This window comes from Muscardinus avellanarius (genome assembly GCF_963383645.1).
Source record: "Muscardinus avellanarius genome assembly, chromosome: 11".
Lineage (NCBI taxonomy): Eukaryota > Metazoa > Chordata > Mammalia > Rodentia > Gliridae > Muscardinus > Muscardinus avellanarius.
This window is the reverse complement of record NC_137797.1, coordinates 103,708,623-103,779,708: the sequence shown is the minus strand read 5'-3', so window position 1 is coordinate 103,779,708 and position 71,086 is coordinate 103,708,623. Positions and strand designations below refer to the sequence as shown.

General features: G+C 47.9%; 2 protein-coding genes across 3 annotated transcripts; both read right to left on the bottom strand.

The window, feature by feature from the left end:
* Positions 1-25,635: 25,635 nt before the first annotated feature.
* On the bottom strand, positions 25,636-38,493 carry DDX47 (DEAD-box helicase 47; the record flags this gene model as incomplete). Of its 2 annotated transcripts, XM_080706496.1 has the most annotated exons (12): positions 25,636-25,767; positions 26,554-26,683; positions 26,913-26,983; positions 28,971-29,108; positions 30,200-30,346; positions 30,853-30,969; positions 31,094-31,165; positions 32,506-32,624; positions 32,796-32,867; positions 33,068-33,256; positions 36,820-36,913; positions 38,407-38,493. In XM_080706496.1, the coding sequence occupies 12 exons, from the start codon at positions 38,491-38,493 to the stop codon at positions 25,636-25,638; spliced, it is 1,368 nt and encodes a 455-aa protein (XP_080562622.1). The 2 variants fall into 2 exon arrangements, with proteins under 2 accessions (XP_080562622.1, XP_080562623.1); XM_080706497.1 differs by lacking the exon at positions 30,200-30,346.
* Positions 38,494-49,679: 11,186 nt separating this feature from the next.
* Positions 49,680-52,000, bottom strand: APOLD1 (apolipoprotein L domain containing 1; the record flags this gene model as incomplete). The annotated part of the gene is given in 3 exon segments (XM_080706217.1): positions 49,680-50,410; positions 51,882-51,906; positions 51,908-52,000. Coding segments are annotated over 3 exon segments (849 nt in total).
* Positions 52,001-71,086: the final 19,086 nt, after the last annotated feature.

Below are 71,086 nucleotides of genomic sequence, written 5' to 3'. Positions count from 1 at the left end.
ATAAATAAAAATTAAAAATAATATAGGGTTGGAAGCGCAGCTCAAGGGTAAAATGTTCCTGGATAAAAGAGAGAAAGAGGGAGAGGGAGAAAGTCAGACAGACAGACAGACAGACAGACAGTCAGAGATGATCTACTTCTACCTCTAAAGAAAGCCAGTCTTTGCGCAAAGCTATGTCAGCAAGCCCCTCCCACCCCTAAACCAGCTACTACAGGGGAGACGTGAGTTTAGTGTTTTGCCTTGAAATACCAATGCTCTCCCTGGTGCTGATGTGTTCTTACGGCGCTCTGGTTATTACTTATTCACACCCTGTGTGCACATGATCATCCAGTTCTCATCTAGTCGACCAGCTCTCCCCCTGCAGGAGCCCCTCCACCTGCACCTGTGACCTCCGACCCCACGGTGTGGCCACAGCGCAGGCGCAGGCCGGGTCCTCGCGGAGGCCGGCTGGTCTGTGCTGTCTCATTCTAGCCCCTTCTACAGGGAGGAGACTGAGGTTTGATGAAGGTTAAGTCACTGGCCCAAGGCCACAGAGAGTGCCAGGGTGAACCCAGGTGTCACAGGACAGGCAGGTGCCTCCCAAGATTCTATAAGTAAAAAATAAAGTAGAAGAAAGTCTGGGAATACTCCCACAGGTAGTATTATCCCACAGGTAGAAAAGCCCCTGGGTTCCACCCCCAGTCCCACAAAACAGGAAAAAAGCAAAGCAGAGGTGTTGCTCAGAGGTAGAATGCCCCTAGACGCGATCCCCAGTACCCCCCCACACATTGAAATATATATTAGTATGTATTAAATTTTATATGTATGTAAATATTTTTGCAGGTCTGGGGATGGAACCCAGGGGCATTCCACCTCCAAACTATACCCCCTGCCCTATTTTTTATTCTTTATTTTGAAACAGGGTCTCACTGAGTTACCAAAGGCCTCACTATGTAGCTGAGGCTATCTGCGAACCATGATCCTCTGGTCTCAGCCTCCCAAATGCTGGGATTACAAGCAGGCGCCACCACGCCCGGTTATATACATACATTTAAAAAAAAAATTTTTTTTTGCAGTATTGGTGATTGAGCCCTGGGGCATTCTACCTCTGAGCTACACCTCCAGCCCTTTTTTTTTTTTTATTCTTTATTTTGAAACAGAGTCTCACTAAGTCACGGAGGACCTCACTAAGTGACCGAGGCTGGCTGCAAACCTGCGATCCCAGTACAGCCTTCCAAATACTGGGATTACAAGCCTGTGCCACCATGCCCAGCAGTAAATTATATATATATATATATATATATATATATATATATAATTTTATATTTTTATATATGTGTAAATACAATATATTATATATGATATAATATATATCATATATATATATATATATATATATATATATATATATATATATATATACACACACACACACACACACACACACACCATCTTGGGCCCTCAGGGTCACCTAATTCAGTGGTTGAGAATACCCCCAGGCTCATTCTTTGCCCACAGTCCCAGCATCCACCTTGCTGTCTCCAAATCTGTTCTCAGAACCCCTCTCTCCAGAACAGCAGCCGCCAGGGTCCCCGCTCCCCAGCGCCCTCAGCTCAGCAGGCTCCTCTCGGCTCCTCTCTGCCCACCAGACTGAACCCATGTCTGGGCCTTCTAAGAACACGGGCTCCGTCGCCAACCTGTGGCCGCAATGATTGTTCTGGAAACCCAGCCGCAAAGGCCAATGATGTCCCCAACGAAGTAGACAAACACATCTTGCTAGTGTTTTACATGCCAATTAATCAGAAAAAGCAAATACACGAGCCCAGTCTGATCCCCAGGAGAACAGATGAGCCAGTGATAAGAAGATCGGGTGTGACCCCATAAAGGAAACCTGTGTTGCTGGGGAACACACCCGGACGAGAAGGGTTCTCCTGCCTCAGTTTCCCTCAGCATACGGACCCCAGGGCACGTCTGTTTATTATCGCAGGCACAGGGATGGAGAGAAAAATCAGCCTTCCCAACAAAGCCATCTCTGCCCAGTTACCTTAGCTACTTATCTGTCTTATTAAATAGCACATATTATACTCGCGCCCAAATAAACAGCTAAAAAAGGTTAATTTCCTGGCAGGAAATTCCCGTGTAATTAGTCAGCAGCTCCAGCCCCTGCTCTGTGGCTCACCCGCACCGTGACCTTCAGCAGATCCTCCTCTCTGACCTTAGGCCAGGCTGCCACCTCAGCCGTCACCCCTGAACCACTCCTGGCCGGGTTCTGGCTCATCCCCCTCTCCATCTAGTTTTTCATCCCATGAATCTAGCGCATTCTCCCTGCTTAAAACTCAGAACTTAGCCGGGCATGTTGGCTCACGCTAGTAATCCCAGCATTCAGGAGGCTGAGACAGGAGGATCGCGGTTCGTGGACAGCCTCAGCTACTTAGTGAGGCCCTTTGCAACTCAGTGAGACCCTGTTTCAAAATGAAAAATAAAAAAATAGGGCTGGGCGTGTAGCTCAGAGGTAGAATGCCCCTGGGTTCCATCCCCAGTATTACAAAAAAAACCCCTCAGAACCGGGCTTCACTTACTCAAGGATAAACTTCAGCACCTGTGTATGCCTTAAGAAGGTATTTTTCATGATTGGCCTGTTACAGTGAGGGTCTGAAATGTCCCTCCCTCCAAAAAAGATCACATGTTGAAAATGTGTTCTCCAGGCTGGGTGTGGTGGCGTACACTTGTAATCCCAGTACTTGGGAGGCTGAGACAGGAGGATCGCAGGTTCAAAGCCAGCCTTGGCAAGTCAGCGATGCTGCCCTCTGCAACTTAATGAGACTCTGCTTCCAAATAAGAAATAAAATTGGGCTGGGGTGTAAGTGACAGATAGAATGCCTCTGGGTTCAATCCCCAGTGCCGAAAAGAAAAGAAAAGAAAAAGAAATGAACTTAAGAGTACAGAAACCAACACATGATTATCTAACTATAATAAACAATGGTTTAAAAAAAAAGGTGAACTTTTTTTTCAAGTGTGCTCTCAGTGCAGCAAGGTTTAGGGGGTGGGGCGTGGCCAGTGGAGGTGAGTCACACTGAGAATGTAGCCAGGAGGGTCCTATCTGTTCCTGGTCTCTCTCTCCCCTATCCTGCCCCTCCTCTTTTCTTCTCTTCTCTTCTCTTCTTTCTCTCTTTCTCGCTCTCTCTCTCTCTCGCTCTATCTCTCCTTTTTCCTTTCCTTTTTCTCTCCTCTCTCTTTCATCTCTCCTCCCTCCCCTTCCTCTCTCTCTTTCCTCTCTCCCCTCTCCCTTCTCCCTTCTCTCCTCTCATCTCTCCTCTCTCCTCTCTCTTCTCTCCTCTCTCCCACCTCTCCCCTCCTCTCTCTCTCCCTCTCTCTTTCCTCTCTCCCACCTCTCCCCTCCTCTCTCTCTCCCTCTCTCTTTCCTCTCTCCCACCTCTCCCCTCCTCCCTCTCCCTCTCCCTCTCTCTCCCTCTCTCTCTCTCTTTCCTCTCTCCCTCTCCCTCTCCCTCTCCCTCTCCCTCTCCCGCTCCCTCTCTCCCAGTTGCCATGAGTTAAGAAGCTGTCCCCACCAACACCCTGCTACCATGCTGTTTTTGCCTTGGAGTTGGCTGACTATGGACTGAACTTCTGAAACCCTGAGTCAAAATAAACCTTCCCTCCTCTGAGTTCTTATCAGGCATTCTGATTATAGCTATGCAAAAGCCAACTAACATATGGCCCCTGCTTACTACTCCAGACCCTTCTCTCTCACCCCTCCTATCTGGAGTTCAGTGTCCCAAACATATCTGCATAGCATGATTTCTGTTAAATGTTTGTGTTGCTGTTATTGTTTTTATGGATCTGAGGGTTGAACCCAGGGGCATTCTACCTCCCAGCTACACCCCCAGCCCTATTTTAATTTCAAACAGGGTCTCACTGGGTTGATGAGAGTCTCACTACTTTGCTCAGGCTCTCCTTGACCCTGCGATCCCCCTGTCTCAGCCTCCCAAGTCCTGGGAGTGTGGGCCACCGTGCCAGACTCTGTTGAGTGTATTTCTGCCTATCAGGTATTGTCCTAAAAAACTCCTCAGAAGGTCAGGGATGTAGCTCAGTAATCAAGTGTGTATTTAGCCCGCAGGAGGCCCTGAATTCAATAATGTATCAATTAACCTTTCAACTCTACGAAATAAAGACTATGGTGTCACTCAGCTTTCCATCACGCTAACAGATGCCCGAGATAATCAATTTATGTGTGTGTGTGTGTGTGCGCGCGCGCGTGCGCGCGCGCGCGCGTGTGTGTGTGTGTGTGTGTGTGTGGTATTGGGGGTGGAACTCAGGGGCTTTTCTACCTCCAGTCTATACTCCCAGACCTATTTCTTTTTTCCGGGTCTGGGGATAGAACCCAGAGGCATTTGACCTCCGAGCTACACCCCCTGCCCAATTTTTTATTCTTTATTTTGAAACCAGGTCTCACTGAGTTGCAGAGGGCCTCACTAAGTAGCTGAGGCTGTCCGCGAACCGCAATCCTCAGGTCTCATCCTCCCGAATGCTGGGATTACAAGTGTGCGCCACCACGCCCAGCCAGACCTATTTTTTATACTTTATTTGGAAACGGGGTCTAAGTTGCTGAGAGCCTCACTAAGCAGCTAAGGCTGGCTTCAAACTTGTGTGATCCTCCTGTCTCCGCCTCCCAAGCTCTGGGATTCCAAGCATGTGCGACCACACCTGACTGATAATCAACTTATAAAGAGAAAAGGTTTATTTTAACTTACAGTTTGAAGGTTGTCATTCATGCTGGGTGGGCCTAGTGCCTTTAAGCCTCCGGTGGAGAGACAGTGGGAATAGCTGGGAATATCTTCCTCCTAGCTGGGAAGTGGAAAGGGGGGAAAGGATGGAACTGGGATCCCATTATTCGATTTTAGGGCACATTCCCAGTGACCAGAAGACCTCCACTGGGCCTCCTTTTTTTTTTCCCTTTATTTTATTTTATTTATTTATTTTAATTGGTGCACTGTATTCATACATCATAGTGGGAGACAAACTTTTGTAGACATACATGCACACATCGCCCAGTCAGCCCCCACCCAATCCCCACCCCATTCTCTCCCCATCCCTCCCTCCCATGCTTGGCTTAGTGGTTGACATCTAGTATTATAGCAATTTATCAAAAATTAAAAATGATAATCTCACATAACAGTTTCATTTGTCTGATACCAAGCTTTTGATGACTTAAAGATAACATTTCAATATTTCTTTTTACTTTCTTTCTTACCAGAGAATATTTTTTCTATTTTTTTAAGGTGAAACTATCATATATTTATATATTTATTTTCCAGGAAAAAAAATCTATCCTAATATGGAATATGGACTCTAGATACCCAAAACGATCTTGAAAAAGAACAAAGCTAGAAGATATATATTTTCTGATTTCAAACCATATAAAGCTACAATAATTGAAACAGTGTAGTACTATTCTAAAGGCAGATATATAAACCACTGGAGTTAAATAAAAGCCTAGAGCTAAATTCTTCCCTATATTGTTAAGTTATTTTTGACAAGGTTTCCACGAACATTTGGTGGTAGAAATAATAATCTTTTAACTAAATATTGTTGAAAAATAATAATTACATGGAAAAGAATAAAATTGGACTCTCACCTAATCCCATATACAAATATTAACTCAAAATAGATAAAAGACCTAAATATAAATCTTAAGACTATAAACTTTTAGGAGAAAATCTGGGTCATAAAACCTCACAACATTGAAATTTGCAGTGATTTCTTGGATATGATTTCAATGGCACAGGCAACAGAAGAGTATACAAACTCCATAAGTAATGAATCTCCACAGATAACCAATCTTAGTTGTCTGTTGGATGGAAAATCTTGTTTCTCTGGTTCTGGTGTGTGTTACCTATTTCTTCTTTGTAGTTAATCTCTTTGAGTATTTTCTCTAGTGCTGGTTTTGAAGACATAAATTCCTTCCGTTTCTGTTTGTCATGGAAGCTTCTTATTTCCCCATCTAATTTGATAGAAAGTTTTGCTGGGTAGGAAATTTTTGGCTGGAAGTTGTTTTCTTTCAGAGTTTGGAATATGTTACTCCAAGCCCTTCTGGCTCTCATGACTTGGTTTGGGAAGTCTGGAGTGATTCTAATTGGTTTGCCTCTGAATATGACTTGGCCCTTTGTTTTTGTTGCCTTTAAGATTCTCTGCTTGGCTTCCACATTGGTCATTTTGACAATTATGTGGTGTGGGGATCCTCTTCTCCGATCCTGTCTAAAAGGAGTTCTATAAGTTTCCTGGACCTGTGTATCAACCTCTTGCTCTATGTTTGGAAAATTTTCTGCTATTACTTCCTTGAAGAGATTGTTGATCCCTTTGGTTTCACTTTCTTTTCCCTCCTCTATTCCAATTATTCTTAGGTTAGCTCTCTTAAAATGGGCCCATATTTCTTCAATATCAGATTCCTGCTGTCGGATATTTTTTTCTAGATTAGAAACTATGCGTTCATTTTTGGAATGATCATCTTCTAAGAGCGAGATTCTGTTCTCCATGTGGTCTAATCGGTTGTTTGTGCTTTGAATTGAGGCCTTTACTTCATTAATTGCATCCTTTATCTCTTTTTGGCTCTCTCTGAGTTCTTTTCGAAGCACCTCTATTATTTCTATAGTTATTTTCCTGATTTGATCTTCTAGAAATCTCTGATTTTCTGTTTTATCGGGTTCTGATGTTGTGGGGTTGTGGGCATTCATTGCTCCAGTATTATTCCTCTTTCCCATGATTTCGGAAGTTTGTGCCTTCTCTGGGTTCTTCCCTTGGGTCACTATGACTTCACTTAAGGTGTTCTGGATCTTCAGTCTGTAGTATCTCAGACCCCACTACTCCTTTACTGGGTTGTATCACAGAGTCTCCGACCCAGAGAGTCAATAGAGGCTGCTTTAGACTATGGGGGGTGCCAGGTTGCACGTTCTCCTATGGTGTGATATCTCTGCCACTGCCCCTCCCCCACTGGGTCAAGTCCCAGGGAGTACAGTACTGGGATTTCTCCTCTGGGGCCCGCAATTTGACTCACTGTTCTTGAGTACGCAGATGTAGCTGTACTGGACTCGGTGAATTTACTGCTGCTGCCGCCGGTGGCAATATGTGCCGCTGTTACACCCTCGGCCGTGAGGCTGGCGTATTTCTTCTTGGTTTTGATTTCCACTCTGAATCCCTGCAGCGTGTGCTGAGGTCAGCCACTGGGAGCTTTAGATGCTCTCTGCGCCGAGAAATCCCACCTGGCTGTTCTGCAGCAGCTCACCTCTGATTGCTGTAGCCGTCCGGTGAACCCGCCGCTGCCGCCAGCAGTATGGCGCTGCTGCCGCATCCTCGGGCATGAGGCCGGTGTATCTCCTCTGTGGCTCTGAGCTCTGTTCTCAGTCTGCTTTCTCTCTGGAGCCTGGTGATTTTTTTGTTTCTCTGGTGATGGTGTTTTCTGGCTATGAAAGGAGCTGATTTTGTGGTAATGGAGACTGGTTGTTAGCGGAGCTCTTAAGCCCCACTTTTCTCGGTCGCCATCTTCCCGGAAGTCCTCTGGGCCTCCTTTCTTGAAGGTTCTACAACCTCCCCAGAGTACCATGAGCTGAGGACCAAGCATCCAACACATGAGCATTTGGGGACATATAAGATCCAAACTATGGCAACTAAGATGGTCTCCATTGCACACATGAGGAAATCGAGACACATAGATATTAAACCACTCTCCAAATGCACTCAGCAGGTAAGCAGCAGAATGTGCTCACACCAGGCTTATCATCACCCCCTTCTCTCTCCAAGTCTTTGTACAGGGGTTCCCTCAGCCTGCAAGACCCTTCCTCCTCCGTTCTCTTCCCCAGCCTTCCTTCACTTGGGTAACTCCTAGTCTTCATCTGAGAACCCCATATACATATCTTGTCTTAGAAGCTTTCTCTCAGCCTAAAGGGTAGTCTCCAGCAATGGCTACCCAGGTGAGTCATGCTTCCCAATAACCAGACCTGTATGTGATGCCCTCACATACTAAATCTCAGTTGACCCTATGATTCACAGTTGAACAAGATAGACATGACGCTGAGTAACTTCTGGGGCTAGGTCATAAAAAGTCCTGCGGCTTCCACCCGAGTCTCTTGGAACAGTCACTCTGGAGCAGATCAGAATCTGTAAGTACTTCATGTGGCAAAAGGCAAGCTGGCCACAGGGACGGGCTACGTGGAGCTGGACAGATGCCCAGACAGTCCTCACCTGTTCCAGCCAGCCAAGGCCACACACGAGATATGGGATTCAAAAGCCACCTGGGATGCCCAGCGTGGTTGAACCTTCAGACAACACCAGCCTCAGGCACCACCAAATGAGGGGACACAAGAAAAAGCCACAGAGTGTCATGCCCAGTCACCCACACAGCTGTGAGGTTTAATAACAGATTGCAGCTTTATGCCACTAATCTCTAGGGAGGGTCACCATACAGCAATGAAATAACTAATACAGCTGAGGACGCAGAGATAAAACAATAGCCTGTGTCTACATCACGGAAGTCTTAGTCTAATGTCAAATATGGCCAAGCAAACAGATAAGTACAATACAACAGAATGTGTCTGGGTGATGGAGAAAGGGCTAGGGAATGACAGTCCAGTCCTTAGCACAACGGACCTGAAAATCAACCAAAGAAAGCCATTAGAGTGCAAAAAAAACATGGCTGGCCGGGCGTGGAGGGCCACACTTGTAATCCCTGCGCTTGGGAGGCGGAGACAGGAGGATCACGCAGGTTCAAAGTCAGCTGTGCTGGCTTAAGAGACCCTATTTCCAAATTTAAAAAGTATAAAAATAGGTCTGGAAGCGTAGCCCAGAGGTAGAAAGGTTTCCAGAAACCCCAGTACCACAAAAAAAAAAAAAAAAAACATGAGCTGCCGGGCGTGGTGCCGCACGCTTGTAATCCCAGCGCTTGGGAGGCTGAGACTGGAGGATTACAAAGGTTTGAAGCCAGCCTCAGCTACTTAGTGAGGCTCTTGGCAACTTAGTGAGACCCTGTTTCCAAATAAAGTATAAAATAGGTCTGGGAATATAGCCCGGAGATAGAAAATCCCCTGGGTTTAACCCTCAGTACCACAAAAAAAAAAAAAAAAAAAAAACCATGAGCTCTCGAGTCGCATGGAGTTGTGTTTGAATCCCTGTCCCTATTTGTTGAGTGACTAAAAACTCTCAAATTCTCAGAGCATTACCTTTATCACCTATGCCATGGGGTCAGTGAAGCTTTGTTTGGGGGTCGGGGTGGAACCAGCAGTGGAGCACTTGCTAGCATTCACAGGTCCTGGGTTCAAGCTGCCAAAAAAAAATTAAAATTTAATAATACTTAGTTTTGAAGATGGTTGCAAAGATTAATGACGTACCATTTGTAATGTTTATCACACAGCCTACTATATGGGGATATTCTCTGTGTACTATTAAAATATTTATAGCTAATTACAGAAAATGAATTTGGTCCGACAATAAGCTGGGCTTGTCAAACTCACATTAAACACAACAAAAAACAGTCCCTAGAGAGTAAACTTAATCTCCATGTTATAAATTTTATGTCACTATTTAGAAGTCATTATATTTCTGCTGGACGTGGTGGCGCACGCTTGTAATCCCTGTGCTTGGGAGGCTGAGACAGGAGGGTCACGCAGGTTCGAAGCCAGCCTTAGCTGGCTCAAGAGACCCTGTTTCCAAATAAAATATAAAATAGGTCTGGGAGTGTAGCCCAGAGGTAGAGGGCCCCTGGGTTCCATCCCCAGTACCACAAAAAAAAAAAAAGTCATTATATTCCACTTGAAAGTCCATAGCTTTGGGAAAGAATAAAGAGGACAATTGGTTTTTGTACTTTGGCCTATACTGATTGGGAGCCCGGACTGGTCACTGCTTAAGAGCAGAAAATAAACCTTGTTCATCTTCATGTTCCCGTGCTGAGAGCAGCACCTGGTTTATGGCCATTGCTTAATAAATTTGAGATGAATGAATGAATGAATGAATGAATGACTCACAATAACGGAGCATATGCACCGTGCCAGCAGGAGCCTGAGAATTCACTTAAAACATCTCCTGTATTTCTCATATTCACCCTGTGATAGAGATACTTTCGCTCTTCTTCGTTGAAAGCATTCTCCAGGACTCAGCACCTTGGTTAACATTACTTGAAACACAGACATAAGAATACTATTTTTCCGAAAGAAAATGTGTGGCGTGCTCTGCCACGTACTTTATCTTCCAATCGCTACATAAATATGTGCACAACCTTTGGGAGATTAGATAATCTGGTGGAGGGAACGCAGCTCAGGTAACTGTCCAGGCGCTGGAGCAGAATGAGCCTGCGCACACAGAGACCGAAGACCGTTCCTGAATATTTGCAATCCGTGGAAGACAGGACTCTTCATCAGGAAGGTCAAAGCAGGCGTCGGGAGACTTCCTCAAAACACTCTGGTGGAAAGTGACGTCTACATTTTCACTTTCTATGAAAGAGGAAATAAACTTAGATTAGTCTGGGTGCCATCATGAGGCAAAAACCTCACAGTTATTTAAACAAGGGAGGTTTAAGACCAAGAATTAGGAAGTATGATAACAGTATAACTATAAACTATAGAAACAATTCTAAGGGTACTGAGGCCTGAGGGAGAAGATACAAGGAATAACAAAGTCTGGGGGACACCCTCTCCAAAGTCTGAGATTAGATCTTAATATAGTTTAGATTTAAAATGTCCCCCAGACTTCATGGGCTGGAGGTAGCCATGTTGGAGGTGGTCATGTTGGAGGTGGCCATATTGGATATATGTTAGAGGCAGACATATTGGAAGTGGCCATGTTAGAGGCAGTCATATTGGAAGTGGCCATGTTGGAGGCGGACATGTTGGAGGCAGCCATATTGGAAGTGGCCATGATGGAGGCAGCCATGTTGGAGGCAGGACCTGGTTGCTGGGGAAGAGTCCCTGGAGATATGGCCAGGAATAGCATTTTCCTGATCGGCTGCTGTAGCTTCCTCTGCCTCTCTTCCCTGCCACCATGAACTGACACAAGTTTTCTCTTTCTCCTCTCTGCTCCCCATCATTATGCCCTGAGGACCTGCAGCCCCAGCTCCAGCCTGGAAGTTGGTCTAACACAGAATATATCTGTGAGATTAGATACCAGAAATAGCTCAGAGATTAGATACCAGAAATCACGTGGTGAGCAGGAATAAGGTGTTTCAGCAGCTCTAGGGAGGACCTGTCCTTGTTCCTTCCCAGCTTCTGGCAATGCTTATGGGCTTGTAAACTTATCATTCTGATCTCTCCCTGGCATCATATTGCTTTTTTGTTGGGTGTCCTCAGTCCCTGTGCCCATATTTCTCTCTTCTAATGACACTGGTCATTCACCAGATTACAGTTCAACATAGTCCAGTATATGATTCCATCATAACTGATTAAACCTGCAAAGACCTATTTCCAAATAAGGTCATAATCACAGGTATGAAGGATTAGGACTTGACCGTTTCTTTTGGTGGTAATGAGGAACAACTCTACCCACCTCAGAGCACCAGACTGTCCTTCTGTTTTCTCTACGAGTGAATAAATTGGGGGCTTGGGGTATAGCTCCATGGTAGAGCACATGCTTAGCATTTGTGAGGCCCTGGGTTCAATGTCCAGGACCCAAAATAATAATTAATAATAATAATAATAATAATAATAATAATAATAATAGGAAAAAACTGGTATGGTGATACATGCTTGTAATCCCAGTACTTGGGAGGCTGAGGACAGGATTGCAGGTTCAAGGACAGCCTCAGCAAGTAGTGAGACTCTCATCAACCTAGCGAGACTTTGTTTCAAAATAAAATAGGGCCAGGAGTGTAGCTCAGAGGAAGAATGTTTCTGGTTTCCATCCCCAATACCACCAAATAAATAAATAAATAATAGGAAGAAGGAGAAGGAAGAAGTCATCATATACTTATAACCTTCCCACGAAGGTCTAGCTGAGAAATGGAAACCCTGGAGAACTAGAACATTCTAGATGCTGAAACCAGCCTCCCCATTTTGGTTGAGAAGTTTTTCAGAAGTGATAAAGATAGGCCGGGCGTGGTGGCGCACGCTTGTAATCCCCATGCTGGGGAGGCGGAGACAGGAGGATCGCGCAGGTTCAAAGCCAGCAAGGCTGGCTTAAGAGATTCTGTTTCCAAACTTAAAAAATATATAAAATAGGTCTGGGAATGTAACCCAGAGGTAGAAGGGTTTCCAGAAACCCCAGTACAACCAAGAAGAAGAAAGAAAGAAAGAAAGAAAGAAAGAAAGAAAGAAAGAAAGAAAGAAAGAAAGAAAGAAAGGAAGGAAGGAAGGAAGGAAGGAAGGAAGGAAGAAAGAAAGAAAGGAAGGAAGGAAGAAAGGAAGAAAGAAAGAGGTAAAGACAGGAAGAATCTGAGCAGTTCTGAGCAAAAGAAGGCGTCTGCCTCCCAGGCCCATGTCCTGTGTTGGTGAAGACCTTGGAAGAGAGACTGCCCTGAGAGGCCTGGAGCCTAGGAATCAGTACTTTCCACACAAATGGTCTGATAAGGATCTAGCAATTGAAGGTCCTGGAGCCTTGAGTAGTACTGGGAGTGAAAGGTAAGGTTATTGAAACTTAGATTGACTTAGCTAAAAGTAATTAGCAAATCCATAGGAGAGGGGAGCTAGGACTTCCTCTTTCTAAAGACAGAGCTACATAGTCATCTAGCTAGGATGGGAGGAGGGATGGACCTTTGTGAAAGACACCTTGGTGAGGGGAGGTACCTTACAGGGACGTTTACTACGTCAAAATTACGTGAACAAGGCGGAGGTCATGTGTATAAAAAAGTCTGGTCCACATGTTATATCTTTGGTGAATTCGTTCAAACCACACCCCCACCCCCATGCCATTCCTGAATGGCATGGGGCTGTAACTGTCTTCTGTATTTCTATCTTTTTTTAAAACTTCAGCAAAAAAAAAAAAAAAAAAAAAAAAAAAAAAAAAAAAATTAAAACGAGCCGGGCGTTGTGGCACACACTTGTAATCCCCGCACTTTGGAGGCGGAGACAGGAGGATCGCGCAGGTTCAAAGCCAGCCTTGATGGCTTAAGTGACCCTGTTTCCAAATAAATATATATAAATAGGTCTGGGAGGTAGAAGGGTTTCCAGGAACCCCAGTACCACCAAAAAAAAAAAAAAAAAAAAAAAAAAAATTTAAAATGAGCTAGGCATGGTGGCACACACTTGTAATCCCAGGATTTGGGAGGCGGACACAGGAGGATTGCAGGTCCAAAGCCAGCCTCACCTACTTAGTGAGGTCCTCTGCAACTTAGTGAGACCCTGTTTCAAAATAAAGAATAAAAAATAGGACTGGGGGTGTAGCTCAGAGGTAGAATAATGCCCTTGGGTTTCACCCCAGTACGACAATAAACAAATTAATGGATGTATTCTATGCCATATAAATGATAACTCAGTAAGCTGCTGAACTTTTGTTTTTAAATTAAAGCAAAGCACAAGGCTGGGCATGGTGGTGCACGCTTGTAATCCCCGCACTTGGGAGGCGGAGACGGGAGGATTGCGCAGGTTCAAAGCCAGCTGCGCTGGCTTAAGAGACCCTGTTTCCAAATTTAAAAAATATAAAAATAGGTCTGGGAGTGTAACCCGGAGGTAGAAGGGCTTCCAGGAACCCCAGTACCACCAGAAAAAAAAAATTTAAAAATTAAAACAAAGCACAACTCCGATTCCATAGAGGCAGAAGAGAAAAGGCGGCGTCTGCAATAGAGCCAGAGTCAGCCTAATGTCCTGACTCTGCTAATCAATAAAAATATGAGCCTGGCCGGACACGATGCCACACGCCTGTGATCCCAGTACTTGGGAGGCTGAGACAGGAGGTTCGCAGGTTTGAAGCCAGCCTCGGCAACTTAGTGAGGTTTGCATCAATTTTGGGAGATCCTGTTTCCAAATAAAAAATAAAATAGGGCTGGGGGTATAGCTCAAAGATAGAATTCCCATGGGTTCAATCCCCAGCACTACAAGAAAACAAAAATGTAAGTATCCAACTGACCATGACGGAACATTATTACAATCCCAGCCCTCGGGAGGGCTGAGGCGGGAGGATCACAGGTTCGAAGCTATCTGGGCAATTTGGCCAGACCCTGTCTCAAAATAAAAGGAAGTGTAGCTCAGTGGTGCAGCGCTTGCCTAGCACGCATGAGTCCTTGGGTTTGATGCCCAATATCGAACAAAAAAGGAAATGTCCCAAGCCATGCGGAAAGGGGTCACATCACTAAACCATGAGCCATGGATGGGCAGCGGCTTCTCTAGTCTTGCGTCTAACTTGCTGTGATCTCTATGGCGTCCACACGGCAGTGACACGCGTGTTTCACATTTCACGCTCCCACTGGGTTGTGATGTCCTGATGGTAGAGACAGCCGCCAGCCACCCGCTGATACATTGCACAGTCCCTAGCACGCCTAGTCAGCTGAAGACATCCATTCGCAGAGCTATTTTTCCCTTTTATGTATACTAATTTGTTTATTTGGGATAGGAAAATGTATTCCCATTGTTCAAAACTCCAGAATTACTTACGGGTATAGACGATGAGCAGTGTTCCTCTCTCAGCTCCCAAACACCTGGATTCCCTCCCCAGAGGTGCTGTTATCTTGCGTATCGAGACATTTCACGATGCTCAAACCCACAATCGCTTTTTTTTTTTTTTTTTACTGAGGATTGAACCCAGGGATATTCTACCTGTAAGCTTCACTCCCAGGCCTTTTTTATTATTCATTTAGGAACAGCATCTCTCTAAGTTGCTGAGAGTTTCCCTACGTTATTGAGGCTAGCCTCATACCAGCAATCCTCCTGTCTCTGCCTCCTAAGTCCTGGGATTCCAGGTGTGTGCCACCGTGCCCGGCCCACACGTTCTTTTTAACACACTGGTAGAATAGCATACACTCTGCTTCATACGTGGCCCAGACTTCAGGCAGTAACTGAAGTAAACAAGGTTATTAGGTCTAATAGGATTCATCCGAATGGTCTCGGGAGAAAATGGCTAATCACTTCTAATTCTAGTCTCTTTGCCAGGAAAGAGGTCTCTTGGCCTCTGGAGAGGTCCAGGGTGATGAAGCAGGAGGCATGAGGCTCGGGCTGAGAACGGTCATCTTACTGGAAACAGAACTGTGTGGTAGCCCCGAAATCCTGAAGTCATAGGCATGAGAGGGTCATATCGACCATCTTGCGGCTGACACTCCTAAATTTGGGACGTCACAGACAAGAAGGTATGAAAACCCCCATGGTTAGTACAGCTCGATACAGAGTAGGAACCCGGAATGAACAAGTTAATTCATTATTGCATGATTAACTGTCCTCAACCCACCTCAACTAGAACTCACCTGATGATATCATCATAGCCTTTGCTTTTGAACACTGCAAGGAGATAGACATTTAGATCACTATATAGAGAGATAGAAAGACATATAGGTAGCTGTGTAGAGACAGACAGACATGTAGACCACTATAAAGAGGAGAGGGGAGGAGAGGAGAGGAGGGGGGTGAGAGAGAGAGAGAGAGAGAAAGAGAGAGAGAGAGAGAGAGAGAGAGAGAGAGAGAAGAAGAAGAAGAAGAAGAAGAAGAAGAAGAAGAAGAAGAAGAAGAGGAGGAGGAGGAGGAGGAGGAGGAGGAGGAGGAGGAGGAGGAGGAGGAGGAGGAGGAGGAGAAGGAAGAGGAGGAGGAGGAGGGACGTCCTGTCCATCCTGACATGAAGCTGTGCTTTGTTTTGTAGTACTAGGGATTGAACTCAGAAACATTCTACCTCTGAGCTACCCCAGTCTCAACTACTTAGTGAGGCCCTTTGCAACTCAGTGAGACCCTGTTATAAAATAAAGAATCAAACATAAGGGCCAGGGTGTAGCTCGGAGGTACAATGCCCCTGGGTTCCATCCTCAGTACAAAAAAAAAAAAAAAAAATAGGGCTGGGGGTGTAGCTCAGAGGTAGAATGTCCCTGAGTTCCACTGCCAGCACTGACAAAAAAAAAAAAAAATCTAAGCTGGGCATGGTGGTGGCACATGGTCACATGGTTGTAATCCCAACATTTAAGAGGCTGAGACAGGAGGATTGTGGTTCTCAGACAGCTTCAGCTACCTAGTGAGGCCTTCCACAACTTAGTGAGACCCTGTTTCAAAATAAAAAATTAAAAAATCGGACTGGGGGTATAGCTCAGAGGTAGAATGCCCCTGGGTTCAATCCCCAGCACCACACAAAAAATTAAAATAAAATAAAAATAGGCCAGAGGTAGAATGCGTCTCTCTGGGTCCAATGCCAAGTACCACACACATACATCAGAATAGAGAGAGAGAGAGAGAGAGAGAGAGAGAGAGAGAGAGAGAGAAGAAAGGGAGATAAGTTAAAAAAAAAAAAAAAGTAACTAAGGTAAGCCAGGCATGGTAGTACACGCTTGTAATCCCAGCATTCGGGAGGCTGAGACCAGAGGATCGCGGTTCGAGGACAGCCTTAGTTACTTAGTGAGGACATCTGCAATTTAGTGAGACCCTGTTTGAAAATAAAGAATAAAAAATAAGGCAGGGGGTGTAGCTCAGAGATCAAATGCCCCTGGGTTCCATCCCAAGACCCATTAAAAAGAAAAAAAAGTATAAGGTGGAGCGCGGTGGTGCACGCTTGTAATCCCAGCATTTGGGAGGCTGAGACAGGAAGATCGCAGGTTCAGGGCCAGCCTCAGCTACTTAGGCCCTTTGCAACTTAGTGAGGCCCTATTTCAAAATAAAGAATAAAATAATTAAAGGGCTGGGGGTGTGTAGTAGCCCCGAGGTAGAATGCCCCTGGGTTTCATGCCCATTATCGGCCAAAAAATAATAAGTATTTATAAATAAAAGTTCTAGAACCTCCCTTCCCAAAAGACTACCTTGCGATGCCGTCTGGATGCCTGCGCCCCACTTTGCCAACCCTCCTCTGGGTCACTGGGAAGAGCTGCGAGCCCTGGCCGCCGACTGCTGGCCAGCGGGTGACTCAGGAGCCTGGCGAGGGCAGCAGGGACGGGAAATGAGGCACCAGGCCGGGTGCGCCCCGCCCAGGCCCGCTGCACCCCCACCTGTCCTCCTGGGGTGCTCTGACCCCGAGGCCGCCCTCGGTGGTCACGCCTTAAGGCGAGCTTAAGGAGAGGCGCCAGGGTGAGCGACCCGCACTCCTCCACTGCGGCCCTAGAACCTGGCTAAGCACCGCGTGTACTGACAGCAAAGCGCACCCCGCTGCCCACCGCCCCAAATCAGACCTCGGCCTCCCAGGCGTCTGCCCTGAGAAGCAGCCTCCCTCCTCGCCCACCCCATGGTAGGTAAGAGGAACAAAATGCTGGCACTCTTTCTTCCTTTCCTTTCTTCCTTTCCTTTCTTTCTTCCTTTCCTTCCTTTCCTTTCTTTCTTCCTTTCCTTCCTTTTCTTTCTTTCTTCCTTTCCTTTCTTTCCTTTCCTTTTCTTTCTTTCTTTCTTCCTTTCCTTCCTTTCCTTTCTTTCTTCCTTTCCTTCCTTTTCTTTCTTTCTTTCCTTCCTTTTCTTTCTTCCTTTCCTTCCTTTCCTTTCTTTCTTCCTTTCCTTCCTTTTCTTTCTTTCTTTCCTTCCTTTTCTTTCTTTCTTCCTTTCCTTCCTTTCCTTTCTTTCTTCCTTTCCTTCCTTTCCTTTCTTTCTTCCTTTCCTTCCTTTTCTTTCTTTCTTTCTTTCTTCCTTTCCTTCCTTTTCTTTCTTTCTTTTTCTTTCTTCCTTTCCTTCCCTTTCTTTCTTTCTTCCTTTCCTTTCTTTCTTCCTTTCCTTTTCTTTCTTTCTTCCTTTCCTTCCTTTCCTTTTTTCCTTTCTTCCTTTTCTTTCTTCCTTTCCTTCTCTTTCTTTCTTTCTTCCTTTCCTTCCTTTTCTTTCCTTCTTTCTTTCCTTCCTTATTTTCGGTACTGGGGATGGACCCAGGGGCACTCTACCTCCGAGCCACCCCCCCCCCCTTTACACTGACGAACCTGGGTCCTTGTTCCCAGGCTGGGGACCGGGTGGGAGGACCCCTGAGCTGCGGCTTCACCTCCCAGGCGGGAAGGAGCGGCCGGGGGAGGCCCGAGGGGCATCGCAGGGCTCCCGCCCGCCCACCTTCTGGGTGGGCCCAGCAGGGTAGTCAGTCCAAGTAGTCCCCCGCCCGGCCCGGCCTCGGCCTGGACCACGCGCCGCCTGGAAAGCCGCGCCCGGCCTCGGTCCCTGGGAAGCAGGCGCCTTCCCTGCTCTGCCACCTGGCGGTGATGGCGAGGATGGCACCGCGGCGGCCACCTGCGACTGGCGGAGGGGAACACAACGGCAGGCACGGTTTAGTCATTTTAGGGACTGATTCGATAAGCACTTATTAAGTGGATAATGATACAGAAGTGACGCACACATACCTGAAAATTGGAATCAAAAATTCTTTTGGTGATACTGGGGTTTCTTTCTTTCTTTCTTTCTTTCTTTCTTTCTTTCTTTCTTTCTTTCTTTCTTTTTGCAGTACTGGGGATGGCACCCAGGGCATTCAACCTCCGAGCTACACCCCAGCCCTATTTTTTTATTCTTTATTTTGAAACAGGATCTCACTGTGTTGCAGTGGGCCTCAATAAGTCGCTGAGGCTGGCTGCAAACCGTGATCCTCCTGTCTCAGCCTCCCAAGTGCTGGGAGTACAAGCGTGCGCCACCATGCCAGGCTAGATTTTTCTCTTTGAAGCAGGGTCTCGCTAAGTTGCTGATGGTCTCACTATGTTGCTGAGGCTGGTCTTGAACCCACGATTCTCCTTTCTCAGCCTCCAAAGTACTGAAATCATAAGTGTGTGCCACCACGCCCAGCTTGTTACCAGCTGTAGGACCTGGATAGGCCACATGACTCTCTTTATCTGCAATAATAGTAATAATAATTCCAATGGCTAAGCTGGAAGGTGGCACACACCTGTAACACCAGGGCCTAGCGAGGCTGAGGCAGGAGGATCCCAAGTTCTAGGTCAACCTGGGCAACTTAGTGACACTTTGTCTCAAAGTAAAAAAAAAAAAACAAAAAACTTAAAGGCCGGGATGTAGCTCAGTGGTAGAGTGCCTCTAAGTTCAATCCTCAGTACCAAATAATAATAATTATTCTCATTATGGCTAACTTGTTAATCATTATGAAGAGCCAGTGTGGAGTTCATTTAAACCTCACAGCCCTATATGGTAGGTACTTTTTGTATTTTTTTTTTTTTGTAGTACTAAGGGCATTCTACCTCAGAGCTATACCTCCAGCCCTAGTTTTTATTTTTATTTTAAAACAGGGTCTCAGCCAGGCATGGTGGCGCACGCTTGTAATCCAGAGGATTGTGGTTCGCGGACAGCCTCAGCTACTTAGTGAGGCCCTCTGCAACTCAGTGAGACCCTGTTTCAAAATAAAGAATAAAAAATAGGGCAAGGGGTATAGCTCGGAGGTCAAATGGCCCTGGGTTCCATCCCCAGACCCGCAAAAAAAAAAAAAACACAACTGGGTCTCACTAGGCTGGTGAAGGTCTTCACTGGCCCTGATCCTCCTGTCTCAAGCGCTAGGATTACAGGCATGCGACACAACCCCAAGCCATTGTGTGTGTGTGTGTGTGTGTGTGTGTGTGTGTGTGTGTGTGTGTGTGTGTTACTAGGGATGGAACCCAGGGGCTTTTCTACCTCTGGGCTATACTTCCAGATCTCTTTTACATTTTGTTTGGAAACAGGGTCTCACTAAGTTGCTGAGAGCCTCGCTAAGAAACTGAGGCTGGCTTCGAGCCTGTGCGATCCTCCTGTCTCAGCCTCCAAAGCGCGGGGATTACAAACATGCACCACCACACTCGGCTCACCCCAGGCCTTTAATTTTTATTTTAAAACAGGGTCTCACTAATTTACTGAGAGTCCCCTACCTGCTGAGGCTGGCTGCAAACCCGTGACCCTCCTGTCTCAGCCTCTCAAGTCCCGGGATGACGTGTGCGCCCCCACGCCCGGCTGAGGTAGGTACTCTGTGTTTCTTTGGATGAGGAAATTGAAATTGAAAAGACTGAACAACCTGTCCGTGGTCTCATAGCCAGGAGGGGCAGCTTGCCTGGCTGGCTCCACAATACGAGAAAATAGATCCATATTTCGGATTTGCTCAAAGACCTAGAGTCAGTACATGTAAAATTACAGATACCGAGCCTCCGTTGCTGTGAGCCGTGTAAGATGCCAGAGTCACATCCGTCAGTAAGCCCTGGTCCCCAGCCCGCAGGCCGGCGGTCCCAATACAACGCTAAGACGGACTACAGAAAAATATCTTTTGACTTTTCCCTTTACCTAGTGTCTGGCACAGTGGCTGGGATATGGCAGACCCTGCACAGGATAGAGGTAGGGAGGGAACAGAACTCCTAAAACTATGCTCAAGACTCTGTGAGGCTGTTTTATTTCCAGAATACCAAGTGAGAGAATCAAGGTTCTGAGAGGTTCAGTAACTTGTGTAAGGTCACACAGCCGCAGGGGAAAGCTGCCTCATGACTAACGCTCTGCCCACACCGTTGCGTTCCTCCGACCCTCCAGCCCTTGGTGGGTCGCAGGTCACGGAGGGGCCATGGTGACAAGAGATAGCTTTGCTTTGGGCAGGCAGCCGGTGGGCAGATGGCTGCGGGCAGCAGGAGCACCGGGCACGCCTCTGCCCACAGGCCCCGGGCTCCCCGGCTCCTTCCTGCTGGGCACAGTCACCTCCTCGTCCTGGGTGGACTCTCTGGTGCCACCTCCCAGACCTCGAGTTTCTGCAGCTATTTTTAGCTGCCGTCTTGGTGCATTCCTGAGACAGGCGAGGCCCGAGAGGCCCGGCCCGTAGGTGTGGGTAACCCGAGTCCCCGGTGCCTGGTCTGTCTCACTTGTCATTCCAGCTAAAGAGGGGTGACTCACACCAACTTCTTATCTGCCCTGGGGTGAGATTTCACCTTCAGAACTCTGTGGCCGGGACGCCAGGTATCCGTCTAATTCAGCTTTCGGGACATACTTTCTGATGTTGTTACCCGCTTTTGAAAACTTGGATTCCTTCCTTTTCTGTAATGGAGACCACAGCCTGTGATGCGTCATGGTGTCGCTTCCCAGGGCTTTGAGGGGCTGGGGGACACCTCTGTAGACAGGAGCCACCTGAAAAGCACCCTGGCTCCAGGCCCGATGTCCTGGAAGGTCAGACGAGCTCTGGGATGTTCAGGGCATGTTCAAGAAACTGAAAGAATAATCAGTTGAAGCTAGACCCTTCTTACCAACGACCAGAATTCCCTGGAGCGCCTTGGAATTCTGGGCCCGCTACAAGCCTCGCTGCCTGAAACTATCTTGGCAGAATCCTAGGACCCTGGGTAGAGGAGATTTCTTTTTGTTCTTTCTTCCTGTACCAGGGAAGCAAAGCCAGCGAGGCAGGGTCATGCAGCTGTTTTTATGTCAACTGGACACCACAAATCCTGTGTAAACTGGCTTTAGGATTCAGATGAGAAGTGAAAGTTTCCTCTGGGCTGGCATTATATACTACTCCAAGATATTCCTTTATTGAGCCATATAAGTTAAATGTGTTTGTTTACAACTGGGGTGGGTTTCAAAGCTGTTGCCAGGCGTGGTGGTGTCCATCTGTAATCCTAGTACTTGGGAGGCTGAGACTGGAGGACGCAGGTTGGAGGACAGCCTCAGCCGCTTAGCAAGAGTCTCCTCAACTTGTTTCCAAACAAAAAAATTAAAAGGGTTAGAGTCTACCTCGAAGGTAGAATGCCCCGAGTTCAATCCCCAGTACAAAAACATGAAGAATGCAAAATCAAGGAATTATTACACCTAGATCCTTTGGTATCTTGACTGCCAAGGGAATTTGCATTTCGTTCAACAGAAAGTCATTTTACACACCTTCTATATCTCCACTTATTCTAACAATTCTGAAGACCTCCACTTTTTCTGAAATGCCTTGCTAAGTTGCCTAGGCTGGCCTCGAACTTGTGATCCTCCAGCCTCAGCCTCAGCCTCCTGAGCAGCTGGGATGGCAGGGCTGTGCCACCATGCCCAGCAGCCTCCACTTCCTTGTAAACAGTTCTATCCATCATCTCTTCTCCACAATACATCCTCAGACCCCAAAGAATGTACCAGAGTCCACAAAGACTCCTGCGGTGGGGTTAGTGTCCCCCCAAAATGCATGTCTACTGAGAGCCTCAGAAGGTGACCTCATTTGTAAATAGGATCTTTGCAGATGTAACTAAAGATGAAGTCAGATTAGATTGGGGTGACCCTAAACCCAGTGGCTCGTGGTGTTCTTATTAGAAGGCCGCGCCAAGACACGAAGACAGAAGGGAGAAAACCACATGGAAAGGGAGGCAGGAATTGGAACTACGTGGCCACAGCAAAGGAACTCAACGACTTACGGCGGTCGCCTGCAGCTGGGAAGCTTGATTCTCCAGAGGCGTCGGATAGAGCCTGAGCCTGCCCACACTTGACTCTGGACCTGCAGAATCCAGAGCTGTTCTTTCTGCTCTGTTAAGCCACCTGGTTGGTCCTACTTGTTTTAGCAGTCTCGGGAAACTAATACACACTTCCACGAACAAGGGTTCCAGCAGCAAGGCCTCGCGCCCTGCCTCAGAGGCAGGAGGGAGGGCGCAGTTAGTGTTGGAGGCCCACACGGCCCGCTCTCACTCACCAACAGGCTGCGGTCTGTTTCTCTGCATCTTGGCTCTGGGACTCTAGTTGACGTTCCGGCCCCAGTTATGAGCCTGAAGACACATGTTCCTCATTGCTTCTTTCGTATCCGATCTTCCAAGCTAGCTTAATTATGTACACACTTCAGAGACAATAGTTAAGCTTCAAAGCGGCAGGGGGTTTTATGTTTATTTTTTAATTTTCTTGCAATGCTGGGGACAGAATCCATGACCTGAGGCACGCAAGGCAAACACTCCACTTCTGTACTAAATCCCAGCACCAGAGAAATCATTTTTAACTGTTTGGGCCTCCCCAGAAATATGCATAAACTCGGGCTCCACAGATCCCCAACTTAGGGAAGTCCAGACACACGGAAGATAATTCCAGTCTCTCCTCACCACCCGGGGACCCCGGTTCAATTGCACATGAAGTCCTCCACTGAACTGAAACAGCAACCAGGACCGCGGCGGGCTCGGAAGTCAAGCTGCTATCCAAAGCCACCCTGGAGAGCCATCAGGAAAACACCAGTTAGCCCCAGTGCTGGCACAAGTCCTCACAGACACAGGGCGCCCTGTTCTCCTTCCTCCTCCTTCTCGGGCGTCCTGACTCCTCTAACCCTTCACTCAAATGCACCCCAAAGAGCAGCAAGACTCAAAGCAAACTCAGTGACAAAATTAGCTGGGCGTGGTGGCGCACGCCTGCGATCCCAGGACTCGGGAGGCTGAGAAGAGGATCATAGGTTCGAAGTCAACCTCAGCAACCCAGAGACATTCTGCCCCAAAATTAAAAAAAAAAAAAGGGCCGGGAGTGTAGCTTAGAAGTCGAACCCCCTCCCAGGAGTCTCATCTCCAGTACCAAACCAAGCCAAAAAGAGCTGGAGACGTAGGTCGGTGTAGACTGCCCCTAAGTTCGATCTCCAGGACCACAGAAAATAAATAAAACACCAAGCAACAGAATTAGCCATGTGCTGTATTTCCATTTATTACAGATTATCTGTCCACAGGCCAACCCTCAGGAGACATTTGGGGCAGGGCGCTTCACCTGGATATTTAATTTTTTTGTGGTACTGAGGGTGGAACCCAGAGGCTTTCTACCTCCGGTTGTACTCCCAGATCTTTTTTATATTTTATTTGGAAACAGAGTCTCACTAAGTTGCTGAGAGCCTCACTAAGTAGCTGAGGCTGGCTTCGAACCCGTGCGATCCTCCTGCCTCAGCCTCCCAAGCGCGGGGATTACAAGCGTGCACCACCACGCCTGGCTTCACCTGGATATTTAAAGAGTGGACAGTCCACCCCTGGACGGGCCTTGCCCTTTTCTGGCCAGGTACTTAAGAAGCACAACCTCCGGGACACGCGCTTTCCTTCAAAGATGCGGTGAAGTTTCTCTTCTGCAAACTCCCTCTCGATCTCAATGCACCACAGTGATCCTCGAAGCCCCCTCACCCTGGCTCCGCCACTCCGGGAGCTGTTTTTGTGGGGAAGGTTACTGGGGATGGGACCCAGGGGCATTCTGCCTCTGAGCTACACCCCAGCCCTATTTTATTTTTATTTCAAAACATGGCTTCGCTAGGTTGATGAGAATCTCACTACTTACTGAGGCTGTCCTTGAACCCGTGATCCTACTGTCTTAACCCTCCAGGTACTGGGATTACAAATTTGTGGTACCACGCCTGGCTTCAGAAACACGCTCTTCCAGTAAATAAAACTGATGAGGTCATCAGAAATTACCAGGCATCTCCTCCATGTTAAAGTCCCCAGAACTCAAGAGAGTTCGTGATTGGGAAGCTCAAAGCTGTTCCTGATTCCAGCGACCCTCTTCTCCCCCAGCCCTCCAGGGCCACGGCCCACTTCCGCCTTGGGGCTGACCACACAGCCCTGCGTCTGAACTCAGTCACCAGCGCATGGGGACAGAAGAGCAGGCCGCGACCACGGGGGTGACATGTCGGGACTCCCGCCCTGGCGTCCCTGGACAGGAGTCCACGTAGGAGGCTGTCTTCCCGCCTGCTTACCCCAGGGCCCCGGCTCAGTCTAGAGACCAAAGGCCTCTGCAGCCTGACAGTCCCACCCCAAACTCAACCTGCTCGAAACAAGCAGGGCTTCCCTTGAAAGCCATCCCTCATCTGTTCCTGTGGGGAGAGAGGCGTGTGTGTGTGAGAGTCACTGGGCATTGGACTTGGGGCACTCTACCTCTGAACTATACCCCCAGCCATAACCTACTCGAAAAGTAGGGCTTCCCTTCAAAGCCATCCCTCATCTTGTTGATTGGGGAAGGGGGGTACTGGGGACTGAACTTTTATTTTTGTTTTGAAAACAGGGTTTCACTAGGTGCCGAGGCTGTCCTCCTGTGCGATCCTCCTGTCTTAGCCTCCTAAGTCCCGGGATTACAGGCGCGCGCCACCACGCCCAGCCCTTTGCTGGTATCGTAAGTCATAATGTAATTACTACCTTAAATGAGAAAAAACAATGAGTGCCAGGTAACCCGCACGCTCGGGTTCCTGGCCAGGACTGAGATTCTACTTAAATCCATCAAGCCCTCGAACACCAAGGTCGCCTTTTAACCTTTAAGTTTATTGCTTCCCGCGGTGTCCGCACACGGCCGAGCCCTCACCGTGGACGTACGGGCCTCTTTCCTCCAGCTTCAGGTCGCGTGCCCATCGGCCCAGGCTCGCCCTGCAGCGTGAGCACAGGTGGGCCGCGTGGGTGACAGGGACCCGCTCCACGCCACGGGCCAGGCGTCCACGCCGCAGAGCCGCATGCTCCCTGCGGAGGGTCCCGGCACGCAGCACGGGGACGAGGCTGGGACTCGCCGGGCGGCCTCTGCACCAGTTCAGATCAGTCTGTGGAGCTCTGGCAGAGGGCTTCGCTCTTTCATTTCATCCCACTTTACAGAGAGAAAGCAGGACTCTAGTCTTTCTGAGCTGCTGAGGCTGGCCTCCATCCTGCGATCCTCCATCCCAGCCTCCCGAGCCCTGGCTTGCAGGCGAGCAAGCGCCAGCTCCGGGTCCTTCCAGAAGCAACTAACGGCCTTTCCGCTTCTTCATCTTCCCGCCGGCCACCTTGTTCCTGACGCCCATGGCGCCCTCGGTGTCATCGTCATCGCCGGCGCCCTCCCGCGACCGCTTCTTCTTCTCTCCGTGTTCCCGTAATTCCTGCAGGGAGACGCAGGGCACAGCTGAGATCACCGCCACGCAGGCGACACGTGCCAGTCCCCTCAGATTAAACAGCAACTCCCCAATGCCTGCAAAGCGGCGGCCCCAGCCCCAGACACGCCCCGCTGACCGCATCAGCAACCAAAACATGAAAACTATTAAGCGACTGCTTTCCCGACAGACTGGCACCCTGAGGAGAAAGGCCGTGCCTAGCAGTGACCGAGATGTGGAAAAACGTATACATACTCATCACACAGCCTGTGGTAGCTCTCTGGAGGGCCAATTTGGCATTCTATCCAAATTCAAAGAATTGGGGGGGTGGTAGAAATTGAAAGCAGGGGCACCTACCACTGAGCTACAGCCTAATTCTTTTTGAGACAGGATCTGCCAGTTGCACAGGCTAGCCTCAAACCTGCGATCGTCCTGCTGCAGCCTCCCAGGAACTGGAATCACAGGCTTGCACCTCGGCGCCTTAGCCTGCTCATTTTTTTTTTTTTTTTTTTGTGGTACTAGGAATGGAACCCAGGGGCATTTTATCTCCAAGCTACACCCCAGCCCTATTTTAATTCTTTATTTTGAAACAGGGTCTCACTAAGTAGCTGCAGCCTCCCGAATGCTGGGATTACGAGCGTGCGCCAGCACGCCTGGCTTAGTCTGCTCATCTTAAATGTGGAACAGAATTAACACGAGCTCCTGCAGTTCATCATGAGGACTACTACAGAGAAGAGGACACGCAGTCAGCACCGCTCGTACAGGGGCTGCTGAGAAGGGAAGCGCGATGCGTACCATCCGCGCGAACCTCTGGGCTTCCGTCACGCGTTCCGTCAGCATCATGACCTCGTCGTCCTGCGTGGGAAACACAGGCAGCTTCTTCCCAATCAGGTGCTCTATGCGCTGGAAGAGCTCCACGTCGTACCTAGGAAGGAAAGCTGGTGTGGCTTTGGCTGGCCGATAATGCAAGTGCCTGTCCATGCCCAGACGATACAGTGCCACCACAACCCTGCCAGGCCGGCGTTTTAGAACCAGGGACGCCGGGACGCGGAAGTCAAGGACGGTCAACAGCAGAGCCGCCCGGGGCGGCCTGGCCCTGGGATGCCTTGGCGTTCCCGTCTCTACCCTGCCCTGCCCAAAGTCAGCTTACTTACTGTGTGACAAACGTAATAGCCTTTCCAGAGCGCCCCGCTCGAGCCGTTCGACCGACACGATGGATGTAATCCTGGAACGGGAAGGGTGGATGAGCGGATTGTACACGTTACGCGCGATCGACCGCACATGCAGAGCCCCGCGGCAACCCTCTGAAGACGACAAATTTGTCCTGGGACGTGGACACCACCGCGGGCTGGGACGAGTCTACTTTTTCACTTCATTGCCCCTGCAGCGCAGAGCTGGCCCGATTCTTTCCTTTCTGTTACAGGAAGGAAAAGCTAGTCAGGTGTGGTGGTGCCCGCCTCTAGTCCCAGGACTTGGGAGGCTGAGACAGGAGAGCTGCAGGTTCAAGGCCAGCTCTGCAGCTTAGGAAGACCTTGTTTCAAAATAAAAAAGGGGGTGTAGCTTATAGGTAGAATGCCCCTGGGTCCCATCCCCAGTACCAAAAAGAAAGACAATCTACAAAGCATATCTACATGGTTATAGCAACATGTATAAAGAAAAAGAGCGCTGGATCTAGAGGCTTCCTTTTTTTCTTTTTTGGTGGTACTGGGTTTCTGAAAGCCCTTCTGCCTCCAGGCTACACTCCCAGACCTAATTTATATTTTTATTTGGAAACAGGGTCTCTTAAGCCATCGAGGCTGGCTTTGAACCTGCGCGATCCTCCTGTCTCCGCCTCCCAAGCGCAGGAATTACAAGCGTGCGCCACCACGCCCAGCTCTCTAGAGCTTTCTTTACCACCTGCCAATCACATACCCTCTCTGGACCTGGGCTTCTATCCACAACCAGGGACAGAAGCACTGCCAGGCTCACTGAGAGGACCAAGCAGGACAGCATCTACAGCAGTGCGCACGGGCCACAGGAATACAAACAAGACCAACCCGCGGCCATCCCGCCACCCCAGACATTTGGTAATGTCTGAGAATACTTCTGGTTGTCAGGCACAGGACAGCCCCACAGCGAAAAAGTCACTGGCCCAAAATGTAAAGAGTGCGAGCTGGGCGTGGTGGTGCACGCTTGTAATCCCCGCGCTTGGGAGGCTGAGACAGGAGGATCGCGCAGGTTCGATCCTCAGCTACTTAGTGAGGCTCTCAGTAACCTAGTGAGACCCTGTTTCCAAATAAAATATATTTTAAAAAAAAGGTCTGGGAGTATAGCCCGGAGGTAGAAAGCCTCTGGGTTCCACCCCCAGTACCACCAAAATGTAAAGAGTGCGAGGGTTAGGAAACCCTGAGATATACTAAGTCAGAAGCTGTCCTTTCTAAAGAAATGAGATTAAGCTGGCCATGGCACACGCTCATAATCCCAGTACTTGGGAGGTGGAGACAGAGGATCACAGGTTCCAGGCCAGCCTCAGCAACTTAGTGAGGTCCTCTATAACTCAGTGAGACACTGTTTCAAAAATTTTAAGAATGCCGGGCGTGGTGGTGGCGCAAGCTTGTAAACCCCCCCATCCTCCCCCCCCCTTGGGAGGCGGAGACAGAAGGATTGCGCTGGTTTGAAGCCAGCCTCCCTGGCTTAAGAGACTCTGTTTCCACATAAAAATGTGAAAAAAATAGGTCTGGGAGTGTAACCCGTGGGAGTGTACACCGGAGGTAGAAGGGCTTCCAGGAACCCCAGTACCACCAAAAAAACAAACAAACAAAAATTTTAAGAATAACAAAATAAGGCTCAGAGTGTAGTTTAGCAGTAGAACAGCCCTGGGTTCAACCCCAGCACCTCGACTACCCTGGGGAGGTAATGCAGTGGTGGCCCACGTGCCTAGCATGCCTGAGGCCAGGGTTTGGACTCCAGCCCCCGGGCGGGAGGGGGCCTGAGGCTGACACAGACCAGCAAACTGCCTCTGGCCCCTCGGGCTGGCCACTGGCCACACTCCTTGGCCCTCTTCCTTCAGCGGTCAGCATCACAGACACACTGGCTGTGAAGTGGGCGGGTCAGCAAGAGCATCTCTGGTTATGGTCCTTACTAGTCCAGGACAGAAGCCACGCCGTGCCCAGGGCCACGGCCACCGCCTGCTGTGCTCTGCGGCTAGAAAGATAAGTGGGCAACGGGCCCACCTTGGAATGCGTCGGGATATCAAAGTTGATCACGACGTCCACGTGAGGGATGTCCAAGCCTCTGCTCGCAACATCGGTTGCCAGGAGAATGGACCGAGCCTTGGCCTTAAACTTATTAAGGGATCCTAGGCGTTTGCTCTGGGATGGCGAAAAAGAAATGAGAAGAAGTTTAATCCGGGAAAAGACAACACAAGCACACTACAGAACTCAGCAACAAAGTTTTTAAAAGGTTTCCCCCTGCCGGGCGTGGTGGCACACGCTTGTAATTCCAGCGCTTGGGAGGCTGACACAGGAGGATCACACAGGTTTGAAGCCAGCCTCAGCTACTGAGTGAGACCCTTTTTCCAAATAAAAGTATATAAAACATGTCTGGGAGTGTAGCCTGAGGTAGAAAAGCCCCTGCATTCCACCCCCAGTACCACAAAAAAAAAAAAAAAAGGTTTCCCCCTTGGTCCGTCATGGGCCTTTGCAGGTCAAAACAGAAATATGGAAGAAACAAAATATTAGGACTTAGAATAGAAATACACAAAATAAGGATTGTTTAACATGACAAAAGATCACTGTAAAATAAGACATTAAAAGTGTCTGGAGCCAACTGTGGTGTCGTAGGCCTATAATTCCAGTATTTTAGAGGCTGAGATAGGAGGATCGCCAGTTTGAAGACAGCTTCAGCAACTTAATGAGAATTTGTTAAAAAAAAAAAAATGGCCTGGGGACAAAGGTCAGAAATAGAATGCCCCTGGGTTCAGTCCCTAGTACCAAAAAAATGACAATAATAAGTCTCAGAACATGAAGCGTGGCGTGGTGCACATGCCTGCAACCCAAGTACTTAGGAGGCAGAGCAGGAGGGTCATGAGGGTGATACCAGCTGAGATCCTTTTTCATAATTAAAAAAAAAAGGGGGGCTGGGAACATAACTCCAAGACAGAATGTCCCTGGGTTCAATCCTCAGTAGCACACACCCCACAATCATTAGACCAGAGAATCACTACTGGGGCATTAGCTTGCAAACCAGACTAATGGTTATCCGTAAAACATTCCCGTTTGAGCCTCTTCCTATCCCGAAAGGAGAAAGTGGGCGTCCGGAGCCACACCTCAGAGCCCAGAGCGTTAGGACAACCCTGGAGAGAGGCGCTAACACCGACGCCCTGACCGTTCAGATCTGTTACCATCAGGTTTAACGTTCTCGTGCCAGTGGTTCACGGCTAACGATGCCCAAGAACCCTTACCTGGCTCATCTGTCCGTGCAGGGGGATAGCTGTGAACCCCAGATTGCGGAGCAGCAGAGCTGTTCTCTGGGTGTTATTGCAGGTGCTGCAGAATATCATAAAGGAGTTTCCAGCCAATTCGTTCAGAATGTAAACCAGGTAGGTATCCTAAGTCACAAACCCAAAACAACAGTGTAACTCACACGAGGGAGGGCTGGAAACTAAGCCGTTCGTGCTTTGCACTCAGGCCCCCAGCCGCCAGCCTCGCACCCCTCAGACCGCGGCGCACCACGGGGTCCCCGGGACAGGGGGGCCAGGCGCATGCTGTGCTCAGCGGCCAGGACGTGTCCTGATGCTAAGGCACTCCTGTCACCCAAAAAGCCACATAAGCAGGCCAAGGAAAAGCCACCCCAGGAATGGGGCTGGGAAGGCACTGTCTCATTTTATCAGGAATTTTTTCTTGTGGTTTGGTACGCTGTGAATTCCTAGAGTGTTTGGCCTAACTGATAACTATAATAAACAAGGCGCGCTCTAGAGCGAGCGGGGCCGCCAGCCCGCATCGCCGCTCTCGGCTCGTCGAGAGGGGACAGAGAGGTGGCGCAATCGCAGGTTCTCGAAAGACCTGGCACTGCTGGGGCGAGGGGGAGGCAGGAGCGACACGGCAAACACTCCACCTTGAACTTAGAGGGAATGAAGAGGTAATACTGCTGCAACTTCTCCACCGTCTGGTATTTAGAAGAAACGGCGCACTTCACGGGGTTCTTCAGAGCGGCTCGCTGGAGTTTTTGCACCTGAAAAAAGGCAGCCTTGAATAGTACACTGACACCTGCCTGCAACAGCTTTCTCCTTCCGTATTTTTACTACGGCTACTTTTCAGTGTATCAACTCTTATAAAAAAGGAAGCACGAATTTCACCTTCTTGGTCATGGTAGCAGAGAAGAGAAATGTCTTCCGATCTCGGGGAATCACTTTGAGGATCTTGTCAACCTAGGAACACAAAAAGATGGTCCGTGGCCTTCAGATGGCAAAGGGGCCAGAGATACGAAACCAAGTACAGTGCTGTGAGACCCGGCTCAACAGTCAACACACAAGAATTTACTGATATTTACACTTCATATCATACCAGTGGCTATAAAAAAAATGTTCTTTTCTTTCAGGGAAAATAAGTTTAAATTGGTAGAGGAGTCAGGCGTGGTGACAGACAGGAGGATCATGGTTTGAAAACAGACTCAGCTACTTAGTGAGGCCCTCCGCAACTCAGTGAGATCCTGTTTCAAAATAAAGAATAAATAATAGGGCAGGGGGTATAGCTCGGAGGTAGAATGCCCCTGGGTTCCATCTTCATTATCGGGAAAAAAAAAAAAATCGGTAGGCGATCTAAGCTAAGACAAAGGCCAAGAATAGGTATTATTCAGCTGAGCGTGGTGGTGCACACCTGTAATTCCAGGATCCCGGTTCGCGGACAGCCTCAGCCACTTAGTGAGGCCCTTTGCAACTCAGTGAGACCCTGTTTCAAAAAATAAACAATAGCTGGGTGTGGTGGCACATGCTTGGAATCCCTGCGCTTGGGAGGTGGAGACAGGAGGATCACGCAGGTTCGAAGCCAGCCTCACTGGCTTAAGACACCCTGTTTCAAAAAATATATATAAAATAGGTCTGGGAGTATAGCCTGGACTTAGAAGGTTCCATCCCCAGTACCACCAAAAATAAATAAAATAAAATAAAATAAAAACAATAAAAAATAGGGCTGGGGGTGTGACTCAGAGGTAGAATGCCTCTGGGTTCCATCCCCAGTACCGCCAAAAAAAAAAAAAAGCATTACTCAACTAAATAAGCTACATGGATCATCAAACATTTTGAAGTTTACAGATGTCTAATTCAAATGAAATTCAAAAGAAACTCTGGCTTTGACACTTCTCAGCTCTGAAGTCAGAGGCAGGCTGTCTTCTACAGATTAATAGGGGTGTGGACAGTGACAGCGTGAAGATCAGCCAGACGGGAGAAAGGAGGAGGGACGCTGAGCCGGTGCTCAGTGCACAGTGCACACCCGTGACCCAGGACTGGGAGGCTGAAATAGCAGAATCGCAGGTTCAAGGACAGAGAGCAGTAACTCAGCAAGACCCTGTCTCAAAATCAAAATAAAAAGCGCTAGGTGCAGGGGTAGCTCAGAGATGCCCCTGGGTTCAATTCCCAGCACCAAAATATAAAAGTGGAGGAATGCTGAATTAAGAGACTGAGGAGCACCCCACAGACCAGATGGTAAAGAACCAAGCTGTGAGGCAAGGAACTCGGGACGCCCCAGGAGGGCAGAGAAGCCAAGGACCCACCTCTGTCTCAAAATCCATATTCAATATTCGGTCCGCTTCATCCATCACCAGGTATTTAAGAGCCCTTAAGTTGAAACCTTTTGTATTTTCCAAGTGGTCAATCAGCCGGCCAGGAGTTGCTAACCAAGAAAGGAGGAGGAGAAAGGGCAACGTTTCCAAACAAGAATGAAGAGATCTACCCCTCACCACCACCAAAAACTAAGGAATTTAAAAACCACGCTGGGGTAATGAGCGGCTCCTCAAGCCTGTCCACCCCGCACCGCCATCTCTTACCTTTACCAACTACTCACCTATTATGACGTGTGGCTTTTTGGCCAGGGCCAGAGACTGGGACATTGAATCGATTCCACCCACAATCACGGCTACAGGGACGGAGAGAGCGTGGAGTCAGAGAGCCCTGGCCTCCTCCAGAGCCCACTGGTCCTCCTCTAAGGCCACGCAAGCGGGTACACACCTGCTCCGCCCTTGCGATCAACCCTTCGCACGGCGGAAGCCCACCAGCTGCTGAGGCCGACAGCTCCTGACAGCACCACCTCCCACCGCCTTCCTCGGCCGCACTTACCGCTCTGCACGCCAATGGAGGAGCCCAGGGCCTCGAACTGCTCAGAGATCTGGAAGGCCAGCTCCCGCGTGGGGGTGAGCACCAGGGCGAACAGACGCTGCGGCGTCTCCAGCAGCGCGTTCAGGATGGGCAGTGCGAACGCCCCTGTCTTCCCAGAGCCAGTTTCTGCCAGCCCGATGATATCACGGCCTGAAGAGAAAGAAATGCCTGGCTCAAGGGGATTCTGTGTTGCCCTCCCAGGCTCAGCAGGGAACAAGGCAGACCGAACAACCAGCAGAGACGTGGTCTCCACCTGGAGAAGCTCAACAGCCACCGGGGCAGGGCAAGCGCTGTGACGGGCCAGGGCTCCCACGCAGGAAGCCATCAAGACGATGAGAACCCGGGGGGAGCAGGCCGTGCTGCCCGGCGCCAGGGCGATGCCTGAGTTGAATCCTAGACCTTGCCCACCTGCGTCTCTAGTGTCTGACCGTGAGAAAAAGGGATGAAACGCGGGCCGTGGTGGCGTATGCCTTTAGTCCCAGTAGTTGAGAGGCTGAGGCAGGAGGTGCCTGTGAAGGGCAGCCCCGCAAGTGCTGAGGCTCCCATCAAACTAGTGAGACCCTGTCTCAAAAAAATATAAGAACAGGGATGAGGGTATAGCTCAAAGTTAGAATGCCCCTGGATTGGGTCGGGTGTGGTGGCGCACGCTTGTAATCCCTGCACTTGGGAGGCTGAGACAGGAGGATCGCACAGGTTCAAAGCCAGCCTCAGCTACTGAGTGAGGCTCTCAGCAACTTAGTGAGACCCTGTTTCCAAATAAAATATAAAATAGGTCTGGGAGTGTAGCCCGGAGGTAGAAAAGCCCCTGATTCTACCCCCAACACCAAAAAAAAAAAAAAAATTATTAACTACTGTCACCATGCTGTACAACAAGTCTTTAGAATTTATTTTTCTTTCTAAAACGCATCCCATTTCCCCTTCCTCCAAATAAATGTATATTGGTCAATTCTATCTCACTGATATCAGAAACCAATTATTTCCCAAAGAACCCACCTCTACTGAAATTCTTTTCCCTTTGCGCTCCCCATTCACAAGCGGTGCGCGGACAGTGTGTCCTGACCTCGGCGACCCCGCAAGGCTCTGAGCTCCCCGCCCTTTCCTTCCCTCCGCCTACCTGGCTGTGAAATCAGGACGATCTTTTCTATTGTTTTCTTCTTCATCCCCACGACCACTACTCTATCCTTTATTTATTTATTTATTTTTGGCAGTACTCGGGATGGAACCCAGGGACATTCTACCTCCGGGCTACACTTCCAGCCCTATTTCTTATTCTTTAATTTTTTTAAAACAGGGTCTCACTAAGCAGCTGAGGCTGTCTAACCGTGATTGTCTCAGCCCTTGTGCGCCATCACGCCCAGCTTCAACTCATTATTTTTTGTCAAAATTATTACAACGATGCACGCACGTGTGGGTGTGTGTGTCTGTGACATTTGTGTGAGAGAGTGGCACTGGGAAATGAATCCAAGCATGTTACTTCTGAGCTACACGCTAGCTGTATTTTTTTATTTGAAAAGAGGGCCTCACTAAGTTGCCGAGGGCCTCACTAAGCAGCTGAGGCTGGCCACGAACCGAGCTCCTCCTGTCTCCGCCTCCCAAGTGCTGGGATTACAGGAGAGCACCCCCACGCCCAGGTTAAGATGCTCTTACTACCTCCCAGCCTCTAGTTTCTAAATGAGTTCACAGTTAGGAGATTGCCCTTCCCAAAGCACAACTCTAAAGATCTCACTCCAGTAAAAATAATCCTCAAACAAATTAGACCCTGTGTCAAAATAAATAAGAAACAGGACTGGGGCTGCTGGGCATGATGGCGCACGCTTGTCATCCCAGCATTCGGGAGGCTGAGACAGGAGGATTGCGGTTTGAGGACAGCCTCAGCTACTTAGTGAGGCCCTCTGCAACTCAGTGAGACCCTGTTTCAAAATAAAGAATAAAAAATAGGGCTGGGGTATAGTGAGGAGGTCGAATGCCCCTGGGTTCCATCCTCAGACCTGCAAAAAAAGAAAAAACAAAACAAAACAAAAAAACAAAAAAAAAACGGGTTGGGGTGGACCTCAGAGATAGAATGGAATGCCCTGGGTCCAATCCCCAGTACCACATAAAAAAAAAAAAGGAAAAATTTCTCTAACCTATTTCACTTTGGAATGGACTCTTCCCTAGTACACTAGCTTTGGGTTTTTTGGTGTTGTCTTTTTCCCCAGTACCACAGAGTTACAACCCTAACCTTTTTGGTTTTTGAGGCAGGGTCTTGCTAACCTGCCAAGGCTGGCCTCGAACCTTCAATTGTCCCAAGTAGCTGGGATTACAAGCACGCGCCACCAGAACCCGCCCCGCGCAGGCTGCATGTAACTTACTCAGTTGCTGTTCACCTTGTCGTGACTCTGTGATTGTCTTATTAGACTGTGAACTCCTGGAGGGGGCAGATTCTTAACCTCCAGCCCTTTACGACTACGTCAAACACGCGACTATTTATGGAAGGCGCAAAGAAAATTATGCAGGATAAATCTAATTCCTTTTGCACATGACAGCGCTTTAAGAAGTCAAGAGTGATCACAGCCTACTCCCTTCTGTGATCTGTGATTACTCTCAATGACACTGTGTCCCTGTCTCTCACTTGGTCCCCGGAGCTGCGGTCTCCAGGCCTAAGACACCCAGTATTCTAGTGTGTTCTGCCCAGGCACACCACTGTCCTCTGCAGCTAAGCAGTAGTCCTTAATCTGAAATTCGTGGAAGAAAGAGTCTTAAACTCTCTAAAAGGATATGCAAAACCTTACGTGAAAATACATGTGTGTGTTTTTATGGAGAAGGCATTTATTTTGGGGGGAGTGTACTAGGGATTGAACTCAGGAACATTCTACCTTTGGGCTACACCTTTAGCCTTTTTTTTTTTTTTTTTTTTTTTTGCTGGTCTGGGGATGGAACCCATTTGACCTCCGAGCTATACCCCCTGCCCTATTTTTTATTCTTTACTTTGAAACAGGATCTCATTAAGTTACGGAGGGCCTCACTAAGCAGCTGAGGCTGTCAACGAACTCAGATCCTCCTGTCTCAGTCTCCCAAATTATGGGATTATAAACGTTTACCACACCTGGCTTTATTCTTTATTTTGAAACAGCATCTCACTAAGGTGCAGAGAGCCTCACTAAGTAGCTGAGGCTGCACACCTGTGATCCTCCCTCCGGTCTCAGCCTCTCAAGTACTGGGATTACAAGCATGTGCCACCACATCAGCTTCTAACAAGTTTCTTAGTACATCTTTTTTCTTGCAGTAATAGGGATTGAACAAGGGCCATTCTACCTCTGAGCTACACCCCCAGCCCGATTTTTTCTTTATTTCGAAATAGGGTCTCACTAAGTTGTAGAGAGCCTCATTAAGTAGCTAAAGCTGTTTTCAAACCTTCGATCCTCCTGTCTCAGCCTCCCAAGTACTGGGATTACAAGCATGCACCACCAAGCCTGGCTTTTTAGTACACCTTAATCCAATTCTTTATTAAAACGGTATCTGTGGAGAACAAACTCCTTCAGCTACTAAGTGAAAATGTCAGCTAAGTAAAAATGGACAATAGCTTTTTCTTTTCAGAAGCCAACTTTGCATTCTTAGAGACCATATCTTTATTTCACCTGAAATATGCAAGCAGTACCTCTCTAAGGTGGCATATAACAGAGTATAACTTCATGCTAAATCAGTGTCAGCTCACATATTTAACCACAACCTACCTTGTAAGGCCAAAGGAATAGCTTCAATCTGGATCTTGGTGGGCTTTGTCCATCCCAACTGGTCACAGGCTTCACACAACACATCTGTCACACCCTTAGAATTCAAACAATACATCTTAGAAAAGAACAGTATATCTCCCCCCCTTGTAATTGACGTGATTTTATCAATGCCATTCTGCTGGAGACAAACAGAGCCCTTACACTTGCATTAAGAGGTACTGATTGAGCCGGGCGTGGTGGCACAGGCTTGTATTCTCAGTACTTGAGAAGCTGACACAGGAGGATCAAGATTGAGGCCAGCCTTAGCTACTTAGATCCTCTGCAACTCAGTGAGACCCTGTTTCAAAATAAAGAATAAAAAATAGGCCTGGAGATGTATCTCGGAGATAGAAATGCCCCTGGGTTCAATCCCCAGTATTGCAAAGGAAAAGAAAAAAAAAAAAAAAAAAAAAAAGAGGCATTTATTGTGCCCATCACAGCCTGCTCTTTGAGTACCAGGAGACAGCAGCTCAAAACTTTTAAAAGGAAAGCTGGGTGTGGTGCCGCAAGCCTGTAATCATAGTACTAGGGAGACGGATACAGGAGGATCACAGGTTCGAGGACACCATCAGCAAGTAATGAGATTCTCATTAACCTAGCGAGATCGTTTCAAAATAAAAACAAAATCAGGCTGGGGGTGTAGCTTGGAGGTACTATGCCCCTGGAGTTCAATACCCAGTACTGCTAAAAACAAATACAAAATAAAAATATGGAATCTTTTCTATTCACCGGTAAAAAGCCAAGGGCTTTAAGTGTATTATCTTATTAATCACCACAATTCTGCAAGACAAGTACTTATTATTTTCTCCAATCTACACATATGGAATGTGGGACCCAGAAAGTGACTGAGTCAGAATTCAAACCTGATAGTCAGGTGTGGTGGTCTACGCCTATAATCCCAGTACTTAGGAAGCTGAGACAGGAGGGGCTCAGGTTTGAGGACAGTCTCAGCAAAGAGTGAGACTATCATCAACCTCGTGAGATCCTACAAATAGGGCTGGAGAGTGTAGCTCGGAGGTAGAATGCCCCTAGGCTCAAACCCTAGTACCAAAAAATATATATTTTTTTAATACAAGCCCGGAGTGGTGGTGAACACTTGTAATCCCAGCATTTGGGAGGCTGAGACAGGAGGATCTCGGTTGGCGACAGCCTCAGCTACTTAGTAAAGCCCTTTGCAACTCTGTAAGACCCTGTTTCAAAATAAAGAATAAAAAATAGGGCTGGGGGTGTAGCTCGGAGGGAGCATGCGCCCGGGTTCCATCCCAATACCGCAAAGAGAAAAATAAAAAACCTCAAATCTGGTTGGTTCATCTGACTCCAAAGCTCCAGCTGGAAATAAGACGGATGCAGGTGCCACCTCCTGGGCAGATAAACCACCGTGGCCAGGAAAGTGACAGCCCTCCCCACTCCCAAACTGAGAGCCCACCGAGGCGGTGGGCGCCTGGGCTTCCGAAGTTCTGGGGGAAACCGAAGCTAGGCCCCGAGATGCCTTCGTACACCACGGGCCGCAATACAAGGTACCCTAGCGACAGTATCGTCCGTTCTCACCAGATCTTTAAATGTCTTCGTTTCCTCCTCCGCCGCCGCCGGCTCGGGGGATCCGGCCGGAGAATCGTGCTCCTCGGACGCCGCCATCTTGCCCTCGATTCCGGAAGTAGGTTTGCGGCGCGCGGGAAGCTGGGAAATGTAGTTTCAGCGGCTTCCTGGTGGTGGCGTGGTGGCGCGCCCCCTGCTGGCGGGAGGCGGATTGGCTGCGGTAATCCTGGGCCTGGAGCAAATTACACTACTTGTAAAAGCAAGCGGATTCTTTTTCCTCCTCCCTCCTCCTCCTCCTCCTCCTCCTCCTCCTCCTCCTCCTCCTCCTCCTCCTCCTCCTCCTCCTCCTCCTCCTCCTCCTCCTCCTCCTCCTCCTCCTCCCTCCTCCTCCTCCTCCTCCTCCTCCTCCTCCTCCTCCTCCTCCCCCTCCTCCCCCTCCTCCCCCTCCTCCTCCTCCTCCTCCTCTTCCCTCTACTTGTAAAAGCAAGCAGATTCTCTTTTATTCTTCCTCCTCCTCCTCCTCTGATTGAACCCTCTAGAGGCATTTTACCTTCAAGCCACGCCTCCAGCTCTTTTTAATTTTTTATTTTGAAAACAGGTGGCCAGGTGTAGCGGCACATGCTTGTAATCCCAGCATTTGGGAGACAGACAAGAGGATTGTGGTTCACGGACAGCCTCAGCTACTTAGGCCCTTTGCAACACAGTGAGACCCTGTTTCAAAATAAAAAATAAATAATAGGGCTGGGGGTGTAGCTCAGAGGTAGAATGCGCCTGGGTTCCATCCCCAGTGCGGCAAAAAAAAAAAAAAACAGGTATCTGGGCATGGTGGCGCACGCTTGTAAACCCAGTATTCAGGAGACTGAGACCAGAGGATCGCGGTTCTCGGATAGCCTCAGCTACTTGTGAGGCCCTCTGCAACTCAGTGAGACCCGGTTTCAAAATAAAGAATAAAAAATAGGGCAGGGGGTGTAGCTCAGAGGTCAAATGCCCCTGGGTTCCATCCCTAGACCCGCATAAAAAAATAAAAAATAAAAAAAAAAACAGGTTACACTAAGTTGCTGAAAGTCTCACTAAGTTACTGAGGCTGTCTGCAAATCTACAGTCCTCCTGCCTCAGCCTCCCAAGTACTAGAATTACTGACATGCACCACTGCACCCGACATGCCACATTAAATTTCTTGGTAAAAACAAAGAGAGAGCCGGACATGAGAACGCACACTTGTAATCCCAGGATTTGGGAGGCTGAGGCAGGTTTGTGGTCAATCTCAGGTACTTAGTGAGGACACTTCACAACTTAGTGAGACCCTGTTTCAAAATAAAGAATACACCGGGCGTGGTGACGCACGCTTGTAATCCCAGCATTCGGGAGGCTGAGACCTGGAGGATCGTGGTTTGCGGGCAACATTAGCTCTGCAACGCAGTGAGACCCGGTTTCAAAATAAAGAATAAAAAATAGGGCAGGGGGTGAAGCTCGGAGGTCAAATGCCCCTGGGTTCCATCCCCAGACCCGCAAAAAATAAATAAATAAATAAATAAATAAGTAAATAAAATAAAAATTAAAAAATAAATTAAAAATCAGGCTGGAGGTGTAGCTCGGAAGTAGAATGCCCCTGGGTTCAATCCCCAGGACCACAAAAAAAAAAAAAAAAAAAAGAGGAAGCAGCGAAGTATTTGTTTTGTTTCCCTTAAAATTCTCTGATTTCATTCCTGGGAGAGAATGGAAAAAGAGGAGCCCATGCCATAGGGGGAGAGAGAGAGACAGAGAGACAGAGAGAGAGAGAGAGAGATTGAGAAAGGAAGAGAGAGAGAGAGAAAGCAGAGATAGAGGCCTGAAAGGGGACCCAGCTGGAAACAAAGGAGAGGGCTATAACCCTTTAAGTTACCAAGTTGTGTTAAAATGTGTTATAGCAAAGAAAAAACAACCACGTAGAAATAGATATTTGAGGGTTGACTGCTGCTTTTGAAGGAACCAATTGTAAGCATTCGACTGCTGTTAATAATAAAAACCCCTCTAGCCGGGCGTGGCGGGGCACTTGTCATCCTGGTACTTGGGAGGCTGAGACAGGAGGACCACAGGCTCAAAGACAGCCTCGGCAATTTCGTGAGGCTCTCAGCAACCTAGGGAAACCCTGATTTTCATTCCAAATTAAAAAAAAATAATTGATCTGAGGTGTAGCTGGGAGGTAGAATGCCTCTGGGTTCGATTCCCAGTACCACAAAAAACATAAAACAAAAACCCCTCTCTATGTTAGCCAAGCACAGGGTTTTTTGTATCTGTTCTTGGACAGTTTGGACTCAGTCTATTTTTAAGATTTCCTCTGATACCAGTGTCCCCAGGGCACCTGGAGCCACGAAGAGGATGTGGCCGACAAAGACAGCTCACAGGCCCTGCTCCGTCGCTGTGTTACTCTGTCCGGGGCTCACTGTCGAGGTTCAGGTCTCCGGCCCGCAACCCCCAGATCACAGGATGCATGTCAGAGCCGCGGGGTGACCACAGGTGGATTCCAAAGAGGAAACCCCGCACCCTCTGAGCGTTTGGGGAGCTTAGAAGTTTATATTCTGTTCATGGAAATAATAGCTATACGCTCTAGTAACGGAACCATCATCTGTTACATCCTGTACTCCAAGAACAATGAGGAAGGTTAAAGAGGAAATCTAAATAAACACTAAAGATGATAAAGCGGGAAACGCAGGCCTGAAACAATACACTGGATCCAGAAGCATTGACCTCATCTTTCTCGGAAAAGTTCTCACAAATGCAGTTGTAAATTACAATTTTGGAGCCGGGCGTGGTGGCGCGCTGTTGTGATCCCAGAACCTGGGAGGCTGAGACAGGGATTACGGGTCTGAGGACAGCCTCAGCAAGTAGTGAGACACTCGTCAATCTAGCAAGACCTTGTACACAACTCTGGATATATCATGCTTTTTCCTATATATGCCAAGATAAAGTTTAACTCACAAGCAAGGTACAGTAGAAGGGCAATAATAACTAATAATAAAAGGTAACGATTATAACAATATGCTGTAATAAAAGCTATGAGAACTGGTGTTCCTCTATTCACACTTCCATCTTCTCTCCTCTCTCTCTCTCTCTCTCTCTCTCTCTCTCTCTATCTATCTATCTTATTGCACCAGACATGGTGATACACACTAGTAATCCTAGTACTTGGGAGGCTAAGACAGAAGGATCACAGGTTGGAGGCTAGCCTCAGCAACTTAGCAAGAACTTGTTTCAAAATAAAAAATAAATCTGGAAATGGTGGCGCACGCTTGGAATCCCAGCATCTGGGAGGCTGAGACAGGAGGATCATGGGTCACAGACAGCCTCAGCTATTTAGTGAGGCCCTTTGCAATTCAGTGGGACCCTGTTTTAAAATAAAGAATAAAAAATAGGGCTGGGGGTGTAGCTCGGAGGTAGGATGCCCCTGGGTTCCACCCCCAGTACCGCAAAAAATAATAATAATAAATAACTAAAAGTAAAAAATAAAATTTGGCTGAGAGTGTAGCTCGGAGGTAGAATATCCCTGAGTGTTCAATCCCCAGTGCAGAAGAAGAATAAGAAGGAGGAGAGCCTGGCATAATGGCACACGCTTGTAATCCCCACGCTTGGGAGGCTGAGACAGGAGGATCGCACAGGTTCGAAGCCAGCCTCAGCTACTTAGTGAGGCTCTCAGCAACTTAGTGAGACCCTGTTTCCAAACAAAATATATAAAATAGGTTTGGGAGTGTAGCCTGGAGGTAGAAGGCCCCTGGGTTAAGTACCCAGTACCACACACACATACATACACACACATACACACACACACACACACACACACACACACACACACACACACACATATATATATATGGAGAGGGTGAGAGAAGAAAACAATTGTCAAAAAGACAAATGATGTTCTAAGATGTGAATAGAGCCGGGCGTGGTGGCGCACGCTTGTAATCCCCGCCCTTGGGAGGCAGAGACAGGAGGATCGTGGAGGTTCGAAGCCAGACACATTGGCTTAAGAGACCCTGTTTCCAAATAAAAATATAAAATAGGTCTGGGAGTGTAGCCCAGAGGTAGACGGGCTTCCAGAAACCCCAGTACCACCAAAAAAAGAAAAAAAGAAAAAAGAAAAGTAAGATGTGAATAAAATACATCAGGCATGGGTATAACCTGAAGTCAACAAGAAACAAGAAATTCGCATGTTATGCTATAATCCTTGCGTAGAAGGCCCCCAAAGCTACGGTTTCAAGGTCAGTTCATACTATGGGCTGGAAAATAAAGGAAAAGGCAGCTTTGACTCATTTCCTGGTTGATTCCTATTCTTTGCATACATGTGGGTTTTTTTTAAAGGTATGCACAATTTTTAAAAATTACCAAACATGGAGGTGTTTATGAGATTCCTCTGCAACCCAGCTGCCGTTGCCCAAATGAATGGCTGAGCCGCTCTAACAGAGTTTGAAATAGAAGCGTACAGATTTCAGTATAACAAGCTTGATGTTCCAGTGGGAGAAACAAAGATAGAAAAATTACCTGCGCTCCCTGACCGCCTGGGCATTTCTCATGCCTGGAGCTATCTCGGCATCTGTTGGTCAGTTTTCCAGCGACTGGAAAAACTTCCCCAATACAAGAAGCTCCTGTCTGCCCTTCTTTGCACTCATCACTGACACCTGACGAGGTCCCTACCAAGCAGACACACCTTCCCCAGATGGGCTCAGGAAAGAGCAACAGAGGGTGTGGACGCCGGCAGTGGCAGGGTGGCCAGCTTAGAGGGCAGTGGGCCAAAGGTCCTGGGCCCAGCGCCTGGACCGGGTGTGCTGTGTGAGAGTTCCCGGCCTGGCGACAGTAGCCATGGGGTTTCTGCTGCGTTGCTGATCTCAAATACAGTTTTGGTGTTACCTGGCTCCATAGACCCCTTAGCTTGACGTCCACCTTCTTAAAGATCTGCGAAGCGTCCTTGTATGTTTTAATAAATTATTCTTCTGCTCAACTAGCTGGAAGAGCTGTTTGCATGAGAAAAAATAAAATCTTTCACAGAGCCAGGAGTGGCGGTGCACGCTTGTAATCCCAGTACTTGGGAGGCTGAGACAGGCTGAATTGAAGATCTGAGGACAGCCTCAGAAAGCAGAGAGACTCTCACCATCCTAGAGAGACCCTGTTTCAAAATAAAAATAAAAGCCGGGCACCGGGCGTGGTGGTGCACGCTTGTAATCCCAGTACTTGGGAGGCTAAGAAAGGAGGAACCAGGTTTGCAGACAGCCTCAGCTACTTACAGAGGCCAGCCGCAACTTAGTGAGACCCTGCTTCAAAATAAAGAATAAAAAATCAGGCTGGGGCTGTTGCTCAGAGGTAGAATGCCCCTGGGTTCCATCCCCAGCACCACCATAAATAAATAAATAAATAAATAAATAAATAAATAAATAAATGCCGGCGCAGTGGTGCAGGCTTGTAATCTCAGCATTTGGGAGGCTGAGATTGGAGGATCGCAGTTCCCAGACAGCCTCAGCTACTTAGTGAGGCCCTCTGCAACTCAGTGAGACCCTGTTTCAAAATAAAGAATAAAAAATAGGGCTGGAGGTGTAGCTCAGTGGTCAAATGCCCCTGGGTTCCATCCCCAGGACCACAAAATAAATAATAAATAAATAAATAGGAAGAAAGGAAGGAAGGAAGGAAGGAAGGAAGAAAAAAATATAACAAACAGCGCAGGAACCCCAGCACTTCTCTAGGGTGTGTGCTCAAACTCAGAACCAAGTTTTAGAGATGGCTACCTTCCATTAGATTGGAATATGAGCTGGGCGTGGTGGCGCACGCTTGTAATCCCTGCACTTGGGAGGCAGAGACAGGAGGATCACACAGGCTCGAAGCCAGCCGCGCGCGCTGGCTTAGGAGACCCTGTTTCCAAATAAAAATGTAAAAATAGGTCTGGGAGTATAGCCTGGAGGTAGAAGGGCTTCCAGGAACCCCAGTACCACCAAAAAAAAAAAAAAATAGATTGGAATATGAAGAAATTCGTGATTCATGTAAATAAACCAGTGGCTGGAATGTCGTGTGAAGTGGACAGACGGGTCACCAGGGAACTGATGGACCAGCCCTGAGGGGTTTCACTTGTAGAACTCTTAAGCCAAGACCTGGGCAGGCCTGCTGAACCTGCCGTTCCTTTATTCATGGCTTCTTGTTGCAGTGAATGCCTTCAGTTCCAGTACACCGGCAATTAGAAAAGGTTCCTATAAATCACAGCTTTCAACTGCAGGTTTTTTGTTTTGTTTTGTTTTGTTGTTTGTGGTATTGGAGATTGAACCCAGAGGCATTCTAGCTCCGAGCAACACTCCCAGCCCTATTTCTTACTTCTTTATTATTTATTTATTTAGTTAGTTAGTTAGTTGTGGTACTGGGGTTCCTAGAAACCCTTCTACTTCCAGGCTACACTCCCAGACCTATTTTATATTTTTATTTGGAAACAGGGTGTTGTAAACCAGCGCGGCTGACTTCGAACATGCTCTATCCTCCTGTCTCCGCCTCCCAAGCATGGGAATTACAAGCGTGCGCCACCACGCCTGGCTTGTTCTTTATTTTGAAACAGGGTCTTGCTAAATTGCAAAGGGCCTCACTAAGTAGCTGAGGCTGTCCTGGAACCACAATTCTTCTGTCTCAGCCTCCCAAATGCTGGGTTTACAAGGGTGCGTCACCACGCCCGGCTACTACAATTAGATTTGGTAACTGGACCCTCCCCATGACCACCCATCTTTCCTGCTTTAACAATAGAATCTCAGTACTTGGGAGGCTGAGATAGGAGGATCACAGGTTCATGGCTAGCCTCAGCTACTTAGGCCCTCCACTATTTTTTCGTTTCTTTTCTTTTTTTTTTTTTTTGGTGATACTGGGGTTCCTGGAAGCCCTTCTACCTCTGGGCTACACTCTCAGACCCATTTTTTAATATATTTTTTATTTGGAAACAGGGTCTCTTAAGCCAGCACGGCTGGCTTCGAACCTACGTGATCCTCCTGTCTTCGCCTCCCAAGCGCGGGGATTACAAGCCTGCGCCACCACGCCCGACGGCCCTCCACTATTAATTCTGACCCTGTTTCAAAATAAACAATAAAAAATAGGGCTGGGGTGTAGCTTGGAGGTAGAATGCCTCTGGGTTCCATCCCAGTACCACAAACCAAAAAAAAAAAAAAAAATTGAGGCATGGCAGCGTACCCCTGCAATCCAGTAGTTGGGAGTTTAAGACAGGAGGATCACAGGTTTGAGGATAGCCTCAGCAATGTAAAAAGACTTTCAGCAACCTAGAGAGACCCTGTTTCAAACACAAAAAATAGAGCCAGGCATGGTGACACATGTAATCCCAGTACTTGGGAGGCTGAGACAGGAGGATTGCAGGTTCTCGGCCAGCCTCAGTTATTGAGTAAGGCCCTGTTTCAAAATAAAGAATAATAATAAAGCGGGGAGGGGGGGGCTGGGAATGTAGCTCGGAGGTAGAATGCCCCTTGGTTCAATCCCAGCACCACAAGAAAAAAAAATTTAAAGAATAAAATATAGGGCTGGGGGTGTAGCTTGGAGGTAGAATGCCTCTGGGTTCAATCCCCAGTACCTAAGGGAGAAAAAAAGTGTTTGACTCATAAGCAATTTCTTTCAATAAAGGGAAACGACTGATTTTGCTATGGTGGGAAAAAATTAATTCCCAAGTTCCTCCAGTTAAGTGTTTCCCCACTTATCTCTGCACAATGTCTTTATCTCAACGTCTCAATCCCATTCATTCTCTTTCACACCCAGCTATTGAATGAGAAATGCGTCAAGTTGACTGACTGTCTGACATACCTGATCTAGAGCGCTTGCTATGCCCGCCCTCTCTCCTTTCTCTCTCTCACTCTCCCCTCCCTCCTCCAGTCAATACTCCTGCCTTTGACGTCTACCACATTGGAAATGGCAAGTGTAGAGCAGTTCAGATCAGAATGTTTCCTAAAGATTACTTTTTAATGGAGCAGAATGTGGTTTCATTGAGTCTTTGAAACGCAGAACCAAATGAATCTCTTTTATTGTGAAACAGAACAATTCAAATGCCTGTAGACCCGAGCACTTCAACCCTTAGTACAAACCCAACGCGGGCATTTTCCAAGCCCTGCCGTTCTTGTGAAGTACACTTATGATCCAAACGTCCCTCCCTCTTCTTCCCTTGACAACATACCATTCCAACCTGCTTGTTTATGGAAAGAAGGCTGAAGGGAAAGCCTTATTCACATTCCCTGGGAGAAAGAAAGAAAGAATTGTCTCTCAGATGGATTTAGCTGAAGTCAACCAAATCCTGGTAGAAGCTCCAATCTTCCTGACAGAGACATCAGACAGGTGATTTTTAGTTATCAACAAATTCTGTGAATGCAAACGGTTATCTGTTAAAGTATTCAAGGGCATGTACGGAGTTTCTGCTGTATGCAAATATTGTTTGAAAGCAGACACACTTCCATAGACGATAAGTGGACTTCTGGAACTCCACCTTCAGAAGTTTAGGACTTTGATAAAGCTCAAAACACTCGAATAAATAAGAAGGAAAAGTTTGCCGCGGCCACTGTTGCTGCTGCCCCAGATGTGCCCGGTTTATATCTAGAGAACAGCTCCGGATTGGAGGAACAGAATTCAAGCTTAAGCATCAATTCATGATGGAGTTAGAGTCAGGCCGCACCTCAGCGGTGTAACACCACCAGGATCCGAAGGGCATTCCAGTCGTCTAGAAGGCTGGCATCTTCATAAGGCAGCCGAGGAAAAGACACTCATTTTTTTCAAAACCGATTGGGATTCATAGGAATAGTATAGACTAGCAAAAGTATAAAAACACCAACTCCTCTCCCTATTGGTAAAATTAGACTTTCTCAGACACGCTGTCGTCATTAGGAAGTGTAGGATCGGCTTAGGTAAATATAGAGCACAGTCAATAATTAACACAGCCAAGGGGCGGGGGGGGGGCAAAGATTTTCCAACTTATCTTTCAACGTAACAATGGTAGAAATGGAAAGTGAAGAAACCAAGAGTATTTTCTTAGACATAGCTGACAGGTTTCTAACAGGTCCCCAAGTCCAAAGGCAACAAGCGCATCACTATCACCAGAGCACAAGCTATTCTGTTTCTTGCACTTAAGACCTAACTTCTTGGGCATCAGGTTTCCAAGGACCAAGTGCTTCCTTCACACGCCTCTATTTTTAATTTTTATTTTACTGAACTAAAAAGGTTCTCTTTCCAGGTCAAGAGTTATCTTCTGGCAAAGTACCTTCAGGATAAATATGCTACTTCATTTAAATATCCCACAGTTCAAAGCCCCCGTTTACAGGCTGAAAATCAGCCCCTGGTCCCTCTGTTAAGAACTCATCAGTCTTACTTAAAAAGCTTATGTCAGAGACTAGAAGAAAACAAGTCTCTTCTGAAGGACAAAGACTCTTCAGAAAATCAAACTCTTAATAAAAATAAGAGCCCCTCCCTCAGTGGTCTCCCATTTAGGAACGTGCTATTCTTATTATCTTCTAAACATGGCGATTAAATAAAGTTAAATGCAAATAATAAACAATAATTAAATAACGAACTTAAAATAAATTAAAAAGTATGTAGCCTGGAGTTTTCAGCGGGGATAAGAAAGTTCAGGGTCTGGTGATTCACATTCCGTTCTGTACCAGTGTCTAGAAGTGAGCGACACTGCCCTCTGGCGGGCGTAGGGGGTTCCATCCCTCGTTCACAGGGTGAGAAGCTGCCCCTTGGGGGGGGGGGGCACGGGTCAGTGCGCATGCTCGCAGTGCGGGCTTTCTTTTGCTTTGGGGACCTGGTCTTTAACCTCTTGTAACTGATCTGAAGACCACAGAGCCCCGAGGGAGGCCGTGAGACTTTGGGAAGGCTTCCTGGAGGCTTTCAGAAACCGAGCTGTGGTGCAGTGTTTGCCAAGCCTAAGTGGCTGGGGGGAGGGGGGGTGAGTTTCTGATTCCCTAAAACCTGGGGTTGAGTCCAAGAATTTGCCAGGTGTTCTTAGCAAGTCTCAGGCTGATGCTAATGAGCCGGTCCGGGGACCACAATTTTGGAGCCAGACCCTATGCGAGGCTCGTTTGTCTCCATAACTCACAAAAGGGCGAGGTCTGTTCAGTCACCACAGTAGCGGCCTTAATAAGCCCGGGACAGAATAACTCAAAACCCACTGTGTTCTTCTCTACACGGTGGTGTTGGTCTCTGAAGGTGTCAGGCATCTTTTTTTGCAGTCCTGGGGACTGAACTCAGGGGCATTCCACCTCTGAGCTACACCCCCCAACCCTATTTTTTTTTTACATAGCCTTTATTTTGAAACAGCGTCTCACTATGCTGCAGAGAGCCTCACTAAGTAGCTGAGGCCCCGAACCTGGCTCCTCCTGTCTCAGCCTCCCAAGTACCAAGGATGACAAGCATGTGCCACCCACCCCCCTTGACAGTCTCAGCTTCTTCATCAAAGAGGACTGGTGGCTTCTCTCCCTTCTCAAAGCACCTAGAGGTCTACGCTGAAGCCACCCAGGGAAGGTTCTCACCATACCAAGGTTGGGTTTGTAAGAGGGAAGAGGGGAACAAGCGAACCCCAGCCCCTCTCCGGGTCCTGAACTCTCCTTCAGCTGTGGCTTCTTTGCTCAGGATTCTGGAGTGAGTTCTTTATATCAGAGACTCTGGGAGAGAGGCTGTAAAACAAGTGTCTCGCTGGACGTGGTGGCGCACGCTTATCATCCCAGCATTTGGGAGGCTGAGACAGGAGGATCACTGCTCGTGGACAGCCTCAGTTACTTAGTGAGGCCCCTTTGCAACTCAGTGAGATCCTGTTTCAAAATAAACAATAAAAAAAAAATAGGGCTGGGGGTGTAAAAAAAAAAAAAAGTGTCTCCTCTCAGGTATTTTGAGGCCCTCAAAGCCTAGTGGGACCTGAAGAAGCCCTAGCCAATAGTACCTTCTCTCTCCCCAGCCTCAGCTGAAACCATCATCAGGCACAGAAACCCTAAAATGGGGCTAAAACAAGAATGCCCGCCGAGCTGCTTGAAACCTAAAAGGGTTTTGATAGAGGAAAGAGAGTTTTCGGGTCCCATACTCGACTGGGCTCACACAAGTGAGCCAAGTCCCCAGCCCTCGAGCCCCGGCCGAATGTCAGTGGTGGGAAACCCAGGGCGTGGGCATCCGCCCACTCCAAGAGCCGTCCTCATCCTTCGTGCCCAGCGTCCAGCGCGGCATGGCGTTTTCCGGAGAGAGCTGCAGAACCGGCTCGTCCCCCCGGGGATGGTTTCTGGCCGTGTCTTTTGGGGGAGGGAGAAAGGATGCTGTCAGAAACGCAAGCCCGCGCCCTGGTCAGCGGAGAGCCTGAGGTCGTGGCCGCGGCTGGACTCGGTGCAGAGCTGGACCCGGGACTCCAGCTGCTGGCTGAGTTCGTCCAGGGCCCCGGTGCAGGACTCGAGGCTGTCGGCCAGCTTCTGAATCTTGGCTCTGAGAACGGCCTGGCCGGCCCCCTCCGCGCGCCGGGGCACGAGCAGGCCGCGCGCGCCCAAGAAGACGATGAGGTAGACGGAGCTGTAGAGCGCCATGGAGGCGTTCCTCCCGCTCCGCAGCAGCTGCGGGTCCCCGCGGCCCTGGCGGCCGCAGAGGAGCTCGAGGCAGCTCAGGAGCTCGCGCATCTGGTCCTGGCAGCTGGCCGCGATCTCCTGCACCCTGCGCGCCTCCCGCGAGTGGCAGAAGACCAGGGACAGGTCGGACGCGATGGTGACGGCGCCCCCGGCCGTGGCGACCCCCAGCCCCACGGCCGACGCCAGCAGCGAGGCCCCCAGCGTGACGGGGCTCAGCGACAGCCCCACGATGGTGGCCACCGCGCCCGCGGCGCTCAGGGAGCTGCCGGCCACCTGCGCGGCCAGCGAGCGCCGGCCCCGGCGGCCCAAGCGCCCGGCGGCCTCGCGCAGGCGCAGAACCTGCCCGTGCAGCCGGCCGCGCCGGTCCAGCAGCAGCCCCTGCAGGCTCCGCAGCGCATGCGCGCCGCGCGGCTCCCCGGCCGGCTTCTCCATCCCTGCGGAGACACGGACACGCGGTTAGCCGGCCCCGAAGCCCCAGCTGCCCGCCGCGGCCACGCTGGGGGAAACAGGCCCATCTCTAGCGGGTCGAGGGTCCTGTTGCCAAAGACCCTGGCCTGGGATCCAGGACAGGCCACTCAAGCTCTCAGGGCCCCCCTGGTATCCGCCTGTGCGAATAGGAGTAATGGTGTTTTCTGCTCCTCTCCCAGGGAACGCTAACGATGGTTTTCAGCAACTATTAGTTAAAGAAGAGTTCCTGGAGCCGGGCGTGGTGGCGCACGCGTGGAATTCCAGCATTCCGGAGGCTGAGACCTGAGGACGGAGGTTCGCAGACAGCCTCGGCTACTTAGTGAGGCCCTCAGCTGGTTTTCAAAATAAAGAATAAAAAAATAGGGCTGAGGGTGTCGCTCCGAGGTATAATACCCCTGAGTTCGCCGGGCTTGGTGGCGCACGCTTATTATAATACCAGGGCTTGGGAGGCTGAGACAGGAGGATCACGCGGGTTCGAAGCCAGCCTCAGCTACTTAGTGAGGTTGTCAACAACTTAGTGAGACCCTGTTTCCAAATAAAGAATAAAATAGGTCTGAGAGTAAATCCCGGAGGTAGAAAAGCCTCTGGGTTCCACTCCCAGTATCACAAAAAAGAAAAAGAAAATACCCCTGGGTTGACTCTCCAGTGCTGGGGGGGGGGGGGGATTTAATGGATCAAAGGGGTAAAAGGTTACTCCAAAACTGAACCCTTTGCACTGCTTGAAAGATAAAACTTTTGCCAGTTATAGTGGCACAGGCCCGTAATCCCAGTACTTGGGAGGCTGAGACAGGAGGATCGCAGGTTCAAGGCCAGCCTCAGCAACTGAGTAAGACCCTGTTCCAAAATAAAATAGGAGCCACATACAGTGGTACACGCCTTTAATCCTAATACTTGGGAGGCTGAGACCAGAGGATGCAGGATGGAGGACAGCCTCACCAAGTAGTGAGATGGTCATCAAACTAGTGAGACTCCCTATCTCCCTTCCCCCCCAAAAAAAAAAAACAAATGGAAATGACGCTAGGGTTTGGACCAGATGCATTCTATCTCCAAGTAACACCCTCGGCCCAATTTTAATTTGTATTTTTTTTTTTTTTGAAACACGGTCTCTCAGGTTGCTAAGAGTCTCACCAAATTGCCGAGAGTGGCCTCAAACCTGCCATCCTCCCGTTTCAGCCTCCCAAGCACTGGATTACAGGCGTGCGCCGTCACCCTCCGGCTCGATGCAGCCGATTCTTCGCAAGCCCAATCCAACATCCTTGTCTCCTGACTTGCCCATCTTAACCTTATCTGCTGGCTTTTCATACTGCCCAGTGAGGGGGTTCCAGGCCAAAAAAGAAAATGAGAAATAAGCCTTCCCGAACACCTAGTTGGGCCCAAGATAAAAACGAGTGAGGATTTTTCAGCAGTATCCTCCAAGGCTCCCCACTTACCGGTCACTTTTGGCTGCCTCCGGGAAATGAAATCACAGAGGCTGTTTCTGGATGAGCGCGCTTTATAGGTCCAGAGGACCAATGGATGCCCTGGGAAAGCCTGACCTCGTTCTGAGAAGGGGCCATTTCCTGCCCTGACCCCTGCTGCCTGCGTCCAGAAGGAAGTGGACTGACCCCGCCAGCACGTCCCGGGGTTAGGAAGTGAACACTGTGTGCTCGCTTCCCCCCACACGCAGGAAAGTGAACCACAGGCTCTTCCCCAACTTGAAACGAGTGTCGTCATCCTCCCAGGGGGGATACCCTGCCTTTCCTCTCCTGAGAATAGCTCATGACGCCAGCCCAGAGGCGGGCCGCTGCACCCCAGGCTGACCAAGTATAGTCCTCGCAGTTACAAAAGCATTTTTTTAAAAGAAAAGGGAGGGGATGGAAAACCGTCTAATATCTGATGGAGCCGCTCAGAGCCCACACCCGTATTTCAAAAAGCATCCTGGATCTGTATTTGAAACAGCCAGCTCGCGCCCCAGGGCCCTGAGAATGTGGGGTCACGCCCACAGGAAGGGCTGTGGTTTGGGGGCATCTCCAGCTGTAGGGGAGACACTGGGAGGTCTCAGGGCACGCTGCCCGCCAAATGCGTCAGAAAAATCAGTGGGGTCAGGCTGCACACGGAACTATTTATACAACTTCCACAGCTGCAGGGATAAGGCTCCTGGGTGGGTGGGTGGGTTTCTCCCTTTCTTTCTGCTGGGGATAAAACCCAGGGGCCTTCTGCCTCTGAGCTACACACACAGCCCTATTTTATTTTATTTTATTTATTTATTTATTTTTTTTTATTTTATTTTATTTTTTTTTTGCGGTACTGTGGAAGGAACCCAGGGCCATTCTACCTCCGAGCTACACCCCCAGCCCTATTTTTTATTCTTCATTTTGAAACAGGGTCTCATGAATTGCAAACGGCCTAAGTACCTGAGGTAGTAGCTGTCTTCAAACCAGGATCCTCCTGTCTCAGTCTCCCAAATGCTGGGATTACAAACGTGGGCCACCATGCCCGGCCTTATTTTATTTTTTTATTTTGATTCAAGATCTTGCAGAATTCCTGAGGCTGGCCACCAACCTGAAATCCCCCTGCCTCAGCCTCCCGAGTACTGGAATTTAAAACCGCCCAACTCTGGGTTTTTATTTGAAGAAGGGGCTGTAGTTCATGTGATCATTCAGTGGGTGAATTCTAGCTACAGGGTCGTGAATCACTGGCTGAAAGACAATTCTGGATAATTCTGGAGGAATAATGAGCGTAGCATCTGTGGACCAGATCAAAGACCAGATCACATCCCAGAGAGGACAAGAGGTCTGTCCTCTGGCATTCGGAAATGGTTGTAGTTCAACCCAGAAAGTCAGTCATTCCACAGGGCCCCAGATACATGACCCTCCGTCAACACTCACCTCAAATTAGGACGCCCAAACTGGTGTCTTATTTTGTTTTGTGGTCCTGGGGCAAGAACCCAGGGGCTTTCTACCTTCTAGCTACACCACAGCCCTATTTTATTTTTTATTTGGAATCAGGGTCTCCCAAAGTTACTGAGAGCCTTGCTTAAAAAAAATTGTCAAGGGCTGGGCGTGGTGACGCATGCATGCTTGGGAGGCAGAGACAGGAGGATTGCACAGGTTCAAAGCCAGCCTCTCTGGCTTAAGAGACCCTGTTTCCAAATATATATAAAATAGGTCTGGGAGTGTAGCCCAGAGGTAGAAGGGTTCCATCCCCAGTACCACCAAAAAAAAAAAAAAATGCCAAGGATGGCTTCGAACCTGTGATCCTCCTGTCTCAAACTCTCAAGTCCTCAGATTACAAGCGTGCACCACCACACCCAGCTAAAATATAACTTTAATACAAGAACTTGGTGCTAAATTTTCTCATACCTTCATTCCTCAAACCAGTTCTCTTTCTTAGGACTGTCTCTTCCAAATTCCTGGGGGATCTGTAAACCTGAAAGTTAACGACAACAAAATGTAATTGCCCTGTGCACTCTTCACAGGACAGATACGTTATCTTGAGAAACCTCTCATTCAAAAATAAGAAACAAGCTGGTGTGGTGGTGCCTGCCTGTAATCCCAGTACTTGGGAGGCTGAGACAGGATGATCGCAGGTTCATGGCCAGCCTCAGCTATTTAGTGCGGCCCTCCACAACTCACTGAGACCCTGTTTCAAAATAAAGAATAAAAAGTAGGACTGGAGGTAGAATGCCCCTGGGGGGTTCCATCCCAAGAAGAGGAGGAAGGAGCAGGAGGAGAGAAGGAGGAGGAGGAAGAGGAGGAGGAGGAGGAGGAGGAGAGAAGGAGGAGGAGGAGGAGGAGAGGAGGAGGAGGAGAAGGAGAAGGAGGAGGAGGAGGGGGAGGAGGAGAAGGAGGAGAGAAGGAGGAGGAGGAGGAGGAGGAGAGGAGGAGGAGGAGGAGGAAGAGAGGAGGAGGAGAAGGAGGAGGGGGAGGAAGAGGAGGAGGAGGAGGAGGGGGAGGAGGAGGAGGAGGAGGAGAAACACACACCTCTAATTCAGGGCACTTTCTAGCTGGCCTATCATCAAATAATGGAGACCACTGTCAGCCCGAGGATTCTGAGGATGAGCAGGCCTCTAGAAACTAGCTTGGAAACCCCAGGCAGAGCTCCACATGCCCGCCCCTCATGAAAGTTCCATCAGAGAAGAGTCCAGAACCCACAAAGGAACCGATCCCACTTTTGAGGTGGCCACATTCCCGCTTGGGTGTCTCTGCCTTACTTTCCTAAGTCAACCTGTCTCTGTCTCTGACTGATGCTGAAAGTCTTTCTGTCACATAAGCCCAGGACCCCGCCAACCCAGAGTCGAGGGATCCACTCTTCTCCCGTGACAATATCCTTTGAAGCTTGATTGTTCTGAATTTGGCCCGTGTTACAGCTCTTCAAATGATAACATAACCCAGCCAAGATGCGGGGCTCTACCGGCACTTTTGAAGTAAGAAGTGTCCTTAAAATACAGCCAGGTTAGCCGGGCGTGGTGGGCACGCTTGTAATCCCCGCGCTTGGGAGGCGGAGACAGGAGGATCGCGCAGGTTCGAAGCCAGCCGCGCTGGCGTTAGAGACCCTGTTTCAAAAATATAAAATAGGTCTGGGAGTGTAGCCCGGAGGTAGAAGGGCTTCCAGGAACCTCAGTACCACTAAAAAAAAAAAAAAAAAAATACAGCCAGGTGTGGCGGTGCACACTTGTAATCTCAGCATTTGGAAGCTGAGACAAGAGGATCGTGGTTCAAGGACAGCCTTAGCTAGTACTTAGTGAGGCCCTTTGCAACTCAGTGAGACCCTGTTTCAATATAAAGAATAAAAAATAGGGCTGGGGGTGTAGCTCAGAGATAGAATGCCCCTGGGTCCATCCCCAGGACCACAAAAGGGGGGTGGGGGGCTGGAGGTGTTGTTCAAAGGTAGAATGCCCTTAGGTTCAATCCTCCATACCAAAAAAAGAAAAAAGAATTGCCATTATTTTTATAGCAATTTTATGATAATTTAACATTAAATTATTTTATGAAATATTCAAGCTGGTAGGTAACTTAAAGTCCTTACTCCAAAGATTTTTAAGGTATCTATATTGACCAGGCATAGAGGTCCACTCCTATAATCCTACTATTTGGAGGCCTGAAACAGGAGGATCTCAAATTGAGGCCAGCCTCAGCAACTTAACAAGACCCTCGGCAAAGTAGCAAGTCCCTGTTTCAAAATAAAAAACAATAATAATAAGCTGGGCATGGTGGCGCACGCTTGTCATCCCAGCATTCTGGAGGCTGAGACCGGAGGATCGCAGTTCACAGACAGCCTCAGCTACTTAGGCCCTCCACAACTCGGTGAGACCCTGTTTCAAAATAAAAAATAAAAAATAGGCCAGGGAGTGTAGCTCGGAGGTCGGACGCCCCTGAGTTCCATCCCCAGACCCACAAAAAAAATAACATAAAAGAAATAAATAAAAGAAAGGTCAATGTGTAGCTCGGGGGTAGAATGATCCTGGGTTCAATTCTCAGTTCCCTGTGTCCAAACCTGAGATCCTCCTGCTTCAGACTTCCAAGTAGTGAGATGGCAGGAGTGAACCACCATGCCCAGCCAATATAAAACAGTGTGTAAAAGCAGTGAATAAACAGCGTAGGGAGTCTGCTGTTGTAGCCATGAGCTCCTGAGGCCCCACAGGACAAGAACTGCCGCCTTCACTTCTTCACCAGGACCTCTGATGTTTGCTCATGGACACACACATTCCTAAGCACTGGTTTTCCAACATGAGCCCGGGCACTCTTTTCCACGTACCGCCCCTGCAGGCACACGCTCCTCCGTGCCGACACAGTCCGCACCTCTGTCATTTGCAATAGTTACCCAATGATTCCATTGTTTGCTTGGTCGTTTCCCTCTTAGGTACTGGGATCGTGGCCAGGGGGGTTGTTGGGTTTTTTTTCCACTATTATAACTAGAGTTGCCAGGACATCTGTGTACATTTCCCCCCCTTTGGATTATTTCTTTAAAGTGTTCACAAATAGAAAAATACCCAGTGAAAGAGAATAAACACCTTCGTAGTTTCTGTTATGCGTTGTTAAGTTTCTTTCCAGAAGTATCAATCCATGACGTTATTGGCTTTGTAAGAATACTAGTAGAAGTCTTCGGAACAACTCGGAGTTTTCTTTTTCTTTTTCTCTCTCTTTTTATTTTTTTGTGGTACTCAGAATGGAAACTAGGGGCTTTCTACCTCCAGGCTACACCCTCAGACCTATTTTATATTTTATTTGGAAACAGGGTATCACTGTTTCTGAGAGCCTAAGTAGCTGAAGCTGGCTTCAAACCTGTGCCATCCTCCTGTCTCAGCCTCCCAAGTACTAAGATTATATGCATGCACCACCACGCATGGCTGGAGTTTTTTTGTTTTGTTTTGTTTTGTTTTTTTACTGGGAATGGAACCCAGGGGCATTCTACCTCCAACCTACACCCCCAGTCCTCTTTTGATTCTTTATTTTGAAACAGGGTCTCACTGAGTTGTGAAGGGCCTCACTAAATAGCTGAGGCTGTCCAGGAACCACGATTCTCCTGTCTCCGCCTCCCAAATGCTGGGATTACAAGTGTGTGTCACCACACCCGGCTCCAGGCCTATTTTTATTCTTTATTTTGAAACAGGGTCTCACTAAGTTGAGGAGGGCCTCAGTAAATAGCTGAGGCTGGCCATGAACCTCCGATCCTTCTGCTCAGCCTCCTGACTACTGGGATAACAAGTGTGTGCCTCCATGCCCGGCAGAATTTATTTGGATAAAAATCAGAAGGGAGGACAGTGTTGGCCGAGGGACTGAACCAATAAAGACATACAGGAGTGTTTGAAGCTCCAGGCAGCCGGGCGTGGTGGACCACGCTGTAATACTAGTACTTGGCAGGCTGGAACGAGGATGGCAGGTTCACAGCCAGCCTCGGGATCTTAGCGGGCCCTCTGCAACTTAGTGAGACCCTGTTTCAAAATAAAAAATATAAAATGGGGCTGCAGGTATCGTAGGTTACACACTTGTAACCCTAGTACTTGTGAGGCTGAGACAGGAGTACGGCAGTTTCAAAGCCAGGCTTGGCAATTTAGCAAGGCTCTCAGCAACCTAGTGAGACCCTTTTTCCAAATAAGAAATAAAATCAGGCTGAAAGCCAGGCGTGGTGGCACACACTTGTAATCCCAGCGTTTGGGAAGCTGAGGCAGGAGGATCACGGTTCTCGGACAGCTTCAGCTACTTAGTGAGGTCCTTTGCAACTCAGTGAGACCCTGTTTCAAAATAAAGAATAAAAAATAGTGCTGAGAGTGTCCCTTGGAGATAGAATGCCCCTGGGTTCTATCCCCAGTACCGCAAAAGAAAAAAAGAAAAAAAATATATATATAAGGCTGGAGATGTAGCTTGGAGGTAGAATGCCTTTGGGTTCCATCCTCAGTACCAAAATAAAAATAAAAATAAAAAAAATAAATAGAGGAAGGCTTGGTGGCACACACTTGTAATCCCAGCATTTGGGATACTGAAACGGAAGGTTGGCGGTTCAAGGACAGCCTCAGTTACTTAGTGAGGCCCTTTGCAATTCAGTGAGACCCTGTTTCAAAATAAAGAATAAAATTAGCCGGGTGTGGTGGCCCACGCTTGTAATCCCCGCGCTTGGGAGGCAGAAACAGGAGGATCGTGCAGGTTTGAAGCCAGCCGCATGTGCTGGTTTCAGAGACCCTGTTTCCAAATTTAAAAAGTATAAAAATAGGTCTGGGAGTGTAGCCTGGATGTAGAAGGGCTTTCAGGAACCCCAGTACTACTAAAAAAATAAAAAAAAAAAGGATAAAATTAGGGCTGGGGGTGTCGCCCGTTGGTAGAATGCCTCTGGGTTCCATCCCCAGTACCACAAAAAAAAAAAAAATTTAAAAATAAATAACTAAAAAGAGCTGGGGTGTAGCTTGGAGGGAGAATGCCCCTGGGTCCAATTCTCAGTATAATAATAATAATAATAATAATAATAATAATAGTAGTAGTAGTAATAAAGGAAGGGCAATGCACCACCACACCATTGGCCCTGGCAGGGGTGGTGCATATCTTTGGCAATCTGGCTTACTCTTTGGGCAAGCCTGACCCACGAGCTCTCCGGTTATCCCGGCTCTCTGATGTAATGAGGGAAGGCAGTTTAAGCTTGTTCCGCATCCCCCTCCCAGGTGTGCACACCTGCACGGAACACCTGGGCTCCTGTGGGTGGAACTCCACATTTTATCACTCACAAAGAAGGGTTCACCCCGCGGGGCCCCTTGCAGCATATCTAGTTGGCCACACGCCTTTTCTTTTGGGGCCAGAAAGCCCGCAGCTGAGTCCACACACCCCCAGTGCCCATAAAGATTCCCTTATCTCCCGGGACAGGACCCTGAGAAACAATTACCTTTGTCTTTCCCAGGCTGAGTCAGAATGGTCCAAGTCCTCAGACGTACCCAGCAGCCACTGCAGATCATTATGACACCTGCTTCACCTGCTCACTTGTGTCTACAGAGGTGTAATTAATCTTTAAGCCCTCGCTGGCCTCTTACAACTACTTGAAGAGATTCCTTTTTAGCATGCCTCCTCTAGGCAAGAGAATATTGGAGATTAATTTTCTTTTCTTTCTTTTCTTTTCTTTTTTTTTTGGGGGGGGGATGTACTGGGGATAGAACCCATGGGCATTCTGCCTCTGAACTATACCCTCAAACCTTTTTATTTATTTTTTTATTGTTTAGAAAAAATAAGAGTCAGCTGGGCGTGGTGGTACACATCTGTAATCCCAGTCTTTGGGAGGCTGAGACAGGAGGATTGGAGGTTCACGGCCTGCCACAGTTATTTAGTGAGGTTCTCCATGATTTAGTGAGATGTTGTGAGGCTCTTTGCAACTCTGTGAGACCCTGTTTAAAAATGAAGAATAGAAAATAGGTCTGAGCGTGTAGCTCAGAGGTAGAATGCCCCTGGGTTACGTCCCCAGTACTGCAAAAAAAATTAAAAAAAAGAAGGAAGGAAGGGAGGGAGGGAAGGAGGAAGGGAGGGAGGGAGGAAGGAAGGAAGGAAAAAAGGAAGGAAGGAAGGAAGGAAGGAAGGAAGGAAGGAAGGAAGAAAGGAAGGAAGGGGAATCAAAAATAGAGTTAGGGAGCTGGCGTGGCAGCTCATGCCAGCATTTAGGAGACTGAGACGGGAGGATCCGGGTTCGCAGCCAGCCTCAGCTACTTAGTGAGGCCCTTTGCAACTCAGTGAGACCCTGTTTCAAAATAAAAATAGGAGCTGGACATGATGGCGCACGCTTGTAATCCCAGTGCTTGGGAGGCTGAGACAGGAGGATCGCGCAGGTCTGAAGCCAGCCTCAGCTACTCAGTGAGGCTCTCGGCAACTTAGGGAGACCCTGTTTCCAAATAAAGTATAAAATAGGGCTGGGAGTGTAACCCAGAGGTAGAAAGCCCCTGAGTTCCACCCCTAGTGCCACAAAATAAATAAATAAATAAATAAATAAATAAATAAATAAATATAAATAGAGCTGGGGGTATAGCTAAAAGGTAGAATGCCCCTGGGTTTCATTTCCAGTACCACCAAAAAAAATTATATATATATATATATATATAGTTGGAGGTGTAGCTCACAAGTAGAATATCACTGGGTTCAATCTCCAGTACCACACACAAAAAAATAAATAAATAGTCTTTCGAGGTTGTTGAGAGCCTCACTAAGCAGTGGGGGTTGTCCTTAAACCTACAATTCTCCTATCTCAGCCTCCCAAATACTGAGATTACATATGTGAACTACCATGCCTAGCTGAGATTGGTTTTCTTTTCTTTTCTTTTCTTTTCCTTTTTTCTGCCATACTGGGGGGTGGAACCCGGGGGTGTTGTACCTCTAAGTTACACCCCCAGCCCTATTTTTACTCTTTTTATTTTATTTATTTATTGTGGTACTGCGGGTGGAACCCTGGGCCTTTCTACCTCCGGGCTACACCACCAGCCCTATTTTATACTTTATTTGGAAACAGGGTCTCACTGAGTTGCTGAGAGCCTCACTGAGTAGCTGAGGCTGGCTTCGAACCTGCGACCCTCCTGTCTCAGCCTCCCAAGCGCGGGGATTACAAGCGTGCACCACCACGCCCGGCTTTATGCATTGACTTTAACGTTAATAGCACTAGCATGGAAGCCGGGCGTGGTGGTGCACGCTGTAAACCCAGCATTTGAGAGGCAGAGACCGGAGGACCTCCTTTCGCAGACAGCCTCAGCTACTTTAGTGAGTGAGGGCTTTCACAACTCAGTGAAACTCTGTTTCAAAATAAAGAATAAAAAATAGGGCTGGGGGTGTATCTCGGAGGTAGAATGCCCCTGGGTTCCATCCCCAGTACCAAAACAAACAAACGAACAAAAAATAATAAAGGACTAGCATAGAGCTGGGCGTGGTGCTACACTCTGCAATCCCAGTACTTGGGAAGCTGAGACAGGAGGATCACAGGTTCACAGCCAGCCTCAGCCACTTAGAGAAGCCATCTTCAACACAGTGAGACTCTGTTTTAAAATAAAGAATAAAAAATAGGGCTAAGGGTGTAGCTCGGAGATAGAATGCCCCTGGGTTTCATCCTCAGTATCACACACACACACACACACACACACACACACACACACACACACACAGCAACACCTTGAGCCAGGCATGGTGGCCCACACTTATAATCCCAATACTTGGGAGGCTGAGATAGGAGGATCGGGATTCTTGACCAGCCTTAGCTAGTAAGGCCCTCTGCAACTTAATGAGACCCTGTTTCAAAATAAAGAATCAAAAATGGGGCTGGGGGTATAGCTCAGTGGTAAAATGGCCCTGGATTCAATCCTCAGGACCATAAATAAACAAATAAAATTGAAATTGCTTGAACAAAATAAATACATATATTTTAGCTGGGTGTGGTGGCTCATGCTTGTAATCCCAGCATTTGGGAGGCTGCGATAGGAGGATCACGGTTTGCAGCCAGCCTCAGCTACTTAGGCTTTCTGCAACTCAGTGAGACCCTGTTTCACAATGAAGAATAAAAATCAGGGCTGTGAGTGTAGCTCGGAGGTAGAATGCCCCAGGTTCCATCCCCAGTATGGCAAAAAAAAAAAAAAAAAAAAAAAAGAAATGTATATTTTGAACTTGATAAACATTTTCTTTCCCTACTAGAGATTTAGCAATTACCTCTCTCTGGGACACACGACTAATGAACAATAAACAAGCTATAGCCAACTATGCATGTTTACCCATTAATCCCCCAAAAATCATGGATATTTTTAAGCCCCCAAATGAAGTAAGTCTTTATTAAAGTAGTTTCTGAATCCTACAGTTATTCAGACAGTGTAATCCTTCAATCAGCTTTATCCCAAAGAAAGAGAACAATTGCTAACTGTTTGAACTAATCTGACCAGAAAAGTTCCAGTAGTCTAGTGTATTAAATTAAGCACATGATTAAGAACATTGAAAGAATAGTCTGATGATAAGTTTCAGAGTGTGTTCATATAATATACCACCTCTACTTGGGACCCAACTATCAAGCTGTTTGCCATCATATCCTAGGTTTAGGCTTACAAGGTTTAATATCTTAACATCGGGAGTAGGTTCCAAACAGGCGGAGATGTTGGTTATGCATTTTACGTAGTAAGTTAAAAATGGTCTGTTTCCTTCTGTAAGGAAATAGTTACACTTTGGTATGTCCGTACTACTGAATCCTGTGAAAATGGTTTTTGTTTTTGTTTTTGTTTTTTTTTTTTTTGCTGTTTTTTTCTTTTGTTTTGTTTTGTGGTACTAGGAATTGAACCCAGGGGAGTTATTCCTCTGAGCTACACGCCCCAGGCCTCTTTTAGTTTTATTTTAAATAACAAAAAGGCCTTGTTAAATTGCTGAGGGTTTTGCTAAATTGCTAAGGCTGGTCTTCTTAAACCTGCCATCCTCCTGTGTCAGCCTCCCAAGTACTGGGATTGCAGGTGTGTGCCACCATGCCCAGTTCTGTGAAGCGATTTTATGGTAGGGGGGATGGAACCCAGGGACATTTATTTTACCTCTTATGATTCCCTCAGCCCGTGTGTGCACTCACGTGTGGGTGTGTGTGTGTGTGTGTGTGTGTGTGTGTGTGAGATACCAGAGACCAGGGGCATTCTACCTCCAAACTACATTTCCTGCCCTATTTTTTATTCTTTATTTTTTTATTTTTATTTCTTTATTTATTTATTGTGGCACTGGGGTTCCTGGAAACCCTTCTACCTCCGGGCTACACTCCCAGATCTATATATATTTTTTAAATGTTTATTTGGAAACAGGGTCTCTTAAGCCAGCGCGCTGGCTTTGAACCTGCCGATCCTCCTGACTCCGCCTCCCAAGAGCAGGGATTACAAGCATGCGCCACCACGCCCTGCTTTATTCTTTATTTTGAAGCAAGGTCTCACTGAGTTGCAAAGGGCCTCACTAAGTAACTGAGGCTGGCAGTGAACCGCAATCCTCCTGTCTCAGGCTCCCAAGTACTAGGATTACAAGTGTGTGCCACCACACCCGGCAACCCTGTTTCAAAAGAAAAAAAAGCCGGGAGTGGTGGTGCTTTCTTGTAATCCCAGTCAGTATTTGGGAGGATTGCGCAAGTTTAAAGCCAGCCTCAGCTACTTAGTGAGGTTCTTAGCAACTTAGTGAGACTCTGTTTCCAAATAAAATATGAAACAGGGTCTCACTAGGTTGATGAGAGTCTCACTACTTGCTAAGACTGTCCTCAAACCTTCAATCCTCCTGTCTTCGCCTCCCAAGTACTAGGATAAAAGGCGTGTGCCACCACTCCAGGCTCTATGATCTGGTTTTGAAATGTACTTCTTTAATCATTAATGAGATGAGATGGAGCGCTTTACATAGACGGGAATGATTTTAGATCACCCCCAGCCCGATTTTTTATTATTTTGAAACAGAGTCTCACTGAGTTGCAAAGGGCCTAAGTAATCTGTGAACCATGATCCTCCTGTCTCAGCCTCCCAAAGGCTGGGATTACATGCATGCGCCACCACCCCTGGCAAGGAGAAGCTTTATAGTGAGATGTGTACTCATTCTCTGTTACATATGTGTTAAATATTTACTTTCTTTCCATTACTGTCTTTTAATTTTATGCATTGTGTTGTATAGTCCTGACATTGGGTAATCAAATTATCAAACGCCGGGCGTGGTGGCGCACGCTTGTAATCCCCGTGGTTGGGAGGCGAAGACAGGAGGATCGCGCTTGTTCGAAGCCAACCGCGCTGGTTTAAGAGACCCTGTTTCCAAATAAAAATATAAAATAGGTCTGGGAGTGTAGCCCGGAGGTAGAAGGACTTCCAGGAACCCCAGTACCATCAAAAAAAAAAAAATTATCAATCTAAACTGGGCACAGTGGTGCACACCTGTGATCCCAGTACTTGGGAGGCTGACACATGAGGATGACAGGTTTGAGGCCAACCTCCACAAATTAATGAGGCCTTCAAGCTGGGCATAGTGGCGCATGCTTGTAATCCCAGCATTTGGGAGGCTGAGACGGAGGATCGCAGTTCGCAGACAGCCTCAGCTACTTAGTGAGGCCCTCTGCAACTTTCTGAGACCCTGTTTCAAAACAAAAAAGAATAAAAAATGGGGCAGGGGGTGTAGCTCAGAGGTCAAATGCCCCTGGGTTCCATCCCCAAACCCGCAAAAAAAAAAAAAAAATTGAAAAAAATTAATGAGGCCTTCAACAATTTAGTAAGCTGGGCGTGGTGGTGCACGCTTGTAATCCTAGTATTTGGGAGGCTGAAACAGGAGGATCCCAGGTTCAAGACAAGCCTCAGCAAAAATAAAATAGGAGTGAGGGTATAGCTCAGAGGTAGAACGTCCCTGGGTTTGATCCCCAGCACCACACATACAAAAATAATAATAATAAGCCAGGTGTGGTTGTGTGTGTGTGTGTGTGTGTGTGTGTGTGTGTGTGTGTGTGTGTTTTGTTTTGTGGTACTAGGGATGAAACCCAGAGACTTTCTACCTCTGAGTTATACCCCCAGGCCTATTTTTTTTAATTCTTTATTTTGAAACAAGGTCTCACTGAATTGCAAAGGGCCTAAGTAGCTGAGGCTGTACGCGAATTGCGATCCTCCTGTCTCAGCCTCCCAAATGCTGCGATTACAAGCGTGCGCCACCACGCCCGGCCAAGAGGCTGCTATTCTTAACCTTCGACTTCTTCCTTCTCCTCGACTCAGTTTCAGTGTTACATCGATGAACCACAATCCTCCGGTCTCAGCCTCCCAACACGCTGGGATTACAAGTGTGCACCACCACGTTTTACCTCTGAGCTACACCCCCAGCCCTATTCTTAATCGTTTAACTTGAAACTGGTCTCACTCAGTTGCCTTAGTGAGTTCTTTTTTCAAAATAAAGAATAAAGGCCATGCATGGTGGCGCACGCTTGTAATCCCAGCATTTGGGAGGCTGAGACCGGAGGATTGTGGTTCACGGATGTAACATTGAAATTGAGTCAAGGGTCGCAAAGGAAGCAAAACCCAGCCAAGTTATTGTGTGAGACCAAGCCTCTTTAATTAGCACCTTTGGGTGAGGTCTGCCGACTGTGGGGGAAGGGACCGATGATCGGGCTGCAGAGTCACCGTCAGCAGAGTCACGTGGCAGAGAGGAAGAGAGGGTATTTATACAGCCGGGTCTGGGTGGGGCTGGCGGCATGGGAATGCTGGTCCTCTGGTGACATCTGGAGTCTCGCAACGAGTCCCACGACCTCGGGATTCTTGTGACATCTCCTCTTCTGGCTTCTGGGGTTCTGCCTCCTGTCCTGGGAGAGGGGAGAGGGACCTGACATCAATAGGCTACTTAGTGAGGCCCTTTGCAAAGATCAGTGAGACCCTGTTTCGAAATAAAGAATAAAAAATAGGGCTGGGGGTATAGCTCGGCGATAGTATTCCCCCAAGTTCGATCCCTAGGACCACAAAAAATTAAAAAAAAGAAACAAAAATAGAAAAAGTAGTGCTAGGGATGTAGCTCAGAGGTAAAATGCCCCTGGGTTCCATCCCCAGTACTGAAAAATAAATAAATAAATAAATAAATAAATAAATAAATAAATAAATAAATATAAATAAAGAGGTTAAATGTTCCTGGGTTTCATCCTCAGAACCAGAAAAATGCAGCGGTAACACACCCCCTAGGTCATAAACTGTTCTTTGGGGACTGTTTTGTTTTTTTTTTTTTTAACTTTTTATTGGTATGTTGTAGTCATACATCTTAATGGAGGCATACATGCACTCATCACCCAGTTAGCCCTTCCCCAGTTCCGGCCCCTTCCCTCCCCTCCCTCCTTCTCATGTTTGGCTTAGTGACTGACTTTAATATTGTTTCTGAAAGTCGTCATCCCTGCCCAGAGACTCGCACCGTGGTACCGTCATGTCCCCGTTAACCTCTAGGAAGCGGCACCAAGGTACCGCAATGACCAAGATCGCCTCCTGCAATGGCTCCCACAGCCACCAGTGAGCACTCCTGCACCTCCAAAGCTTTGTCTGGAATTCTCTAGGCCCAAGAACTGTTACCTGGGGAGCTTTCTCCATCATCACCATCCACTCTGCTTCTAGCAACCCAGAAACCCAGAGAGTAAGCAAAGGAAGTGATATTACTTTTTCTTTTCTTTCTTTTTTTCTTTTTTTTTTTTTTTTTTTGTAGTACTAAGAATTGAAACCAGGAGCATTCTTCCTTCAAGCTACACCCCCAGTCCCTTTTTGATTTATTTATTTTATTTATATTTCTTTGGTGGTACTGGGGGTGGAACCCAGGGGCTTTTCTACCTCCGGGCTATACTCCCAGACCTATTTTATACTTTATTTGGAAACAGGGTCTCACTAAGTTGCTGAGAGCCTCATTAAGTAGCTGAGGCTGGCTTTGTTTTTTGTTTTTTGGGGTTTTTTTCCCCAGGAAGAAGCTTCTAATTTTTTCATTCTATTAGTAAGACTGTTGTGTTAGACTTTCATTACTATAATAATTACAGGAGAGAAACAACCTTGAAAAGAGGAAAGGCTTTTTTTTAATAATTTTTATTATATTATGGGATCCCCTTTTTAATGGAATAAACATATCAGATAATTAGCCAATTGGAAAATAATTCTCAAAGTTCTATTTACATGTAACTTTTCCAAAGTGTACCTCTTACATAAAGCAAATAAGTGGGTTACTTCATTCAGAGACAAATTTGCAATTTAATGACCAAGAAAATCTTCTTGAAATTAAAAGCGATCTACCAATTTATGTGACACAAATCACAAATGCTTATTTGGTCTTTTAAATGATGGATACCCTTAGAAAATGTATTTAATTTATTCTTTACACACACACACACACACACACACACACACACACACACTATATATATATATATATATATATATATATATATATATAAATTGGTGCATTGTAGTCAAGCATCACAATGAAATACAAGACTTGTGAGGATATACAAGCACACATCATCCAATCAGCCTTTATCCAATCCTCATCCCATTCCCTCCCCCTCCCTCGATCCCATGCTTGATTTGGTGAGTAACTTTCATATATTTGTTTATGTACATCATGCGTTTTAAAGAGATTCCATTTTCCCCCATCCCATCTCCTCTGATTGGTCACCTTAATTGCTCCTCCACTGGGCCCTTTCTTCAACTAGATCTCCTCCTATTACCCATTTCTTCCTAGTTTTTGTATATTAGGGAAAGCATCTGATTTTTTATTTTCTGTGATATTTCTCTGTGTACGCCACATTGCAAGTTCCGAACCCACTCCTGAAGGCCCCGGCGCCAGCCTGGCCACTTGGCAGACTCTGATCCCGGCCTCGCTGGCTCCAGCACCAGCCTTGCCTCATGGCAGGCCCCGATCCAAGCCTCGCTGGCCCCAGCACCGGCCTAACCCCTCGGCAGGCTCTGATCCCGGCTTCAGAGGCCCCAGCACTGGCCTTGCCTCACGGCAGGCTTCGACCCCGGCTGAGGCTGGCTTTGAACCTGTGCCATCCTCCTGTCTCAGCCTCCCAAGTGCTGGGATTACAAGCGTGCGCCACCACGCCTGACCTCTTTTTGTTTTTGAAACAGGGCCTTGCTAGATTGCTGAGTCTCACCAAGTTGCTGAGGCTGTCCTCAAACCTGTGATCCTCCTGCCTCAGCAACCACCCCCCCCCCCAGTACTGGGATTACTGAAGTGCACCACCACGCCCAGCTGGGGGAGTGATTCTTGAACCACAGGACTTTCAAACTTAGCCCAACCACACTGTCCTCTTTTGTACTTGAGGCTAGCTCCAAACAGCATCAAAGAGGAATCCGAGTTGGGCTCTCGGTTTACATTACCTCCCTAACCCCAGCACTAACACATTACAAGTGAGTTTCTCTCTAAAACTCTGTGGGCCATAGAAAACTCAACTGTTAGCCGGGCATAGTGGCGCACGATTGTAATCCCAGTACTTGAGAGGCTGAAACAGGAGGATCCGGGTTTGCGGCCAGCCTCAGCTACTTGGTGAGGCCCTCTGCAACTTACTGAGACCCTGTTTCAAAATAAAGAATCAAAAACTTAGGGTGGGAGTGTAGCTGGAAGGTAGAATGCCTCTGGGTTCCATCCCCAGTACTGCAATAAATAAATAAATAAATAATAGAAAAATAAAGAATAAAATTAGGCTAGGGGTACAGCTCAGAGGTAGAATGCCTCTGGATTCAATCCGCAGTACAAAAATATTCAAACATAAAAAGCGCAGTAGATGGGTTGACTCCTCCCACTCCCTATAATTATATCCTCTTTCTAGCTGCCACTGCGAAGTAAGGCCTCTTCAGGCTGCTGGCTGCCAGCGTGCCCAGGCCAAGGCCCTCTTATGCTCCTGGGTGGCTTTTCCAAGGTCTTTCCCCCCAGGCCACAGCTGTTAATAACCAAGGGCACTACAGAAAAAAACCTACCTGGCCCAAGATAAGCCTACACACACTGCCAAGATCAAAATGTCCCCTGCACAGAAAAAGCCAAGGCCCCGGGTGCAGGGCGGCCCTCTGGCCACTCCAGGAGCCTCAGTCGCCCTGAGGTACCCCCTGCTTCTCCTTAATTGTGCCCCTTCGTTTTCTTACTTCCAATTTTCTGGGAATGCACAAATGCTGGACTCCCTGGTAATTTTCACCCTGCCTCCTTCACTATGAAGAGACAGCTTCAATGTGAATCTTAGAGTAAATAGATTTTTTCCCCCTTTTAGAAATTATTAGCAGATAAAATTACCTTTGCAAGTCACTCCATGATTTTTTTCCCCCCAAAGGTTATTTACATTTGCTATCCAGGGAAGAATGCATTTCAAGTGTATCTTGATTAGACAATCGCATGTAACTAAAGTCCCTTCCCTCTGAAACGCCCAAAGAATGGGCTGTAGGGCAGATCCCCTCTTCCCCTCCAACTTTCTCTGGCAGAAAGAGCACCGTCTCCTCTATCGCCCGGGCTTTCAGGGCTTTCAGGCCGGTTGGCAGGAGCAGAATGCAAATTACTCAGGAAGAGCAGATTTAAATACCACGGTATAATAAGGATTTAGGGGGGGTCCGTGGACCCTGAGTCAGATGTGTATTCTCTTTCTTTATCTCCGGGCTCCCTGCACACCCGCCCCTCCCCAACCTGTCCTTGCAGAGACTCCCAACTATAGAATCAGTCCCGGCTCTCAAGTCCTCAAGGACTTCTGTATCAGTTAAGGTTTGCATTTGGCAGCTACAAACCGGAGCCCAGAAAGAATAGTGGCTTCGACCAGATAAAAGTTTATTTTGCTTTTCCGTAAAGGAATTCTGGAGATAAGCCACGGGAGCCGGAGCCCGGCTGGCTGGTGGGGCAGCCTGTAGTTCCTGTATTTCTGTACCACAAAGCTTCCTCTATGCTCAGGAACAAAGCCGGCCTCCTCGGGTTGCTCCCTCCACCACCTGCACCTCGGGAGCCTGTGGGGGCCAGGGGTGCGGGCTGGAGGGCCAGGCGGGCCTCCAGTTTATTGTCAAGAGGCTTCGGGGCCTAATAGAGCCCGGCCTACCTCGTGAGCGCTCGGGAGTCATGTACAGGACACTGGCAACGCTGCAGGAAGACCGATTGCCACTCACAAAACCTTATTCAATATCAATAGTATCAACCCGGCACGGTAGTGCGTGGCTGTAATCCTGGGACTTGGGAGGCAGAAACAGGAGGATCACAGGTTTGAGGACGGCCTCAGCAATTTAGCAAGACCCTGTTTCAAAATAAAAAGGGCTGGAAGTGTAGCTGGCTCGGAGGTTAGAATAGGTTAGAATGCTTCTAGGTTCAGTCCGCAGCACGTGAAGGGAGGGAGAGAGGGAGAGGAAGAGAGAGAGAGAGAGAGAGAGAGAGAGAGAGAGAGAGAGAGAGAGAGAGAGAGAGAGGAAGGACAGGGAGAAAAAGAAACCAATAACAAATGAAAAAAAAAAAACTAAATTAGAGCTAATTTGAAAATCTCTGTAATCTCTCTCTCTCTCTCTCTCTCTCTGTAACCCAGGGGCATTGTACCTACCTCTGAACTATACCCCACAGCCCTCTTTTATCTTATTTATTATTTTTTTCTTTTTTGCGGTACTGGGAATGGAGCCCAGGGACATTGTACCTCTGAGCTACACCCCTGCCCTATTTTATATTCTTTATTTTGAAACAGGGTCTCACTGAGTTGCAGAGGGCCTCACTAAGTAGCTGAGGCTGTCAGCGAAACGTGATCCTCCGGTCTCAGCCTCCCAAATGCTGGGATTAAAAGCCTGCGCCACCAGGCCCTGCTGGCACTATTGTATTTTGAAACAAGGTCTCACTAAAGTACTGCCAACTGGCTGCAACCTCCTGTCTCAGCCTCTCAAGTACTGGGATTGCAGGCACCTGCCACCACGCTTGGCTTAATTTGAAACTCTTAAAGGGTACCCTACATTAAAATATCTACAGAGTTAGGGGCTGGCAGGTGTATTTCACTGGTAGAGTGCTTGCCTAGCACTCGGAAGACCCTGGATTTAATCCTCAGCACCACAAAAATAATAACAACAAAATTAAATACTTATGCAATTGGCTTACCACAGTGCCTGCAATTGCCAGGGTTAGAGATTTCTTCTGTCAGATTAAAAACCTGCATCTCCAATAAAGGCACTGTATTATTCTGAGGAAGCCGGAAGAGTTATAACAGAAACAGGAGAAGACAAGGGGTGTGTGTGTGTGTGTGTGTGTGTGTGTGTATGCGTGTGCGCGTGTTACTGGGAATTGATGTTATTTTATTTTGAAACAGGGTCTCTCCAGGTTGATGAGTCTCCCTACTTGCTGAGGCTGTCCTCGAACCTGGGATCCTCCTGCTCAGCCTCCCAAGTCCTGGGATTACAGATGTGCACCACCAGGCCCGGCTAGAAGGCAACTTTAAGGCAGGTGAGGAAAATATTCGGTGCTAACAAGCAGCACAGAGATGCCGTTATTAGTAGGCTCCATAGTGGCCCCTGCAAGGTTTGCGTATACCTTTTGGTAAATTTGTGAATGAAGTGATTTGTTAATGTTCTCACCAAATCCAGAGAGAGTGGGCTTAGGGGAGGGGTGAAAGTTTGCCCTGGGTTGGTTAAAGAAGCCGGGGCAGCGGCAGTCATGGCCCAGGCTTGGTCCAGGGGGAAGGCCAGGGTGCCCTAGAGAAGGGCTGTTAGACACGCAGGGAGGGAGGCAGGGGCAGGAAGTCCA